Raw genomic sequence first — 72,089 nt, forward strand, 5'->3', positions numbered from 1 at the left:
CAGCTGAGCACTGTTTCCTGTTTCCTCATTCACCAATGTAGACATAGCATTGCCTGCTTCACAATGCTGTTGTCTGGCTTGAATGAAATAAAGCATATTTAAGGACTTTGAAATCTTAGGACTCATTTCAGTTTCTTTTGTTATTTTAAAACCTTTTTTTTTTTTTTATAAATAAAGGTATGTTTCTGGGCAATTACAAACCCTTCATAAATATGCGCTAAACTTTATATCTTTACAGGTGCTAAACATGTGTTAGTTTTTACCCTTAGAATGCTGGACATGGAAGCAATTTTAATTGGAAAGATGGAATATTATCTTTAGGGTTTTTGCCATTCCCTACTCCCTCAATTTTAGACCATAAATACTAAGGGCCCTGGGGTCTAATATTCTAGTTGTTAACTTTACCTAAAAAGTGTTACTCCTCAATTCATTATGAAATATGCAATGAGAGTTCAGAAGGGATCTAAGGTATCTTATAGATCCAAAGGAAAAAAATTTTTTTTGAGTTGGAGTCTCACTTTGTAGCCTAGGCTGGCTGGAGTGCCGTAGCACACTCATAGTCACCCCAGCGTCAACCTGCTGGGTTCCGACGGTCCTTCTGTCTCAGCCTTCCAAGTAGTTGGAACTACAAGCGGGCACTACCATGCTCGGCTAATTTTTGATTTATTGTGTAGAGACAAGGTCTCACCAAGTAGCCCGGGTGGGTCTCAAGCCCATGGGCTCAGGCAATCCATTTGCCTCGGCCTCCCAAAGTGCTGGTGTTACAGGCTGAGCCACCAAGCCCAACCAGATCCAATGAAATTTTAGGGATAAAGTCTTCACTTTTCAAAGTGAAACAGTAATAACTTCCCTAGTTGTTTGGTTTCAAGTGTTAATGGAAATAAAATCTTTTAGGATTACCTCCTAGTCATCACTACACAGCTATCCTATCCCATTAGAAATGTACTTTGTTTCTTGAGTACAGCGGTCACATCACAGAGATATTTAGCTCCTTGCAGAGGATTCAAATTTGCATTTCTAAGCTCTGACTGTAAGCAGATGGGACCATTCACTTGGAAGCTCACAGACTGTGTACCTGGAAGGTGTTGCATGGAGATGGTGAAGGAGAACATGGTATGGTAGGTAGGTCACACTTTTTCCTTATCTCATCAGTTTTAAAGTCAAAGCTCATGTTGCCTGCAGCTATTCAATTAGCCTCATCTCTATGTTTCCAGTGAAGAAAATTAGGTAGGGAATGACCTGGAGCAGGGGAGAGTTGCTCTGCTGTTGCATCAGATGTGGGTACACAGAGAACTGCCAGAGGAGAGCTGTCTAGCAATACCTAGAGATGCCAGGTACTTTAGATCATGGCATCGATGAGGGAATTTGATATTGTGCAAAGGAAATGTGTATATAAAAGTGGCCCTACTCAAAAGCTGGGAGTATTAGGGAATCCCGAGGGAAGGATTGTGAGGAATTGGGGACTGTCTAAGACCAATCTCATGAAATAGGGCACAGATAATGGACACTGAGAGAGAGAGTTCAGAGAAAACGGGAGAAAGAGTCTAAGAAATTTTTATTTTATAATATTAAAGTTCATGTGTTAAAAAGAAGCTGTTTGTGTTTAATTTACTACATAGACACCCCACGTTCTAAAATGCTAGAGTGACTGAATTAAGTCCATGGTTTTTAATGTTCCACGGTCTCACTCCATCCTGGAGATCACAATACTCCTAGAAATTTGAAGTGAAGTGGTTCAAAGCCTTCTTTAAATTTATTCTGTTTTTTTTTCTTTTTTTTTCGTTTTTCTTTCACCAAGACCCAAATAACCTCAAATTGTCAAACTGACCAGTGCTTTGTCATCCTTCTTTCATAATTTCTTCTTGTTTTCCGGTTTCTTTTTGTATTTTAACCTCCTGTCAAAACGCAGGTCTGCCAATCAGTTCTCCAACTTATTCTGTCGGTCAGCTTTTCTCTTCTTTAGGCTGAGTGAAATCTAATTTGTGTCTGAATGTAGATCTTGTAGAACATGTGTATTTGGACCTTCCTCCCTCTTCTATGAGCCTGATCTTGGAAAAGTCAGTTTTCTATATATATTCCATTCTCTATTTTTAGCCTGAATTAATATTACCAATATGCTGTATCATAATTGTTTTCAAGAACATATCAGTAGCTTGGTGGAATTTTTTTTTTCCATCCTGTCAGTTCAATCTTCTGATGAAGGCTCGGATTTATTTTTCCTGAACTGCTATCTACAGATTTAATTACAAGTGAATCTTGTATCATTTTCTTTTGCCTTGCTTGTAGAGCAGTGATGTTTGCTGTCTACGGCAATAAAACCACAAGAAAAATTTTCTTTGTTTTGAACAGCAGCAAGATTAGGCAAAGTATCCTCATGCTTCCCATATCTCAGGGACAAGGAATATGGAATATGGACATTTTACTAAGCCAAGCTTTTATATCAACATTGATATAGTATTCATTAGAAAGATATTTTTTAGTAGTATCTTTTTTTTCACTTTTGAATTGGGGTCTCACTCTGTCACCCAGGATGGAGGGCAGTGGTGTGAACATGGCTTACTGCAGCCTCAACCTCTTGGGCTCAGGCAATCCTTCTGCCTCAGTCTCTCAAGTAGCTGAGACAATAGGCATGCACCACCATTCCCAGCATTTGTTTTGATTTTTATTGTAGAAACACAGTCTTACTATCTTATCCAGGCTAGTCTTGAACGTCTGGGCTCAAGTGATCCTCCTACCTTGGTCTCCCAAAGTGCTGGGATTATAGGCATGAACCACTGGACCCAGCTTTCTTGTTTTTTAATGTAAACATTTATAACTATAAATTACCTCCTTAGCACACACTTTCAATGTGTGTCATAAATTTTGTATGTTGTATTTTCATTTGTCTAACTATTTTCTAACTTTGTGATTTCTTCTTGGATTCATTGGTTGTTGAGGAAATTAAAATATTTCCTCAACACGTTTGTGAATCTTCTAGGTTTTCTTCTATTACTGATTTTAGATACAAATTTAAATAGTTGAAGAGATTATACTTTCTGGTGCACTGTGAATGTTACATTGCTCTCTTAAATGGGTCCAATGGAATTTAAAAACTTTTGAGATTCGATACCCCCTTCATCTAATTATAATATATATAAGACGCTTTCTTTTACAGAAATTTTACATCATTCCATTTTTTTCCTTGAACTTGCATTTCCGTTTTACTTCCTTCAGAGAATTTTATCCCAATGTAATATAATTATGCTTTTATTGACTACTCTATGTCTTTGCCACAAAACTATTTATATAAATTTAAATTAATTTTTTTAATCATCTGCTCTTACTACTAAAGGAATTTTGAAAACTTATGTAACTGCTGCTGCCACCAATATTTTTAAGTTGATCACTCTAATTTTGAAAAAAATAAACTCTCTTCTGGATTGAGTTACTGGAATGATGTTTATTTCTACACAATTAATCAAAATGGAGTAATGAAAAAGTTTGATAAGTGACTTTGAATAACATAAAAGGAAAAAAAATTTAAAGAAATTTATCTCCTAATTGAATAAATGGAATTTCTATTTGTCTAGTTAGTTTATAATCTGTAGATGGATACTGCCCATTGCTAGAATAAAACAGGAGTGAGTGTCACTTTTATTTATATTTTCAATTTATAGATATAAGCACCAACGGTCATGTTTCCATAAACATATAGGAATGGAAAGAGTTTTGTTATAGCAATGACACTTAATTTTTGAACTTCTTTCAAATTATGAATCCATATCACATAGTTAGATATTATCAAGAATTATTTTTAATAATATATTAGCTGACTACTTGATTATGTCCTCTGTCAATTTTGTTGAAATTAAGGAGTGGAATCCATTTGAGTCTTCTCTTTCCCCCAAGAGCTTCTGTTTAAGTGTTCTGGGTCTCAGGCCTAAGCAACTATAATGTGTCTTTTTAAAATGTGAATTTGATCACATCACACTAACTCAACATCCTTACACTTCTCAGTGGTTCTCAAAGTGTGGTACTCAGACCAACTTCACCTGGGTACTTGTTAGAAATGCAAACTGACATGAACAATGCTATAATGAACATGGGAGTGCAGCTATCTCTTTGATAAACCCAGAAATGAGATTGCTGAAGTATGTAGTAGTCCTATTTTAAAATTTTTGAGAAACCTCCATACTGTTTTCTAAAATGGTTGCACTAATTTGCATTCCCACCAACAGTGTTCAGAGATTATCTTTTCTCCACATCCTTACCAACATTTGTTACCTTTTGATTTTTTTTATAAAAGCCATACTTACAGGAGTAGTGTAATACCTCTTTGTGGTTATAATGTGCATTTCTCTGAGGATTAGTGATATTGAACACCTTTTTAATGTATCTGTAGGTATTCTTTTGAGAAATATATATTCGAGTCCTTCACCCATTTTAAAATGTGATTATAATGTTTCCTTGCTATTGGGTTATTATATATTTTGGATACTAACTATGAGATGTATGATTTGCAGATATTTTCTCCCATTCCATAGGTTTTCTTTTCACATAGATTGTTTCCTTTGCTATACAGAGAATTTTTAGTTTGATACGATCCTATTTATTTATTTTTGCTTTTGTTGTCTGTGCTTTTGGGGTCGTATCCAAGAACTCTTTGCCCAGACCAATGTTAAGAAGATTTTCCCCTATGTTCTTTTCTAGAGCTTTACAGTTTTAGATTTAAATGTGTTAAAAGAAAAAAAAATCTTAAGACAAATTTAGCAGTAAAAGTTTAATTGAACTAAGAAAAATTTGTGAATCGGGCAGCTTCTGAACCAGAGTAGGTTCAGAGACTCCAGTGCAGCCAAGTGGTGGAAGAAAATTTATGGACAGAGAAAGTAAAGTGACGTTCAGAAAATGGAAGTGAGGTACAGAAATAGCCAAATTGATTACAGCTCAGTGTTTACTGCACCTGGTTTGAACAGTTGGCCTCTTTTGATTTGCCAAAATTTGGTGTGACACCAGAGTAGGTTAGGCTATCTACATATCCAGCTATGTTACAGTTCGCTGTGTGAAAGTTTACAGAGAAACCTCTAGGTTGAACCCAAAATATATAAGGAGGAAACTTTGGGTTAAACTTAATTTAACAGATTTAAATATTTAATCTATTTTGAGTTGATTTTTGTATAAAAGATGAGATAAAGATCCAATAATCAGTTTACTGTAAATGTGTAGATTTATTTCTAGGCTCTCTATTCTGTTCCTTAGCTATGTAAAAGCCTGTTAATTTGATGTAATCCTATTTATCTATTTTCACTTTTTTGGTCTATATGTCTGTTTTTATGCCAGTGCCATGCTGTTTTGGTTACTATAGTTTTGTAATGTATTTTAAATTCAGGTTGTGTAATAATTTCAGCTTTTAAAATTTTTGCCCAGAATTGTTTTGAGTATTCTTTTGTGATTCTATATGAATTTTATGATTTTTTTCTATGTCTGTGAAAATTGTCATTGGAATTTAAATAGCAATTGCATTGAATCTGTAGATCACTTTGGGTAAAGTTTACAATAACCTGCATATGATATCAACCTAAGTGTTCATCAGTGAATGAAAAAATAAAGAAAATGTGGTATATATATACAATGAACTATTATTCATCCTTAAAAAAGAAGGAAATTTTGTCATTTGTGACATCATGTATGAACCCAGAGGACTTTATAGTTAATGAAATCATCCAGGAATAGTAAGACAATAATGTATGATCTCACTTATGTGTGGAATCTAAAAAATTAAACTCAGAAGCTGAGAGTAGACTAGTGGTTTTCAGGGCCTGAAGTGGGGAATGGAAAGATGTTGGTTAAGTGTACAAAATTTCAATTAAAAAGAAAGAATACTTTCTGGAGAGTTATTGTGGAGCATGTTGACTGTAAATTATAATAATGTATAATATACTGTAATATCGCTTGGAGATCAGATTTTAAATGTTCTCATCACAAAATCACAAAAATAGTGGATGGTATGTTAATAGTGATATAGTAATTAGTTTAATCTAATTATTTCACAATGTATATATATCAAAACATCATCCTCTATACTATAAATATATAAAATTTGTCATTTATCAATTATAAAGAAAGGAAGAAAGAAAGATGGAAAGAAAGAAACCATCTAACCCAACTCCAGATTTACTCAATCAGTATTTCTGAGAGTGAGACCCAGCAATTTGTTTTAACAAGTCTCCAGGTGATTCTGATGCATAATTAAGCCTGAGCACCACTGACTTTCCAGATGACATCCAACCTTGGGAGCCTGGTACACAAGAATCAGATAAGAAATTATCAGAATGTTGCCAATCTTCCATATGGGTGCGCTCTTTATTTCAGTTTATCAATAGAGTATCGACTCTCCAGTCTCTTCTATTGCAATAAGATTTTTTATTTATTGTAAAAATACACAAAATCAAATTTTTTCATGTAATCACAATTTAATATATCTATACTTCTAGTGGCTTTCAAACTTTATTGAGTAAAAGAACTTCAGAAAAACTTGCTTTAAATGCAAATTCCTAAAGCCAACTCTAGAGATTCTGATTCAGTAAGTCTGGGTGAAGCTCAGAAATATATTGTAAAAACCCACAGCCAGTTTCTGATTTTAGGCAAAACTATCACTCTGAGGATAACTGCTGAACACCAAAGAAAGGTGGAGCAAATTTAGCTTCACTTTCTTAGTGACCATGTGGGTAAGTCTGAGCGTTAAAGTGACAACATCGTTGCATCACTCTCTCCCTACATGGATGAAAAATAAAGCTTTAGAAGGCATATCCTTCAGAATTGTAATAGTTTGTGAAAATACTTTGTTATTCAAGCATATTATCTGGACTTCATTTTAAAGCATCAGGGGAGAACATATGTGAAAAACACACTAAATGTCAAGTAAGGCCTGGTTAAAATTTTTAAAAAATAAAAAATATCTTTCTATTTAAATTGTGTGAGAATCAGTTTTAGGTGACTGGAGTTGGTTCTTAAAGCCAAAACTGGTTTGTTCTGGAAACGGTTTAGTCAGTGTGAGGTAAGGGCTAAAACTCTTTATTATTATTATTATTATTATTATTATTGGCATATTTACTTGCTCCACTAAATTACACTGTCATCTTGGTCAAGATAAATTGTGCATATATATGTGAGTCGATATCTGAACTCTGTTCCACTAATCTATATTTCACATCTTCCTAATGCCAAACTGTCTTGATTAATATAGCTTTTTCACAATTCAGATAGTGTTAAGTCCTCCAACTTTGTTCTTCTTTTTCCCCCCAAAATTGTTTTGGCTATGCTAGGTCCTTTACATTTTCATATACATTTTAGAATCAACCTGTCAATATTTACAAAAACAGCCTGTCAGGACTTTGATTGGCCGTTGAATCTGCAGATCAATTTGTGGAGAAGTGGTACCTACAGTAGATCTTTCAATTCACGGATATAACATGTCTTGATTGATTGATTGATTGACTGAGTTGGAATCTCACTCCGTTGCTCAGGCTGCAGTGCAGTGTCATGCTCATGGCCACCCCAGTGTCAACCTGCTGGGTTCCAGTGATCCTTCCTCCTCAGCTTTCCAAGTAGCTGGAACTACAGGTGTGTGCTACCATGCCTGGCTATTTATTTATTTATTTATTTATATATTGTAGAGATGAGGTCTTGCCAAGTTGCCCGGGCTGGTCTTGAACCCACGGGCTCAGGCAATCCATTTGCCTCAGCTTCCCAAAGTGCTGGGATTACAGGCTGAGCCACCAAGCCCAGCCTATTTAGGGCTTTTAAAATTTCTTACGGAAATCTTTGCTTTTTGGATACAGATCTTACACATATATATTTTGTTGAATTTATTCCTATATTTCTTGTTTTTGGATGTTGATTGTACTGGAGATAGCATTTTAAAATTTCTAATTGTAACCAATTTTTACTAATGTATACAAATGCAATTGATCGTTGTGTATTGATCTAGTATCCTGTGATCCTGTTGAACTCACGTAAGAGATCGAAAAGGTTTTTTGTAGACTTGTTGGAACTTTTACATGTCATTATTTTTTCTTGTCTTGTTGCACTGACTATATAATCTTTAATACAATGTTAAGTGGAAGTGGTAAGATCAGGCATCATCATCTTCTACCTACTCTAGGAAAAGCATATTGAGTCTAGTTTTTATTTTCTGTTTTGTTTGTTTAGCCAGTGTCTCACTCTGTGGCCCAGGCTAGAGTGCAGTGGCACAATCATGGCCACTGCAGTCTTGACCTTCTGGGCTAAGTGATCCTTTCACTTCAGCCTTCCAAGTAACTGGGACTACAGGAGTGCACCATAAGGCCGAGATAATTTTTTGATTTATTGTTGAGACAAGGTCTTGTCATGTTGCTCAGGCTGGACTTCAACTCCTGGGCTCAGGCAATCCTCTGCCAACTGTAGGTTTTTTTTTTCTTTTAGTTGGCCTTTATGAAATTGAGGTAGTTTCCTTCTATTCCTACTTTGCTGAGAGATTTTTTTACTACTAATAGGTGTTGAATATTGTCAGATACTTTTTCTGCATCTATTGAGATAATCACATTGTTTTTCCATTGTATATATTTTTATGTGTGTTGATGATCTAGCAGCTTTGCTTTGGTAGGAGATATCACCTTCTGACATGAGGGGAAATTTAAAAAATTGAGCTATCATTTATGATCTAAAAAAATACTTCTGTGTTATGGAGTATTCTGCTCTGATATGCTTCATGGCTTTGAACTATTTTAATAAATAGGGTAATCTTTGATTTTTCCTTTTATCTAAGCTATGCCTCTCATTAGGAATCAATGGGATTGGATTATCTAAACTTAGTACTAGCAATCTTTTAGGCAAAATAATGAATTGTATTATTTCTTAGGAGGATAGAAAAGGGAATTAATATTGATTAAGAATTCACAGTTCTCAAGTAGGCTTTTTGGTTTATCATTTACATATTTCTTGCGACATGTCTGGTAGCTAAGAGACATCTTCATTTTTCATAGGAGGAGGCAGACTCAGAGAAATTTACTTACTCATACAATGAACCAGATTTATATGTTTTTTACTTTTAAAAGCAATGTAAACTTTGCAGATTATTTTGGAAAATAAAGGAGTGACTCTTTCATCACCCCAGCACCCTTATGCAGTAACTATTTTTCAAGATTGATTTTGATTTTTCTGTCTAAAATGCAGAGTCATCTTATTAAGTCCTTATATATAATCTTCTAATACTTATCATTTACCTAAATGTGCATAGGGAAGAAGTGTAGGTAAAACAGCTGGTAAAATATACACCAATAAATGATAGCTATCATTATCATTATTGTTGCCATTTTATGTCTTGACCATAATACGGTCTCCCAAAGGATGTAGACAATGTTTTTGACATCTGTTATAATGCCCTGTAGTAGTCATCATAGTGCTGAATATGAGGTAAGGGTTTTAAGAAATACTTGCTGGATCATGGCTGGTGGATGAACAAGCCCAGGACCTTAGTTTGTCAGAGTAGGGACATAACTTGTTCAGCCTGAGCATGGAGGAGGAAGAGGAGTGAGAAAAACTGAAATAATCTGGTGACAGCAACAAACAGAATCTTGGGGCACATGACATTGCCTCTTATTTAAAATATTTCATTCAGGACAAAGAAAATGCTCAGTTAGTTATAGGAGCAGAGCATCATAGTGTGTGGTTTAGTGCAGAATATAAGACACATAGTATATTCTAAATGTTTAATTGTGCATAAATAAAGAGAATAAAAACATGTTCTCCATTTAAAAAATATTATTTACTGGAAGGCTGAGGCAGAAGGATCGCCGGAGCCCAGCGAGTCGAGGCTGCAGTGGCCGGGAGCGTGTCACTGCACTCCAGTCTGGGTGACAGAGTGAGACTCCAACTCAAAAAAAAAAAAAAAAAAATCATTTATAGATAAAAAGAAAAAGTCCTTGCTGAAAAAGTCATTGATTCTAGAGTGTCATATTCTGTTTTCTTTACCTTTCCAACGTGCTGATTCATTTATTAGCACTTTTGCAAATAAATTTTAAAAATTCAGTTCTTCCATGATTTTAATGGCTCTGTAAAAGTGACATTAGGATCCATGATAAAGTACTCAATGGAAATGAGGATCAATAGCCTGAAAAATGATTAGGTTCAGGGTCTAAGTATATCACATTTATGTTATGTAACTTCTTTTCTAACATTTTAATCCTGTTAAAATTATGGTAAATGATGAGTATGGTTAATGATAAACATGATGCTTTACACTGGATGGAAAATGAGCTCAGATGGATGACCCAGCAGGCTGAGGGATATATACAGACAGAGAGTGGTGGAAGTCACTTTCATTTATCTCTTATCAGAGAATATATGGCCTTATCTATTAAGCTTAGTATATCAGCTGAAAGAGATATTTCTCCTTCCTACTCCCCAAATTACTATTCTCTTCTAGGGTCACTATCCCATTTTACAGTTTCTCTACCATTTTCTCAGCTCTGAATCCTTTAAATTATTTTTAGCCTAAGGTTATACTTAATGTTATAGCTACTTTATAGTACTTCCTAAGTATTCCGGTACCTGCAATGTACCTATGTAACCACTACCATAATTAATTGAGAGCCTATGCCAGGTTTGATGTTTAATGTTCATCTGAAAATTCATTTCAATTTACTTAGTCCTACTTTATAGATGAGGAAACAGAGGCTGAGAGATTTTTATATAACTTGCTCAAGCTAAGTGGTAGATGAAGGATTTGAAACTAGGTGGTAAATCTTCAAGTTTTTTCATTTGAGTTTATTTCAGATGAGATATTACTGGGTCTCTATGTTCTTATCTACCAAATTAAATCTGGACAATATGATTACCAAGATTTTTTCTCACCTTGAAAATTTGTAAATTTTATGGATTCTAAGATTAATCAAAATATTGCAAGGCAATACGATTCTTGGTATGCATACTCCTGATTTAGATATGTTGAATCCAAGTGTGTAATCTTTAAAAGAAGAAAAGCTTTACTCACATCTGAGTATGTACATATGTGTACATATAAACATAGATGTATATGATATCTTCTTTAGTATTTAATATTTAGAAGCTTAACCAAGATTTTAGAAGTTGTGAGGTATAAAAATCCCTTTAAAAGTGCCACTAACAATACCTTTCTATGAAAATATAGAAAATGTTATGATCATTGTTTGGTAATTGACATTACAAATATTGCGCACCTTTCCCAAGCGCTAGGACAAGTAGATGTGCTGTAATTAATGTTTATTTCTATTAATTGCATTGATGGTCTTTTCTAAGGGCCCACATTTAAATGCTCTAATTAGAAAAACTAATTTCTTTCAACAAATCACTACTAAGAAAATCTTAATTTTTCTAGAATTTTTGTTAAATATAATCTTGAATTGTTGAGTTTACTTTGGTGGGGGAAGGCAATGTATCCTGAAATCCAAAGACTTCATCTTTAATTTTGAAAAGTTGGTGAGCAAAGCCAAATTTAATCAGGAATAACTTCTGTAGTCAATGAAACAGAAAATAAAAATCCTGTTTCTGAGGAAAGTATATTCAGTGATGACTCAGATGAATGCTGGGGCCTGATAAGAGGGCTCCTTCAGGTTTTTAATTGAAATGTGACTACAACAAGGAGTTGACAGAAATCACCTCTGATTTCCAGATAAATGCACAAATCCAATGTCATTGAAAGCCGATAAGACATATTCCAGAAAGGGGATTTAAAAAATTCCTCCCACTCTGCTTGTTCCGAAATAGGATGACTCCGATGCAACGCCGTTTATCTGACAACTGAATTTTTAATGGGTATCAAGGTGTCTTTGGCAGTAAAGTAGGATTATTTCCATTTCCTCACCTTTTAAAGCCCCTTTGCTCCTTGTAGCTACATAAATGCAAAATAATAAGATAATATCAATAGCTATATAAGGGCTTTCATCTTAGTTATTAGAGCAGAACACTCTCCTCTAAGGTTGTTTGGTTTCCCAGTGTGCTATGAAATTTATCTTTCTAAGCAAGATCATAGTATTTGCAATCATGTCACCCTTATCCCTACTCCTCGGGCAAATATTGCACAGCATGGTATGTACATTGGGACGGAAGTAGAATGGGTAGCCCTACTAATTTACTCCCCAGGGATGAAGCTTCTTATACTTGATGCAAGTCAGAACTAAATGTCTGTGTAATATTCTGTCACCTCCTCTCTTCAGTGTGGCTTGAACATTTGTCACTGAAACGACTTCATTTGCAACTACAGGAAGGGAAATTCTGATTCACTGGAAGGTGTTCATTAACTATGGAGATGTGTGGGAAGAGGATCTTATTTTGAGAAGAAAGGACCAGGAGCTGTGCCCCACCCATGCACCAGCAGACTCTGAGATGGATATTGGCATGTAGGAAATTTACCAGGGAACACTCTTTGGAACAACACTTGGAGAAGAAAATAAAATAAAAGGAAAGGAATGGAAAGGAAAGGGAGTGGGCTGGATGAGGAAAGAGTTGAACTTTGGGGCAATCTCAAGGTCATCCTCAGCTGACCTCATGGGAAGTTCTGAAAGTGGGATGTGATTCCACATGGCAGCAAGGGAGCTTGATCTTAATGTTCCTTTGTGGACCAGTCACTGGGTGCAGGCTACCTCAGGAAGGAGTGTGACCTGATGTGGAGAGCTGGCTCCAGCTGAAGCAATCTGGAAAGAGTTGACAGTTGAGAACTGTCTGCTGCAGTGCTTCCTCAGAGTTTCACATCCTTCAGCCCGTAGCTTTGCAGGTCTGGAGAGCATGCCAGAGCACTCAGTTTTCCATGTTATGATGGGTCTCCAGAGCCATTAGTTTTATACTGAGTCTCAAGATGAGAGCAGTGTGTGAGAAGGATATGTATTTTTTTCATGCAATTTTATGAGAAAAAAAAACCTGGAGGTGCTCATAGATATAAATTACTTTTAAGTTCTATACTGAGATAAAATAGATGAACTGCTTTTTTATGTTTCCTGAATGTTTGATTGCATATTGTTGATTTATGACTTCTTTACTTTTTCTAACCTTGATGTTTGTTTTAAACTAGTTTTACCTGTATAAAAAAATTGAGGGAATGCAGAGAGGTTTGTTCTGGATATCCTCCATCCCCAGGCATGTTCTGAGGCTCTATGAAGACACTTGGAAGATCTTGGAACAGTTTTTCATAGATTCAGCATTATTACATCACTTGCAGCAGAAACACCCAAGGAGTTTAAATTTTGATTCTTGGGGTCCACTTCATCACTAAAACATAATAAGTGGAGCTGACATAGGTAAATACATACACAGTTTCTAGGCCTGGGAATCAGCATCCAGTGCATTTTTCTAGGTAAATTCCCTATGTAATAAAGTTTATACATCATAGGCCTAGAAAGAATATTATGTTCTTTAGATATTACTGAAATATGCACCATTAACATGTTGCTGAAAGTGTTTTTATCTACCATTTCCCAGGGCCTAGGCAATTTTATATAGATTCAAACTTGGTTTTGTATCACTGATTCTTTTTAAGCCTCAGTAAATATTGTTTAAATAAGTGAAGATATTAATTAAACGGTTTTATTTAAAGCATTTAAAAAACCTTGCTGTCTTGAGCAAACTTGTAATAAGATCTCTAGCTTTAATTTTTCAAATATTTGTGAAGATGAACTAGGAAAATATCAAAGAAAACAAATGACAAAAATGATTCCACAACCTCCCATTAAAATTTTCCCACTTACAAGTTTTCTTTCAAATTTTGTAACTGTAGATTAGTGACATGTGTGCATGTGTCTCATCAAGTATAATGATATAATTCTTTTTATATTACTTATTACTATTATAATATGCCAGGTTGTAGAATTGCATTTAGACAGCTGATTCCATAAGCCAAGCCTCTAGAGGATAAATATTGGTGACTACTGCTCTTAGCTTTATCAAAATTGAAATAAGAATGTAGAGATGGATTTCTAAATTTAATGTTTTATTTGGGAAGAAAAATAATTGCAATTTGTGGCACACACATAGACTGGGTAGTATTCAGTATGTCCAAAGAACAAAGAGGGTATTGGAGGTTTTATAAAAAGGAAACATATTAATACTGTTTTTCCAGAAAGTTCATTAGCACTAGTAAAGTTTTGAGAAGCTATTACTCATTGGCGAGTGACAGAGGTAGGTAAAACTAGTCTTAGAGTCACAGAAGGTAGTTTCAGAAGCTGTTAGATAAAACTGGTTTCATGTTACAATAGGCAGTTTTAGTAGCCAGGCTTGCAGATAATGACATTTTTGAAACAATGTTTGGTACCCTGAGTGCTCCCCACAACCCTCCTCAACTTTGTTTTTCTGGGGTATGACAAGAATAACCAAATTTGTGTGTGTAACTGTTGATGAGCCGTTTAATTAATTAATTAATTAAATTTTTTTTCTATTTTTCTTATAAAGATGTGGGGTACAATTCAGGGTTAGATATGCAAACGTTGATTACGCAGGGCCCTTGTTGATGAGGTATGCCCTTCCCTCCCCTAGCAGTTTCCCTCAACTGCCAATCCCACCCCCTCCCCTGACTGTTTCCCACTAGGGATTCCTCGTTTGCCAATCCCTTTCTTATAGTATTATAATAATTGTTCAAGGTCCGCTTATGAGTGAAAACATATGGTACTTTGTTCTTTGTTTCTGTTAGAGTCTCACTCCGTTGCCCAGCTGGAGTGCAGTGGCACGCTCACGGCCATCCCAGCATCAACCTGCTAGGCTCCAGCCATCCTTCCGCCTCAGCCTTCCAAATAGTCAGAACTAGAGTGCACGCTGCCACGTCCTGCTAATTTTATTTTATTGTAGACACGAGGTCTCGTCAAGTTCCTCAGGCTAGTCTCAAACCAGTGGGCTCAGGCAATCTACTTGCCTCGGCCTCTCAAAGTGCTAGAATTATGGGCGGAGCCACCATGCCCAGCCATGAGCCATTTTACTTATTTTATCAATATACAGCATTCATAAGGCCAGAGCCTTTTCTAAAAATGCAGAAAAATACATCAGGGAGTTGGGTTACAATACCAAGATGGAAAATGGGTTTATATGAGCCCTTCTTTCTTCTCCAGTTTAAAATGTGTCCAGTTGGCAGAGAAAGAGATGATTTTAACTCCGTGTAAGTTACCATGATTTACATATATAAAATTATTAACATTGTTTGTTGAGACTGGGCCTTCATGCATGATAGATATGTTTTCATTAACAGTTAAGGAATATATTTTAGACAAGAATTTGTCAAGGTAGGATCAGAAAGGCTTTCTTTTTCGGAAATTAAATGCAGTGCTTCCGAAACGTGCGTTACCATGTATTCGATGAATTTATTCACATTCACAATTAAGTGCCTTTCATGCATTCCACTATTCATTTACCAACTTCTTTCCTTTTATCTCTATTTGCCAACATAATATCCACTCTTGGAATCACTGAGTCTTAACTGTCCAACTAGATGATTACCTTTTCACTATATAGCTTGGAGCGAGTATGGGATTATATAGCACAATTTTTTTCCTGTACAATATTGGAAACCTACTCTATATCTGAAGCTTCTCTGAAGGTGGGTATTAGAAAAATTAAATAGATTTCACAGCACTTATTAGAAAGTTAACAAATTTTATGTTTTGTGATTCTGGTTACTGTACTTTTTGCCATTTTATTGCTTGGCATTACCTAGTTACAAAGGACGATTAAAATGTTGAAATTTAAACCATTATGAGCTCTGGTAGAAAAGTCCTGAAAAGCTATTACAAGGGTGGATTTAACATCATTATAGATCTTTTGTATATTTTAACTTTTATGTTATCTCTGCCACTGATTTTTGTGGGTAGAGGACTGGCTAAAGTAACTATACAAAATTTTAAAAATACCATAGGATCTATAGGGGACAACTTCCCAAGTTCCATAGTTTTTACTTATTCTATGTATTTTTCACCTCACAATGAGTTATGGGTGGGCCCCTTGGAAGTGCTTTCTACTTTATTCATTTATTTAATTATTTAACTTGTATTTGACAAATAAAAATTGCAGATATTTATAGAGTATAATATAATGTCTTGATATATGTATACATTGAGGAATAGCCAAATCAAGCCAATAAACAGATCCATCATATCATTTGACCAATATCTCCCTAAACTTTACCACTTCTTCCCTACCTCTAGCCCAAGATAACTCTACTCTCGGCTGCTACAAATTCAACATTTTCAGATTCTACATATAAGTGAGCGCATGTAGTCTTTGTTTTTATGTGCATTTAATTTTAAGAATTCAACAAATATTCACTGTTATTTACTTTGCCCTTTGCCTCTCTTGAATAAGTGTACTGGCCTCTATTATTATAACAGAATTTATAGTGTTTAACATTTATTTATTTTTATTTTTTTCAAGACAGATGCAAATGGATGACATTGTAAAATACATGGGATCAAGAATTCAAACATACCGACTCTTCCAGCTTGGAAAGTCAAGGTAATTCAGTTGTAGGTTATTTTATTTTATTATTATAAAGAATGTGGGGTACAATTCAGGGTTAGGTATACAAACGTTGATCATGCAGGTACCCAGTGCTTAACATTTAGTAAAACTATTATGACTTTCCTCTTTCATATTCTCTGCATGTAGAACATGACTTAAAATTGAATGTTAAAGCGTTGAATTGTCTTATTTTTGTGAGCATATTAGCCCACTGATCCAATAATTATTATCTGAGCACTTAGTATTGTATGCCAGATGCTTTGGGCGCTTTAGGTAAGCAACGATGAAATATCAAAGGATGGAGTATAGCAAAGGCAGACAAATAAACCATGGTGGGAGAAGATATATCCCTGGAAAGAAAAGAATTTACATGGAAAGGGCCTCTTTCAGAGGCACACAAGGGAAGGCAAGTCTAAAAAGCAGGAGACTGAAGGTAAGATGACAGCATAACAGAAAGAGGGGAAAAGGGAGATAGCACTAGAGAAACACATTGAGGATAATAGTTACATCATTTAAAAACTAGAAATATAATTAAGAACATCAAGGAAGAGAACTGACCAGTCAGAAAAGAGTCATTATTAGGGAGGTCAAGTTTGAAAAATTTTACAAATTATTCAAGACTGAAAGAAACAAAGAAATAGCTATGTAATGCTGCAATAGCAGCATAACATTAGGAAAACTGTTCATGAATCAAATAATAGACTAAATGAAAATGCAAACATTCAAAGATATATTGCAATAAATCTTTTCTGAGATGAAGGAACGCTTGTATTATGGCACTGAGGTTTTAAATTTAATTTAAAATTTATCAACATAGATAATACGGAGTTGTTTATGAGCCAGTTGCTTATCAGTGCCCTAGTGAATAATGCATAGTCCATATATTACATTAGAAAGATCTCAGAGGCATCACTGCCAGTGCTTTAGCTAACCATAACTTGATCAACACCTAGGGCTTTTCTAATTAGCATAATAAATTTCAGAAAAGGGTTTTCATTGGGGCAGTTAGTAGCTAATTAGTTAACAGTGAACATGAGAAATGTTAGAAATGGGCTGTCATTGGTGAGATTAAAAATATTCAAGGTGTGTTGGTTGGTTAAATTATTTTGGAGATACTCTTCCACTTCTTTGAACTGAGCATAAGGCTCTACCAAGGCCCGTATTCTTTGCCTTTGGGAACAGCACTCACAGCTTTATCCCTAAACATTCTTGTGTCTAATCATTGAAAGAGTATTTTTGGTTGCCCGATGCTACCCATATGGATAACATGGATCTTGTCTCTCAAATATTATCAAATACTATTGTAAACTGGTCTATGTGTAGTTAGATCATCTAAAAGTCCAGAGTACTCGGACCACATGTAAACTAAAAGATGATTAAAATGTTTTATGCCTGCTTGTTTTTAGTATTAGTTTAATAAATGTCTATAAGTATGGTCTGAACCTTACCTTTTTGAAAATCTGGTAGGAAGGTTGTAGGGGAATAGCTCATCTTTCTCAGCCCAAATATATGAGAGGCTACAATTATTTACCAAAAATAAACTAAGAATTGTCATGACAAATTTGATTTAGGCCAATGCACAATAATTTAAAATTATAGATTAAAAACATTATATCATGTTCCAGAAAAAAATGATCCAGGATGATCAGCTTCTAATAAATAGATCAGCTTCTAACAAAGCTGCTGACCTTTAAGAATAAGTAATTCTTTGGAAATCTTGGGACAAATTCAGCATATCTAGAAGGCAAGAAGTAATACTGGTAATGATCATCAGGTGAAAATAAAACTATATCTACAGAGTTTATAAAAATACAGCATGTGCTCAAGAATTCTTATACCCAGCTAAATTGTCATTTATATGGAAATAAAACAAAAACCCCTTATATATGCTAAGAATTAGGGGAATAGTTATAATGGGATTGGGTGAGGGGCAGATGACTTCATAATTTCCTGGTGCTCTAGAAAGGTACCCAAATAAGTATTATTTCAGAAAATAGAAAACCATTGTATAAAGGTCTGGTAATGAACATCAAATTAATTTACATTAATATCTAATACTAAACATCAATTGTAATTATTGTAGAAGGACTTAGTTTAAACATTTCAAATACTAAAAGAAGAACTACACAATGGGTTAAGACAAATATTCCTGGAACTTTTAATGAAAATAACATGCACAAAACAAATTTAGAGATAGTGCCACATGAAATAGAAGAAAAATTTCTCTGACAAATGATTCCTACATGTATAAATTGTTATGGAAAAATCAAGAGGTAGGTGATAGAAGACAGAGGAAATTGAATTATGATATTTTACTTGTCTTTTATTGCAAGAAGCCAGTGGGCATTCTGTTATTTTTTTAAGTTAAGAAAGAAAGCTTAACTATATTATTAAAACCACAATTGTAATTGTTAAAATCGCTAAAATATATTCTGTGAGTTTCAAAATGTCTGAAAAACATATTAAAATGAAACAGCACAGAAATACTAAAACAATAAAAATATTACATAGGTGCAGAAGTAAGACCAAAATAGTTTATTATAATGACATAGAAAATCAGTAGGATAAACCAATCAGTTAAAAGACAAGTTTCCCATATTGGTTAATAAACTAAAACCTCAAAGCGTCATTAAAATTTTGGCAAGAAGAATAGAAAAATTCACATGACCAATGCAAACTAGAATAAAAAATATTAATGCCAATACAGTTAAACTCAAGGAGAAGAATTAGTGACACACAAAAGGGTCACATTCAATCTCTAATAAAGTTATAACTGTATTGTACAGCAAGCAACCATTACAGAATAGAGTACCAAAGTAAAGTAAAAGTCCCTCCCCAAGAATAATACTGAAATCAGAAAACATAAGTACAAGTATAATTTAATTCACCTCTGTCAATCCATGACAGATGAAGTAGACAAAAGTACCTAGATATCTTACTTTTAAAGAAATGGATTATCTATTTGGATGCAAAGAAAACCTTAATTTTTAAAAAAGTATAAATTATATATTTTTATATAAAGTATAAAGCTTATCTCAAATCAGAATGCATAAAAGTAAAAAATTAACAATAAAAGTAGAAACAAAAAACCCTTCTAACCACTTGAAAGTTTCAGAAAACTAAAAGATCTACTGAGCAAAGGAAATTAAAAATAGCAGTACAATATTAGCAATATAGTTATAAGTGTAATATTACATATAGAACCTTATGAGATAAGGTCACAAATGAGTTGAACAAAATAAAATTAAAATAATATGATATTAAGAATATCATTATAACTGTAATATTACATATAGAACTTCATGAGAGAAGGCTATAGATGAATTCGGAAAAGAATTTGCCATTGTAAATTCTTCCTAAAGAAGAAAATAAATCAAGCACCTATTAAACTTAAATTTGAAAGAAAGATACCATGGGATATCAAAAGAAAAGATGTAATAAAAATTAAAGCAAGAATCCTTAAAACAGGCAAGAGAAAATTAATAGAATTAACAAATAATTTTGATAACTATTATTTTTGAAAATAGAAAAGAATAATATAATTATTCTAGCTAACCTTAAAAGAAAAAAAAATGGGAAAATCACCATTGAACAATAGGGAAGGGGATTTAAGAGTTTGGTAATAGCTGCTAAATTGTTTAGATAAAAGAATTTTCACTCATTTAGTATAACTAGAAAAGTTAGACACATATTTAAAATGGATCAGGACTATCAAGGCAGTGAAAATTTGCTGAGCCAAGATGCAGAAAAAGAAGACCAGGAGAGATGAGACTGAGATTTGGGGCCTCTTTTCCCTTAACATAAATGTTGATTTCAAAATGACCCCTGAGGGACTGAGAAGTTCAATAGAGTTTTTGGTTTTTGTTTTTAGCAATTTATTTACTTTATTATACAATTGTGGAGTACAAGTCAGGATTAGGTACATAAGTAATGTATGTGCAGGTGAAGTGATCAATAGAAATTTTGACAATCAAATGGGCCTAAGGGAAGAAAAATCAGAATACGGAGATTGCCAAGGAGGAAGAGTCCTGGTATATTAGTTAGGTTTCTCCAGATAGATTAAATATAGATAAATATAGAAATAGATTAGATAGATAGATAGATGGATTTATTATAAGGAATTGGTTCATGCAATTATGGAGGCTGAGAAATCCCAAGTTCTACAGTTGACAAACTGGAAACCCAAGAGAGCCAATGTGTAGTTCCAATCCGAGGCAGAAAAACCTGAGATCTTGGAGAGCTAATAGTGTAAGTTCTAGTCTGAAAGCCAGCAATTATGAGACTCAAAAAAACTCCTGATGTTTTAATCTGAATCCAAAACCCAGAAAAAGAGTGCTGTCTCCCCTCAAGCAGTCAGGAGAAGCTCTCTCTTACTTGGTCTTTTTGTTCTATTGTAAGGCCCATCCCCATTAAGGAGGGCAATCTGCTTTGCTCAGTCTACAGATTCAAATGTTAATCTCTTCTAGAAACCCCCTCATGAACACATCCAGAATAATGTTTGACCAAATATCTCAGCACCTCATTGTCCAGCCAAGTTAACACATAAATTAACCATCAAAAATTCATCCCTACCTGAACAAGAATTACAATAGCACAAGGGAGGGATCAGCAGTCAAGGGACACTGCTGAGAGAGGGAAAAAGGGGGAAGCACGGAACAACACAAGGGGTACCTGCTCCTAAACCAGAGGAAATGAGTACCAGTTGGAGGCCCAAACTTCACCTGCACAAGCATTACTTATGTACCTAATCTTGACTTGTAGCCACATTTTTATAATAAAATAAAGTTAAAATAACAATCCCCCACCAAAGTTCACCTCTTGTCAATTTGGTACTCATACACATCTACTTCAGCCATATTTAGTCTCCAAATGGAGACAGTAACAAGGTCATACTTGCACCTAATATGATATAATTATCTTGCCTAAATCCCAAGTCATGTTACTCTCTTCCTCAGAAGAGGAAGTGAAGTCCTTGAGTGATGTTTACTCTTCTTCCTGATATACTATAACTTAAATACTAAGATGTAAAGTTAACAATAGCTAAGTACTGTGATATAAAGTCAGCATATCTTCTGTTGCATGATAAGGGAATAAGAAAGGGAAGAATACAAAGATATTTGCTTTAATACACACACACACACACACACACAAACATTTATACTAAAATAAGAAAGGAAGTACTTATGACAATTACAGTCCTCATTTCTATAACTGGTCGTGTGGTTGTATCTGGTATTTATAACTACATTCTTTCACTACCTATTTTATATTCCCTTTACATTCAGCAATCACTTTAATTAGTTATGATTCTTTGCCTGGTAAGGTGACCCAAAACTTTGTACCTGAAGTATCTGTATTATTATTAGTCCAATCTGGATTGAGTTGTAGATTTCCATTGACCTTAACCAAAGGACATGATAATACTAAAAGACAATTCAAGAAATCTCCTCTGTTCCAGATATACTCTTCTTTACCTCCACTGTAGTACAGTGGTAGTACAATTTCTTCTTAGTAGTCAGGATCAATTATCCAACTCCTTTCTTTGCCTGTTGATTCAGAGGAAAGCGGGCCCAAAGTGGCTAGGTGGTAATCTCGAATTCCACTTCAATAGAATCATTGTTGTGTCTCCTAGTGGTTGCATTCTTCCTTTTGGAGCTAAGACCTCTAGGTCAGCAGAGCATATGGCCCCAGGAACAGGATGCAAAAGTTTTACTAGTGGGTCACCAGGGGTAATAATGAATAGTGTCCATTTCCATCCCTTGATTCTTGAACCTATGAATTTGGGTTATGGGAGAAAAAGCACAATATACTGGATGCTGATTCAGGGGTATATACAACTTTCTGGTGAACCGTGCCCCAACCATGCAAGGTATTGCCATGTAGGTGGTACTATCAGAGCCTTTAAAAGAATATTATATATTACACCATTCTATCAAACCTGCTGTTTTAGGACAGTAGGGGGGGCATGATAAGACTGGTGAATTCCAAGAACATGGTTCCATTGCCACACTTCCTTAGCTGTCAAGTGAATTCCTTGATCAGAAGCAATGCTATGTGAAATACCATGGCAGTAGGTAAGAAATTCTATAAATCTGTGCAAATTAGTCTAGGTAGAAGCATTGCATACAGAGAAAGCAAATCTGTATCCAGCGTGTCTATTCCAGTAAGAACAGAATGCTGATCCCTCCAGGGTGAAAGCAGTCTCAGTGTAACCAACCTGCATCAGGTGGCTGACTCATCACTCTAGGGAATGATGCCAACATTAAGAACTTGAAAGATTCAGGGGGTGGTTATTCTCACCACATACCCATTCAACTCACCCATATGGCCTATGCAGAAGATAGATGGATCTTTGAGGATGAAAGTGGATTATTGTAAGATTAACCAAGTGGTGGCTCCTGTTGCTTGAGCAAGTTAACACATCTTCTGGGGCCTCATTGCTTGAGCAAGTTAACACATCTTCTGGTACCTGGTTTGCAGCTATTGATCTGGCAAATGTCTTTTTCTCTAACCCGGTCAATAAGGCCCACCAGAAGCAGTTTGCTTTCAGCTGGCAAGGCCAGCAGTACACCTTTACTGTCCTACCTCAGGGGCATATCAGCTCCTCCACTCCATGTCATATTTTAGTTCACAGAAATATTGGTTGCCTTTTCCTTCCACAGGACATCATACTGCTGTATTACATTGATGACATTATACTGATTAGACTTACTGGCAAGACGTTTGCATGTCAGAGGTTGGGAAATAAATCCACAAATTGTTTAGAAACCTTCTACCTTGGTAAAATCCCCAGGGGCCCAGCTATGTGGGGCAGGTATAGATATCCCTTCTAAGGTGAATGATAGATGGAGTTGGCCCTTCCTCCAATCCCACGACACTTAGTGGTCCTCTTTGGAATTTGGAGACAACATATTTCTCATTTGGGTGTGTTACTCTGGCCCAACTTTCTGAGTGGCCTGAAAAGCCGCTGGTTTTGTGTAGCCCAGAACAAGAGAAGGCTCTATAACAGGTCTGGGATGCAAGTTGGTCTGCCACCTGGGCCACTGTTCTGATGGTACCTGACATGTCAGTGGCATATAGGAATGCTATTTAGAGTATTCATCTACAGTTGAATTGTATCACAATCCCTTGGAATTTTGGATCAAAGCCCTGCCTTCCTTAATGGATAATTATTCCCCATTTGAGAAGCAGCTCTTGAGCAGGTAGAGACTGAATGCTTAACCATGGGCCACCAAATTGCCATGTAATCTGAGCTGCCCACCATGAACTGAGTGATATCTGACCCACAAAACCATGAAGTTGGGTGGGTACAGAAGGACTCCATCATAAAATGGAAGTGGTTATATATGTGGTTGAACTGAGTAGTCCCTGAAGGCACAAATGTGTTACATGAAGAAGTATCTCTGGCAGTGACATTTTTCTAGGCCAAAATACAGAAAAGATAGAAGGTGAAGAGAGATGAACCCAGGATTTGGGGCCTCTTTTCTCTTAACTTGAATGTTGACTTCAAGTGTAGCCACTGAGGGGCTGAGAAATTCAACAGATATTTTGACAATCAAATAGATCTAAGGAAGAAAAGCAGGATTTAGGAATTGCTGAGGAGAGGAAGCCCAGCTAAACACTCCAAGATTTTGCTTGGGTTACTGACAGGTTTAGCTGTAGTAAAAGGTGATGTGAAACTAGACTTTCCCCAAGAACTGAAGCCCAGTTTTTAATCACCTTAACTCTGGGTTAAGACTTTTCATCCCTTGCCTAGCTGCCTGACAGAAGCAAAACACATTTTCTTTGAAGGAAGATAATATCATCTAGATCCAAAATTAAATATACAGTTTTGAATACCCAATATGCTTTTTCAGCATCTATTTAGATGATCCTATGGTTTTTGTTCTTGGTTCTGGTAATATAATGTATCAAGTTTCTTACTTTGCTATGTTGAACCATCCTTGCATCTCTGGGATGAATATGCTTTATTGAATTTGAATTTCTAGTATTTTGTTGAGGATTTTTACATGTATGTTCAACAAAGATGTTGGTTTATAGTTCCATTTTTTTGTTGTTGTTTTGTCCTCTGGGTATGGTATTGGGGTAAAGTTGGCCTCATTAGATAAGTTTAGAAATATTCTCTCCTCTTCAATTTTTTAAATGAATTTGAATAGAATTGGTATTAATTCCTCTAAATGTTTGATAGAATTCAGCAGCAAATCTATCATATTTGAACTTTTTCTTTGACGGGAGACTTTTATGGTTTTAATTTCATTACTTGTAGTGTTCAGTTTTTCTATTTCTTCGTGGTTCAATCTTGATAGGTTGTAAGTGGTCAAGAATACATATGTATATTTCTTCTAGGTTTTCCAATTTGTTGGCATACAGTCTCTAATGATTTTTTTTGTATTTCTAATAATTCTTTGTGGTCTTGTTGCCTCCATTTTTGCTTCTGATTTTACTTATTTGAGTCTTCTCTCCCTCCCACCTTTTTAGTCTAGCTAAAGGTTTGTCAATTTTCTTAATCTTTTCAAAAAACAAACTTTTTGTTTTATTGATCTTCTATATATTTTTTTAATCTCAATTTCAGGTATTTCTGCCATATTCTTTACTATTTTCCATCTAATTTTGGGGTTAGTTTGTTTTTGTAGTTTCTTGAGGTGCATCATTAGATTGTTTATTTTCAGTCTTTCTACTTTTTTTGGAGTAGGTATTTATTCCTTTTAACTTCCCTCTTAGTACAGCTTTTGCTATATCACATAGATTTTGATATGTTGTATTTCCATCTTCATTTCTTTCAAGACATTAATACATTTTGTATTAATTCATTAATCTTTTAGTCATTCAGGAGCATGTTGTTTAGTTTCTATGTGCTTGTGTGTTTTCTAAGGTTCTAATTGTTATTGATTTCTAGTTTTATTGGTCAAAGAAGATACAAGATATGAATTCTACATTTAAAAGTATATTGAGGCTTTTTGTGGCCTAAGATATGGTCTATTCTGGAGAATATTTCATGTATTGATGAAAATAATGTGTAGTTGAGTGAAATGCTCTAGATTGTAAGATTTCCATTAAACAGTTTGTTGGCAGACAAATTTGAACTTTATATGTTTTCTCCCGCCGCTTTTAGGATGCTCTCTTTGTCCTTGACTTTTGAGAGTTTGATTGCTATATTTCTTGAAGTAGTCTTATTTGGGTCAAATCTGTTTGGTGTTCTATGACTTTCCTGAACCTAGATATTTATATTTTTCTCAGGTTTAGAAAGTTTCTGTTATTTCTTTGACTAAGCTTTCTACCCCTTGCTCTTGCTCAACTCCCTCTAAGAATTCTAAGATTTGGTCTTTTGAGGTAATTTTCTTTATTTTGTAGGTGATTTTCCTTTCTTTTCTTTTTCTTTTCTGTGTTTTCAAATAGATTTCTTCAAGCGCACTGATTCTTTCCTTTGCTTAATCAGTTCTCTAATGAATCTTCAGTTCAGCACATGTATTTCTCAGCTCCAGGATTTCTGTTTAACTTTGAAAAAATTATTTCAATTTCTTTGTTAAATTTCCCTGGTAAACTTCTGAATTGATTTTCAGAATCAATTCAGCTTGGAGATCACTGCATTTCCTTATAATTCTATTTTAAATTCTTGGCCAGAGAACTCACATATTGCCATCTCATTAGGGTCACTTACTAGTTCCCTGCTTTTCTGTTTGGGGAGGTCATGATTCCCGGTTTGTAGTTATTTTTTATGGATGCACAACTATGTCTTTGTATTGGATAATTATTTATTACAGTCTTCTCTGTCTGGCTTGTTTTGGTTTTTATTAGTTATGCTTACTTATTTTTCATGCTAGGATGCTACCTTTTTCTTAGCACGTGATGGTGTTTTAAATTAAGGTTTGCCTCAGTTCTAGTAACAGATTGGAGTGCTGCCTATCCTCAATGGGTGAGGTCACAAAGGAGATATTGTGGCAGTGTGGGAGGGCTAGAGATGGTATTCTTGCCTTCTGCCTTTTTCTTTGGGTGGCCTGAGGGGTATTTCTCCCTTCAGGCACTTGTGTTGCTTTCTATGGGTTGAAGAAGGGACAGGTTTCCTTCTCAGGAACATAAGATGGTGGGGGAATCTGGTTGTTCACTTCAATCTCACTTTTTCTAGTGCAGAAACTGTGGGTGGGGGGAAATTTTCCATGGACTTGGTGTCAGGCAGCCTGAGAGGAGGGGTGTTATGGGTATGAAATTCTGGTTCTTTTACTATCTTCTCAGAGTTTTTTTTCACTTCTCTGTGTCCTCAGGAACTGTCTTATCCTCATATTTGAATTCTGGGATATTATGCAGTGCTATAAATTTGTTTTTGGTTTGGCTTCTACATAACCATTTTGGAATCAGAAACTGGCTGAGACAATTTTGAAAAAAAGGGTGGAAAATTTCCCCTACCATTTGTTAATCTAAAAATGAGACACAGTGATTAAGACAGTGTAATAAGGTAATGATCACTGAAAAGAATATAAGTCCAGAAACAGATATATGAAAATATAATAACTTAGTAGAAAATATTGCAAATATGGCATTGCTGGACTATTCAGGAAGCAATATTCAGACTATTGTCTACTATGGGGGGGGAAGCTATATCTCTATCTTATATGCTACCAATAAATAGATGCATTTCAGATAGAATGAGGCCTAAATGTGGAAAAGAAAATGATACACATGTGTAAGAACATATAGGAGGATATTTTTAATTACATCAGTAAATAACTGAATTTTTAATAGGATACAAATATTATAAACCATAAAGCAAAGGACTAATATTTTTGACTACACTAACAAATTTCATACAACAAAAAAAATCAAAAAGTGAAAATTTAAAGTATTTGCTAAGAATTAGCATCCACAGTATGTAAAGAATCATTTCAAATCAAGCAAAAGACAATTCAATAGGAAAATGGCAAAGTAAGAAATAGCAATTCTCAGAAAAGCAGACTCAATGACTAATAAACATATTAAAAATATTCAACTTCCTTACTAATCTAGGAAATAGAATAGAACAATTAAAAACATAATTTCACACATACTGAGTCAGAAAACAGTTTGAAAATTACGATAAAACCTAATATGAGTAATGACGTGGGGAAATAAGTTTTCTTATACTGCTTCAGGGAATTTAAATTATTACAGTTCTTTTGGTGAGTGATTTGGTGAAATCTAGTGAAGTTTAAGATGTATATATCCTATAATCCAGCAATTCCTTGTTTATCTAAATACCTTGAGAAACATGGGTACATGTACATACCTAGGTATCTATATAGATACCTAGGTATCTATAAGAATATTTATTGCTGTATTATTTGTAACAGCAAGAGAATTAGAAACTATTTAAGTATCTGCCAGTAAGATAGATACATGATCATGTATTACTATGAAATAATGAACCATAGCTACTTGGGTTAACATGGGTAAAACTTCAAAGATATAGTGGCATGTAAAAGCAAGTTATGGGAGGATATTTATATTATGGCACTTCTTATTTAAGTTTAAAAGCTCACATTAAAAGTATGCATACATAGTGCTACATGTTTATGGATATATACATATAGAGCAAAAATATAAAAACATGGACTGAAGGGTTACACATTCACCTTAGGAAAGTGATTCATTTTAGAAAGAGGAAATGGAATAGATAAGGGAGGGATAATAGGCTTCAGCTATAGCTTTTCTTTTTCGACTATTTTTAAAAAAACCTTTTGAAAAAATCCATAGCAATTCTGGTCAATTGTTTTGATTTGTTTAAACTGGGTAGTGGGCATATGAATGTTTATCCTATTTTTGTTTATGATACAATATTTTAATCAATGTTATTAAGAGACATAAAAAAGAATAGTCTTTCAAACGCTAATATTACATAATTATAGGTGAAGCAAGGATCCAAAGCATTTTTTTCCTGCCAAAAGGATATTAAACTGCTTCGACATATATTTAATAGTTAATGCTTTTACTACTGATTTGAAATGCTACCTGTTTTGCATATTTAGTTCTTATATATATTCTCTATTTGTTTTATTGTTATCTTTGTTGCTATGCTGAAATCACAGTTTCACTTACTGTAGGTTAATAATAATAGGGTATTTTGATATTTGGTAGAATAAGTCATGCCCTGTTCCCATCATTTTTCTTTTCAAAGTCTTTTGACTATTCCTGCATATTTGCAAGGTGACCTTTTTAAACAACTTGCATATTTGTTCACCAAAATACATGTACTAAGAGGAAGATTTTGATTGTTTTTAGATTATATTTTGAAAATTTTAATCTTTACAATAGTGAATTTTATCACTTAGCAATCTGGCTGAGGCCTAACCAGATACCTGCCTGTTTAGAGTTCAAGCTTGTGAGGTGTTTTAACATAATAACCCAATTTTGGCTTGTGAGATGTTTCTTCACATTTGTAAAGAATAACTTGGATTTTGTGTATATGTAGAATGCTGAGCTTTCCTTAATGTTTTCCCTCTGGTTGGCTTCACAGATGTATTATTGGCACCTGTTGTGATAAGTTTTTCTCCCAAAGGGCTGATGGCTTGTCTTTATTATTTGCATTTATTTTATTGATCTCTTTTGTTTTATTTTTTTTGCTTGAAGTTTTTTGGTAGTAAAGTACAGTTGTGTGAACACTAAATACCTTATGTATGCTTTGGTAACTATTGAAATAATCTGTGCAATTAATTTCAGAAATGAATCATTCTCTTGAGGTAGGGGAGGACTGTATTTCTCTGCATTTTCTCATTTTGCATTGTATGTTATTTATTAACTTTTTATGAGCTTATATAGATTTTGGTGCTGCATTTATTATTAGCATGTTCTTATCCCTTTTTGTTGAAAATGTTTTTAGGGGCACTCTGACATAGCAGTCATGAATTTGGACGTGAGTAAGATGTATCTAAACCCAAATCTTAGCCTTGCTACTTTCTAACCACTTAGTAACAGGCAATTTACTTAATCTTATCAAGTCTTCTTTCTCTAATAAAAAAATGGAATTAATTATTCCAACTTAATACTATTGTTGTGAGATTCATGGATAAAAAATGAACATAAAACAGCACAATGCCTGAGAAATAGTAACTTTTTAATAATCTTTGGCTGTTATATGAGTAATATGAATAATGATATTACTTTGCTGATGTCTTTCCAGAGTTAATGAAGAAGAAAAAATTGGATATACAACTAAGGAGTGAACAAATACTTCATAAAGACTTTTTTTAGGTTTTTACTGGGAATGGGGTGAGATAGTTATCCTTAAAAATAAAGGTATATATATATATATATCTGAAGACAAAGGAGAAGAACATCCCTGAATAGGAAAGGAGTCTAGATTTAAAGGCAGTCCTGAGAAATAATGTTGACTTTCTTCATAATGAAAGAAACAAAGTCATCCATTAACAAAGGAGATGTAAATGTGGAATTTGAGGAGCAAGTATATTCCTTTATTTTTTGTCCATCCATTCATCCATATATCCATCTATTTTGTCAATTTATTATTCTTTGTAGCAAGATGTTTTAAGTGTTTATGTGGAAGGGTTTCATATTTTTGAAACCTTATACTATCTTTATGAATTAGTATTTTTAAGACTGGCTCTAATCAAGGGTAATCATTCTTTTTGGACCAGAACTATTATTTTATTCTTGTAAAATAAGCAATAAAGTGGAAGTTGCAGAATATCACGTTAGGGGAAAATTTAAGATTTTTCTATCATGCCATGTTAAGTGGTATCACATTAATTTCAGTCCTCTGTGTAAAATGTCTTATTTCTTAAGAGATGAGAACCCTTCAAACTTTGGGGGATTGAAAACAGAAGATTTTATTGGAAATTAGATATTCTGATTTTAAAAGGGGAGGTGTTCTGACCCATTTTATGATGTCTCTTAAAGCATAAGATAATTAGCAATTGTTTGTTCACTCTAATGTTTTCTCATTTGGGCTAGATTCAATGGACTGGTTACTCTCTGTTCTTTAGAAATCTGTAAAATAAACATATAGTTCAATTTGAGCACATAAATTTCTCACAAGAACTTTGTGAAGTTACATGTTCTTTTTTGTTTCAATAATGTGGTATTTATCTTTCTGAGAAAATTGTACCTAGGTCTTGGAAGTTACTTAAGAAAATTAGTTAACTGTTGAAAAACCTAGTTTTCAAATTCTTCCCAAAGAGAAATGAAGTCACAGAATCAGGGGCTATAAACAGGATTTGACTAAGTTTCTTCTGGAACAGGCAGATACTATTATCATCCACATTTAGCAGGTGAGTATAAATATTGCTTGTTATTCTTTTTTTTTTTTACTGCCCTGCCATGCATTCTTCCTTTATGAGAAAAGCAATAGCTTTAAATCAATTGTTCTTTCCTCAAATGTCATCTCTCTATGACACCCTCAAAATCCATATCAGCTCCACTTTGTTGTCGTTAACCTTATCCTCAGAGTTGTAACCCTCGCTACAAAGGCAAGAAAGCCAAGTTTTCTAAGTTAGCACTAAAACTATCAGTAGAACTTTCATCAAAACAGCTACCGGGTCAACCAGAGGGGATCTCTGTGTTCTACCAATGCATCTAACTGAAACATAGAGATGTTGTAAAAGGTCTCATGGTTCGTAATTTAGGTGTAGCTATCTGACTCCTGTAATCCTGCTCTTAAGTTCTCTCCTAGATTGCCAGGAGTTAATTTTTTAAAATAACCTTATTTTGTTATGTGCAGGTGAAGTTTGGGCCTCCAACTGGTCCTAACTTCCCTGGTTTAGGACCAGGTAACCTTTCTGTTTTTATGTGCCCCTCCCTCCCTTGGCAGTGTCCTGCAACTGCTGATCTCTCCCTTATGCTATTGTGATTAATGTTCAGGTCCCACTTATGAGTGGAATTTATCACTCATGATTTATATATCATCATGTATATGTACCACATTTTCTTTATCCAGTCAACTTCTAATGGGCTGTAGGGTTGGTTTCATGTTTTTTTTTATCGTGAAGAGTGCAGATATAAACATGAGTGTGCAGGTGTCTTTTTTATAGAACTATTTATGTCCCTCTGGGAATATTCCCAGAAGGGGGATTTCTTTTAGAAATCACAATACTATTTTCCATAGAGGATGAACAAATTTGCACTCCCACCAATATTTTAGAGCCATTCCCTTTTCTCCGCCAGTATCTGTTATTTTTTATTTATTAATGACTGCCATCCTTCTTGGAGTTAGGTGGCATCTCAGTGTGGTTTTGATTTGTATTTCTCTGGTGATTAGTGAGGCTGAGCATTTTTCATGTATCTGTTGACTGTTTGTATGTCTTCTTTTGAGAAGTATCTACTCATGTCTTTTGCCCACTTTTTAATAGAGCTGTTTGTTTCTTTCCTTTTGGCACGTTTGAGTTCTTTGTAGGTCCTGGATATTAGGCCCTTGCTAGATACATAATTGGCAAATATTTCCCCCCATTTGGGCTGTTTCCCCACCCTCTTGATGGTTTCTTTTGCTGTGCAGAAGCTTTTCAGTTTGATGAGGTCCCATTTGTCTAGCAGAGCTTTTATGGCATTCACTTTTGGGGATTTGATCAAAAATTGGTTGTCTACTCCAGTGTGCATAAGTGTGAAGATTTTTTTTTTTTTGAGTTGGAGTCTCACTCTGTCACCCAGACTGGAGTGCAGTGGCCGCTTCCGGCCACCGCAGCCTCGACCTGCTGGGCTCCGGCGATCCTTCCGCCTCAGCCTTCCAAGTAGCCGAAATTATAGGCACGCACTACCACGCCCGGCTGATTTTTTGATTTATTGTAGAGATGAGGTCTCGCCAAGTTGCCCGTGCGGGTCTCGAACCCGCGGGCTCAGGCAATCCACTCACCTCAGCCTCCCAAAGGCGCGGGATTACAGGCTGAGCCACTGAGCCCGGCTGAAGATTTAATTTTTAATTAATTAATTCTTAACGAATTTCATTTTGAGTCTACAGTGTACTAACTACTTCTTATAAGAAAGGGAGAAAAGTAAAAATACTACAGTGTTTAACTTAAGCCAGAGACTTTTCTGGACATGGCAGCTAGGAAGTAGTTGAGAAATCAGCAATAAAATATTATAAGTGATAGGATAGAGTATATATAATATCCGTGGGCATAGAATGTAGGGGGGTGTTCAGGGTAACCTTCTGAGATTCTGAGATGAGGTGCCGCTAAAGAGCATATTGGGAAAATGTCACTGAGAAGCAATTGTGTCTTTTAATAACATGAATTGGTGATGAACTGAGTAGTGTAATTCCTTGGCTTTCTCTAGCCGAAGTCCAGAGCTGCAGAGGTAAGGGTAATCCAAGTGTGGGTAGGGTAGGTCTTGGCACCAAATATGTAGTTTACTTATAAGGCTGCTATTCTTGTACACACACCTACAGAAATACTAGCAGACCAGCTAGAAAGCAAGTATTCTGTAAAACTAGTGGAATAAATGAATATTTTGTCTCAACCTTGCCAAGCCTTCCTGAGTTTTTTTTTCCTTTTCCTTTCTTTTTGTTTTTTTAGAGACAAGTTCTCACTCTGCCACCTAGGCTGGAGTGTATAACTCTAGCAACCTCAAATTACCAGGCTCAAGCAAACCTGCCTCAACCTTCTGAGTAGCTGGGACTACAGGCATGCACCACCATGCTTGGCTAATTTTTTAGTTTTTTTAGAGACAAGGTCTCACTATGTTGCCCAGGTTGGTTTTGTATTTCTGGGCTCAAATGATCCTTTCACCTTGCTTAGCCTCCCAAAGTGCTGAGATTACAAGCATGAGCCATTACACCCAGCCTCTGAGTTTTTATAGTAGCTGAATATCCTTAAGTATTGGACTCCCAAGCAGATCAGTTTGCAAAAGACTCCTTACTTTTTGTCAGCTGTAAAAAAAAGTGTTCATTGGGTTATCAGTTAGGGCTTCAGCTTGGAATAAATGTTATGTTCATGTTAGCATAATTCAGAAGGGTTCTATAAAGGGTGTATTTATAAGGTATGGCAGGGACTAGGAAAGCCATCAGAGATAATACAATGCTCTAGGGCTAGTGACAGTGGAGCTGTTCCTACCTCTATGACTACAAGAACAAGAGAAAGAAGTTGTCACTAGAACCAGAAGAAGAGTCATATAGTCAGGATTACCACGAGAGGAGCTGTAACTTTTAACTCTACCCCACCGAGAGGAAGAACAAAAATGATCATTCCAACCTTGCCTTCCTCCTTGTTTATTACCTTCTTCTGGATCTATTTCCAAACCCAGCCAGGAGCAGGGAGATAGGGAGCCCATTGAGGTAGCCCAATAACTCAGCCTCCTGGAGCAGAGAATGGGGTGGAGAAGGTTGGAGAAAGGCTATGAGGGGCAAGCAAAAGTTATACAACACAAGCAAGCTCTCTCTATAATGTAATCTTGCTTGAATATTCTTTACACCTTTGTTTGCCACCCCAGGCAATGTACTTGAAAGAAGGTGCTCAAGCAGACAGATTGAAGTCAAGGACTAAAACCCTCACTTTTTGAATATCTTCTTTTAGGGCATTTTTTTGAGTATTGGCACAAATCAGCTCACCTCAGCTGGTGAAGGGACATGGGTAATGTGCTGACTCATATGGGGCCCAAAGAGATGAGACCAACTCAACCTTGTTGAAGAAAGAACAATGAACATTATGGTTATGTGAAAACCCTTTGTTCAGAAGACATCTCACCCTGAAGCTTCAGTTCTTTATTTGTGAAGATGGAGCAGCTCTGAATGGGGTAGGCATGGAATGAAGGAGCATGGGAGTATAGAGGCCTCTAATAACTTTTGGTATAGAGCTCTGAGGTGTTGAAACAGGTGGTCTTTTTAAATGCTCTCCTCATTCACCCAAGGAAACCAAGATCTAATGAGCAGGAGTCTATTGTCTATGGTTACCCAGGGATCTAGTGGTCACTCTACTATCAAAGTCAGGACTCTTCACTCTTATTCTCAGATTCTTCCATCTTCCCCTGCTGCTGTATCATAGCTTAGACTGTTTTTTTCTCCTTTAATTGCAAATATACTGCATGCACAGGCTGTTTCCTCCATAAGACGTTTACTTCTTATGGTGCTGATGCAGGGGAGCTGCCCACGCTATTTGCTCATACACATCAAGGCTGCATAGATCTCCTGCTTCCTTGAAGTTGTGGCACTCTATGTGGGTGGTTAATGTGGGCATAGCGGCCTTTGATGTGATGTCCCTTCAGCCTGACATGAGTTGTAATTGCCACATTTTTTTCCTCATAGTAATTCTCTTAATTATGTTTTCCAGGTCTTGACTGACTATGACACTAGCTGTCATTTGGTCATTTCAATTTTTTATATTTTGCTTTTTTGGGAAGCTATTCCTGCAACTTTCTGATACTGCTGTAGAGGGCTGGATGGAACCTCGGATATATAGGTACACACCCAGGCCTCGCCCACCCTAAGATTTAGTGGGTGGCCTGCTAAATAAAGTAGAGGCTGATTCTCTGTGTTCTCACACTTAAAATAAATAAAAAAAAAATTAAAACAGCTAAACTTTAAATAAACCCAACTTTAAACAAACACAGTATTTTAGGGTAACATTTTTGTAGTAAGTTCTTATCATTTTTTGTTGCATTAGCATCCACTTTGAATCTAAGTTGGACTTTTTCATACCAGAAGATTAGTCACCCTTGACACAGTATCCATTTCTGTTCCTCCTCCCAGTTCCTCAATGTGACTGATCCAGATATCTGCTTTTGAAAATTGCCTTCCGGTGACCACTCTTTATGGGACTAGCTAGCTACAACCTACTTGACTTGCCTCACTGACTTGACTTGCCTGACTTCCCCAATCCCACATGAACTGTGCAGTTATGCCACAGCGGCCTTCTCTGAGTCACAGCATGACTTCACAGAATTTGTACCTGTTTTGCTTAAACCCTACCAATTAGAACTCCCCTGGGGAATCTGTTTGGGTAACACCCTGGATCCCAATATAGGCTTTCACCCATAGGCTACTCTCACTTTGTCTCTAGTTCCCTGCCCACTGGTTAAATGTGCATATCCCAGATGGCTTCCCCTTCATGTTTCTGTGAAGTATATGCCCTATTCTAACTGGGACCTGTGAGTACTAAACTGCTTCTGCTATTTTATGTGTTTTGTTGAGTTGCCTTCTCTGTGTCTTGTTTGATACACCAAACCTAACTTCTTTGTTGGTCCAGACCCTCCTAGTGGGTGACTTAGTAGAAATAAATGAGGCACAGACCAAACAAAAACCTCAGCATGTCTGCCAGTATAATCCAGTTTCCTGTAACAGAAGTCTCAAGACTAAATTAGGAAAAAAATACAGCAACTTTATATAAATTAAATACTGTGATAAAATTATTTATAATTTATATCATGCTCAAGCCTCAAAAAGATTATTATGTATTTCTATTTCTAAATTATTTTATTATTACGACAACATATATTTTATTAAGATATCTTAATAAGCACAAGAATTTTTAAAAGGAGAGAATATCTTTAATTCATAGTCTTTTGTATTTGTGTCTGTACTTGAAAAGGAAAGCTAATAAGTTTTTTTTTCTTACCCATGAAATCTCTCTCAGGGTTGTGTTAATCCAACCAGGTGCAAAGCAGACATAAAAAAAAAAAAAATCATTCCTGTGTTGCCTTCATTCTCTATCTTCTAAAAAGGGAATCCCCCAGCAAATTTTAATTTCTTATGTTTTTATATTTTATCCTGTCTTCCCTGAGAAGATAAGTAAAGTACCCAGGGACATATTGCTAGGTGACAATAAATCTCCAGAGTCTTTAAAAAAAGACATATGAAGTTATTTCTCACCTCCTGCATTTCTGATGATTCTTTGAAGAAAAAGATTAGGATGCTACTGAACATACAGCAGGAGATCCTGACCCATTTCAGAGGAAGTACATTTTCAGGTGTGTCCTCAAAGATGAAAGGAGTTTTGTGGAAAATTGGGGAAGGGAGATACACAGATGCAGAAAGAACATTCCAGGCAGAGGGATAAGCCAGTGTAGATACTTGACATGGAAGATAGTAGGAAGCAGGCACACATTCTCTCTGAATTTCAAACTCTACCAAACACGCACTCCCTGGTTTTTGACATACTTTCTTCCTCTGATCTCTTCCCTTCTTTATTCCTCTCTTTCTACTTTCATTTCTTTTGCAGATTCTCTTTCCTTTGCTTACTTCTTAATAGTTGCCGATTTTCAGGGCTCTGTCCTTGGACCTTTTGTTCCTCACCTTAACTCTTAGATTTTATCTTTCACCCCATTGATTTAATTACTGTCTATTTACAAACTGTATATGAAGAGTTGGTTCTTATTAGTAGGTAGATGGTAATTAAATCCAAAATCTTCTATGAATCCTAGCAAAGAATTGTACTGTGTTGTCTTAATTTTTTTTTTTGTCTCTTTGAAAGGATATCATTGTCAATCTGTACATTCTGGTATTTTATCCATTTATTTACTTACTCAACAAATATTTGTGAGTGTATATTAGATGTCAAACATTGTGGTAAGTGCCAAGGGTACGACAGTACAAGGTGATATGAGATTGAAAAGCAAGGGGGATCTGACAGACTATTAGTCAAGATGGGCTAAACTATTTCTGGCAAAAAACTTTAGTCACAGTTGCAATGACTTAATGCAAAAAGAGTTTGTTTTTCACTCATATTATAGTCTTACAACTCCACCATCATGGAGTTTTTTTGCTTTTGGCTACAATTACAAGAGGCAGAATGTGGAGAATTCCTACCTAGTTGCAGCTACTTTAGACAAGAGTGATGTCGTCACTCCCAGCCAGTGAAGCAAAGCTAGTCCCAAAGCCCTATCCTACAGCAAGAAAGGCTGGAAAAGTGTGAGGAAGACTTAGAATACGTGGTGGCTCTACTGTCTCTACCACACCCAGTGAAGGGATAAAGAGCTACTTCTCTGAGGAAGAGACATTTATTTAAGCCAACATTAAAAGTGGGGGTAGTCAGACAAGGAATACAGGGAAAAACATTTCAAGTAGAGGAAGCTGTATATGTAGAGGCTGTGAGTTGGGAAAGAACCCAGCACATTTGAGGGACTGCAAGATGACCAGTGTGGCTGTAATGCAGAGAGAGGGAGGGTGGAGAGAATTCAGGCCAGAATACAGGCAGAAATCAGATCATGCAGGCAATGTGAAAGATTTTGGAGCTTCTATACTAAATGTAATGGAAATTCATTTAAGAATTTTAAGCAAGGGAGTGAAATTGAGACCTCTGAGTTGTAAATGAGCACCCTGACTGCAAGGTAAAGAGTTTATTGGAGTGGATATAAATAAGTCTGGGAGACCAGTTAGGAGGTTTCTTGGAAGTCCAGGACAGAGGTATGGTAGTAATTAAATAAATAATTAAATAAAGAGGAGTGAAATAGATGTATTTGCGAAATCTAGAAAATAGAGTTAAACGAGGGATTGACTGGATGGGGAGGACAAAGGAGAGAAGGTATCTGATAACATTAGGTTTCTTGCAAGAGCAATTGCTGGGCTGTGAGATAAGAAGCACAAAGCCGGACTCGGTAGCTCAGCCTGTAATCCCAGCACTTTGGGAGGCTGATCTCAGAGGATTGCTTGAGGCCATGGGTTCGAGACCAGCCTGGGGAACTTGGCAAGACCTTGTCTCTACAATAAATCAAAAAAATTAGCCGGACTTGGTAGTGCCTGCCTGTAGTTCTGACTACTTGGAAGACTGAGGCGGAAGGATTGCTGTAGCCCAGGAGGTCAACGCTGGGGTGGCCGTGAGCATGCCACTGCACTCTAGCCTAGGTGACGATGGAGTGAGACTCTGACTCAAAAAAAAAAAAAAAGGAAAAAAGACACAACAACACAGTTTTGCTCAGAGTAAGGCTGAGTGGTGGGGACATGAGCAATCATGAGCAGTCATACATTCAGTCTTAGAAGGTAGAGATGGGGTTGCCTGTGAGAGGTCTAAATGGAGATGTAGACGAGTGAGTTAGATAAATTTTACAGAGTTTCAAATGAAAGTCTGGACTGGAATTATACATTGAAACTTTTTGGTTTATAGGTTTATAAACCACAGAAGGGGCAAAAGTGCCTCAAGTAGGAGAAGAGAAGATGACTTGAGATGGACCCTGAGAGTTAAAGGTTAAGAAGACTTGGAGGAGGAGTGGGCAAAAGAGTGAGAGAAATACATATAGAGAGAAAAGGAAAATCCAAGGAGTGTAAGGTCATGCAAGAGAAAGGAAGAGCGTATTTCCAAGAGGGATTTCTTTAGAGAGGGCTGATGAAGAGTCAAGCAAGATAAGGTCAGAAAATGTCATTAGATCAGGCACACGGAAGTTCTCAATGACCTGGTAGACAAAAATTTCAAGTTAACTGTTATTGATTTTGAATGTAACTTTCAGTTGTATTTGGCTGAATTAGCAGAGCAACTTCTCTAACAACTTGATTTTGTTAAAAAGCTCAATGTTACAGAAAGTTTTGTATTGAGAACTACATTTAATGCAATTGAAATTTTAACTGTTTCAACACATAGCAGATCCATCCAATCGATGTAGGTTTCCTAAGTTGAATATTGGTGAACAACATTTTTTTTTCTTGAGTCAGAGTCTCACTTTGTCACCCAGGCTGGAGTGCAGTGGCACACTCATGGTCAACCCAGCATCGACCTACTGGGCTCCAGTGATCCATCCCCCCAGATAATTTTTTGATGTATTGTAGAGACAAGGTCTCACCAAGTTGCTCAGGCTGGTCTTGAACTTGTGGGCTCAGGCAATCCTCTGGCACCAGCCTCCCAAAGTGCTGGGATTACAGGCTTGAGTCACTGGGTCTAGTCAACAACAACATTTTAAAGAAAGTTGAAAAATCAGTATGCCAGTGGAACAACTGATATAAAAGTAAAATTATGTATCTTCTTAGTATACTTTATATTGGATCTAAATTTATTGTTTCCAGTTTGCTGTTTCTTTTTTTTTTAATTCCAGCATGGGCTGGAATGCAGTAGCATGATCATAGCTCACTGCAACCTTGAACTTCTGGCCTCAAGGGGTCTTCTTGCCTCAATCTCTTGAGTAGCTAAAACTATAGGCATGAGCCATCACCCCTGACTAATTGTTAAAAATTTTGTTAAAAATGGGGTCTTGTTATGTTTCCCAGGCTAGTCTTGAACTCCTGCCTCAGGTAATCCTTTTATCTCGGCTTTCCAAAGTGCTGGGATTACAGGTGTGAGCCACTGTGTCCAGGCCACTTTGCTTTTTATTTGAAATTAGAAAGTACAGAAAACCAGAGAGATAGAGCAGCAGAAATTATCGAAGGGATGCATTAGAGAAATGGTCCTAAGAGGCAAAATCAATGATGCTGTCTAGCCTGTGAGAGGAAATGAGAAGGGACACCTAAGAGTCATGACTATAGACAAGTACAGAAAGAATGCTGACTAGTGGCTCGCTTTATCTCGGTGGAGTGCCAAAGGGAAAATAATTGGGCTAGAGTTTCTGTAAGAGATAATTGGTTTGATAATAAGAGCTTTTTGAATGTAAGTGATTAAAAAACTGCAGGAGGTTATGAAGAGAAGTGGGAGATTTCCCATCCTACGGCACATTTAGTAAAAGAGTTGGCAGTCATTTGGGAATTTTCTCGGAATGGGAGGCCGTCATTCATCTTTGAGGGACCTCACTGATAAAAGAAATAAGCTGGTGAAGCCCCCAAAAGGACTTCTGAGCTTTACCCGCTTTCTCTTTGGAGTGTCCTTCAGCCACACCCTTATGATGTTTAAAGACCCAGAAGGAGTCTCTGAGACCTGCTTTACACCATTTGGGAGGCCTGAGATTTAGGGGCTTTTAAGTCTTTGCTTATGTCCTATTTAGTGAAGTTAGGTCAACATTAGGAACTTATCTTATAGACCAACATTATTTTCTTCTGTAAGAATCTTTCTAGTATACCCATTTCCCTAACTTTTCTAGTGATTTTGAGTAAACACTTTCCTTTAATATCTAATAACAATGATTGAATCTGTAGCTCATGTGAGCCTAGGGAATCTACTCCCACTTCCAGATTTCTGAAGAGCTTCAGGAATGCTCAGATGTCCTAGTTCCTTGCTGGTCACCTCTCCCTTTGAACCACTGTGCCAAGCGGCACATTTCTTGCAAATTTCCAGAAAGTTTTTCCATACTATCGAGCTGCTTCTCCTTCATGGATACAGGGCTTCCTTTAAATGTTCCCTATCCAGTGGACACAAGATGTTTTAAACGGACTTTAATGAGTTTCAGTGCCACAAGGAGGGGTGGGAGACATGAATCACACTGCAGAAAAGGAAAACAAACCTGGGTATACATATTGCTTCTGTATGTCTATCCACACAACATATGGACTTCTATTGACTCCTTCCTTCCTGACGCTGGACTGCCACCATATTCCTGGAGGTCAATGATCTTCTATTACGAGAGGCCTCTGTCTTGTCTCCACTTTCTTGAGTCAGGGCCCCAACCTTTCCCTCCTGCTTTCGGAGGAAACAATAAACAAATCACCTCATAACAGTCAACTTTTCACATTATTTTTGCAGAGCAATTTAAATTTAGGTGCTTGTTGACTCAACTGTGTGGCATTTGCTTCCTTTGCAGAATGACATTTGCTTTTTCTTTGCAGTTACAGCACATTCAAATGTTTTGTTTTGTATTTTTCACCACTAGTGCCCTGGCCCTTTAAAGACCCTTGTAATTTTGAGATGATGTATCATTCTTAAAGACTTCTAAGGTTCCAAATCAAATTATTAAGCAAATGTTTGACCAGAGTACTTGAACTTTCCTTTTTCTGAGTCAGTTTCTGCCAGTTTCAGCTAGTGGAAAATATATGTGTGTGTATATTTCCAGAGGTGAAATAAAATTTCCACTTATATTCATTAAAATTACTTTTTTTTTTTGTCAGAGTCTCACTCTGTCGCCCAGGCTGGAGTGTAGTGGCACACTCATGGCCACTGCAGGCTCGACCTCCTGGGCTCAGATGATTCATCTACCTCAGCCTTCCAAGTAACTGGAACTCCAGGCATGCACCACTATGCCCAGCTAATTTTTAAAAAAAAATTTATTGTAGAGTCAAGGTTTCACCAAGTTGCCCAGGCTGGTCTTGAACCCCTGGACTCAGGCAATTCTCTCACCTCTGCCTCCCAAAGTGCTGGGATTACAGGTGTGAACCTGACTAATATTCCTAATATTGCAAAATCTACCTTATAGTGGTGCTTAGCAGAGTATATGCAGACAAAAGCATATTCATAAAAGGATTTCTAGAAGAACTTGGGGGAGAGGGTAAAGGGAGTGAAGCTCACTTTTAATCGGCCACATTCATCAATCCTCAAATCCTGTTCATAGTCCCTCCTTAATGTCTCTTTATCCATTCTGCAGTTACCTACTTAAAGGCAATCTGTACTATTTTTGTATTCCTAGTTCCTTACCAAGACTGGCAAATAAGAGGTATTCACCCAAAGATTGTCTGTGACTAGATAGATAGAAGGAACTGGTGATCCTAGAAATGTAAGGGTGAAACCCTAAGCAGGCAGGACTGAAGGCATTGGCTTTTTCCTCATCAGAAAGCTGGAAAAGGGAAAGGGAAGTAAATGTAGGATCAAAAGAACATAGTGAGATTGGAAACAGTAGAATACAGAGTCTGTAATGGATTTTTATAGATCAGTTAGGCATGGGAGGGGAAGCATGGGTTAAGTTCCTGTGTAACGATAGACGGTTTCTATTTATTTACAAGTTAAATTTGAGCCATTAACAGGATAAGTGAATAAATAATCAGCACCATTGTTTATTAGACACCCACTTGTACCTAACTTAATACTAAGTGTGTCATGATTATCTTATTTAGTTTTTACATCAACTCTATCCAGGTAGATATAATTATCTTCATTTTACAGATGAAGAAACTGAGTGTTGGTGAAATTAATGTACATGCCCAAGGTTACATGTGAAGGATAAAGTTGGGATTTGAACCCTGATCTGTCTGAATCTAGACATTATACTTTTTACCTCTGTACTATGTTGCATATAAATACTGCTAATACACTGTATCTCCCTCATCTTAGTATGGCTTGGTTATCATGTTTAGAAGAAGGAAACAGCAGGAAGGCATGAGTGTAAGTTTAAAGAAACACAAAAAATGCAGGAGAAGGGATTCTAGGCAATCTCTACTTATTTCACAACTTTACCTGGAGCTGCCTTAATTATTCTGGGGAATGACTAAGTTTTTGAATGATAACTGTACACCAGGTAAACATTTAATTCTCCCCCAAATCTATTTCATGGATGAAGGAGCTAAGATTTCGAGAACTAGTACCTTGTACAGACTCACATAACTAATATCTGAAAACTGAGTTCTACCCTAGACTGATCAATCTCAAGGCCATGCTTTGGCCATAACTTTAAAGCAACTCTTTGCGTATTAAAAAGAATTCATTATGCGTAGAGTCTAATAGTTTATAGTTAAAAAAAAATAGCAAACAGCTCAGATAACAAATGGGGTCTTAGAGGAGCAAATTAACATGGCAGTGATCATAGAGGTGATCAATTAAAAAGCTGTGCTTTTTGCTCAGGTTTCCTGGCTTTCATAGTCTTTTGACCACCAGAATAAACTGTCTTTAAGTTTCAGGAGCATTCTTTTACTAAGTCTATATCCATATCTCTACACCAACATAGTGCAAGGGTAAGTCGTCTGTTTTCTTGGGGCAGCTCTCTTTTTTAGGAAAAGCACATCACAAAGGATGCTGTCTTAGGCCCTGATCTATTTTCTTTGGTGGTACCAGGCATATGGAATTAGATATTAATACTTACTTTCAGGCATTCTGTGAGAGCTTTTGGGAAAAATCTGCTTGTCAGTTGTTTAAAAGTGAAGGTTAATTATTCTCCATTCTGCAGCCACAGACGTCACAATGATGGGTGTATTTGCATTCATACTGCAAATATTTGACATGCACTATATACTAAATATTTGAATTCACCCAAGCAAAGTATATATTCCTGGGATGCCTAATATCTGCTGAATTGTAAAATTCAGGGGTTTTATGAAGCAAAGAGTACACTGATGAAATTAAACTTGGGAACAACAATCAGGCTGCCTTTCAAGGATAATCCTCTGTGTCTAAATTATATATGTATTATTGTTTCTCATTTGCATGGCCAATTATAGGGAAGTTCCTTATTGTGAGATGCAATCATTTTATATAATTGCACTAGCTTCAGCAGTTTTGAAGGAGGTTTCCTTAGCAGAACATAGTCTCAGGGAAAACAAATTATGTTGATTTACTAGCAATTCTGCAAATGGGTTGTCTGGGGGAATCAGGAGGAGTCTTTTTATGGAGCACAAAGAAACTGCTCAGTATTTGACATTTTAAATTGCTTGCTTGGAATATGCAAAACTGCAGACGTCTAATTGCATGTTGTCGCCTCTGAGGAGCCACCATTTTGCACTTGGATTTGGAGATTTTTCTGTGTGATGATTAAGAGAGAGAAATGTTACTCATTTACCCAAGTTGTAGAGGGCAGGGCAAAGGTTGTGAATATCCAGAAAAAAGCAAAGACAATCAAGCTAATAGTACATTACTATTTAAAACACTCTAGTAGCCCCATGGTTTTATTGAAATTAGACTATTTGAATTTAGTCACCGTGTGAACAGAATGAGGAAGGAAAGCACTTGTCAGCTTAAAAATGACAATGGTGTTCCTCAGAAGGCTAATTGTTATTAGTCCCTGAAGCAGACCAGAGTGCTGCTTTTTTGCCAAGCCACCTGCACACTGTAGAAGCCTAGGGGAAGATGCAGAATGATGCAGAGTGGTGATATCTTGTGGTTTCCAAAGATAAGAGTGTGCCTCTTTTGTTTGTGCTGAAGATATAAATAGGGGTCTAAAGATGGGGAGCTGGTGCTCTCTCTCTGACTAAATGTCTCAGAAAACTTGACTTTGGGAAACTTTTGGCCTGGGGGGGTGGAGTGCTTATAATAAACTTGTGCTTTCCTTAAACATAACCATGGCTAGCTTTTCTCTCTCATTCTCTCTCTGCTAAATGTTTTTAACTCTTCATCTGTTACTCACATGGAACTTATACTTGCCATTTTATAATATTTTTGTTTTGTACCAGATTAGAAAATTATAGAAGGCAGAGTCTTAATATGAAATCTCTTTCATCTTCTGCCCTGCCTAGCATGGCAGTGCTTTACATGTAGACAGTTTTCAATAAACACTGCAAAATGCATGAAAATAGACAAATCCCTGACAATCGCTAGAGCTTTTCCTCCTGGGATGTTTCCCAGCACCATCCCAATTTCACTTTCCTCTAGATGTATTGGGTGATGGGCAGGGGCCCTCTACTTTGTTCCTGCCATCCCCTTACTCGCTAGTTTCTTCTCTGAGTACTTTCTTAGTGGATGACCACCAGACCTGATGTCATGTGCACATCATTTTCTCATTTTTAGGTTCAGAAATTCAGTAAGAAAATATGCATCTCAACAGCTCAGGCAGTACAAACCATTTGCATTATATTTTTGGTGAGTTTGTTTAATGGGAAATATACCTGGCATCAATTTCAAAGAATTGGGCCTCTTTTTTTGTAATCCTCAACTTTTTTTCCCAAGAGTTTCTAGAACAATGAATTGTCTTTAGTTTTTCTGTAGCTAATATTACTCCTTTACCCTTAAAAATAAAAATATTGTATGTTCATTGTTTTTGGCAATCGCTCTGTGAGATAAGTTTAAGGCTACTGTTATGAAGGTAATTTTTATTAACTTTACTTCTTAGGAAAGCATAGTCTTATATTTATAAAAATTCTTGTAATAAAATCACAATCCTCCCCAAGTCTGCATGTAATCTGTGTGCACTCCTATGTGAGATCAGAGTCATTGGATCATATCCTTACTTTATAATTCTAAAACAGAATTTTAGTAAGTCATGACAATGCAGTTGGAGGAGTAAGAATCTGAACAGCAGGTTATAGAGGTAGAGCTGAAGACCAGGTTGGGTAAACTTGCCACCAGAAAGAGGGAAATGAAGAGAAAATTTTAAGAAAGAGTGGTGGTGGGGAGGAGGCAGGCACATGACAACACAAAGGGTACCTATTCCACTACCAGAGGGAGTGAGGGCCATCCAGAAGTCCAAACTTCACCTGCATGCAGCCTACTTATGTAGTTAGTTCTCACTTGTACCCCACAACTCTATAACAAATAAATAAATTATATTTTTTAAAAAAGAAAGAGTAGAAAGGAGAACTGAATAGAGAACAGGAGTTAGGATAATTTATTTGAAACTGATTCAGACTGTGTGCTTAGGACAAATCAGGAATTTACAGCAAGCATAAGGTATGTGACCTGGGAATGGAAGAGGAATATTTGCCTTTGTTAGATAACTACTGAAGCATGCAATTTGAATGAAACCTAGCATCCTATCAGGTACTTGGATGTTAAACACAATTCAGAGGCTCAGTGGCTCAAGCCTGTAATCCCAGCACTTTGGGAGGCCGAGGCAAGGGGATTGCCTGAGCCCATGGGTTCGAGAGCAGCCTGGGCAACTTGGTGAGACCTCATCTCTACAATAAATCAAAAAATTAGCTGGGCGTGATAATGCATGCCTGTAGTTCCGGCTACTTGGAAGGCTGAGGCAGAAGGAACGCTTGAGCCCAGCAGGTCGACACTGGGGTGGCTGTGAGCATGCCACCGCACTCCAGCCTGGGCGATGGAGTGAGACTCCAACTCAAAAACAAAAACAAAAACAGCCCAGGATCATTGAAACTCCTTATTCTCCAACCAAACGCAAGGGCTGAAATCACTCTATTTTAATAATCTTATAAACCAGAGCACATAGAACTCTCAAAGAATAAATATTCATCCTTGAAGATGAGCTCATGTTTAAAAATTACAAATTATATAAGTGAAACTCAACAGTGGCAACCAACAGAATAATTAGTATATAAAACCTAAATACTTGTTTTCAATTTTCTATTGTGTTAAGATACACATAACATAAAATTTGCATCATAACTATTTTCAGTTTACAGTTCAGTGTTATTAAATATATCTATAATGTTTTTGTACAGCCATCACCACTATTCACCTCCATAATTGTTCATCTTGTAAAACTGAAACTGCAGACTACTCATTATTCAATAATTCTGTTTCCCTCTCGTCACCACCTCTGGCATTCTACTGTTTGTTGCTTTGACTTTGATTATTCTAAGTACTTCATGTAAGTGGAATCATATAGTATTTGTCTTTTTGTGACTGGCTTATTTCACTTGGCATAATGTCTTCAAGGTTCATCCATGTTTTAGCATATGTAAGAATTTTAAAATTTGAGACTGAATAATATTTCATCGTATATAGATACCACATTTTGCTTAACCATTCCTCTGTTGCTAGACACTTAGGTTGCTTCCACACTTTAGCTATTGTGAATAATGTTTCAACATGCTTGTACCTACATTTCTTTGAGAGTCTCTTTAAAGCAATTCTTTCATATACCCATAAGTGGAATTGCTGGCTTATATGGTAACTCCATTTCTTTTAAGTTTTTGAGGAACTGCCATACCATTGTCCTCAGCAGGTGTGTCATTTTATGTACTCATTAATATGGGTTCTAATTTCTCTACATCCTTGCCAAAACTTGTTATTTTCTGTTTTCTTTGATAGTAGTCATGCTAATGGGTGTGAGGTGGTATTTCAATGTAGTTTTGATTTGCATTTCCCTGATAATTAGTGATGTTGAGCAACTTTCCATATGCTTATTGATCATTTGTACATCTTGCTTGGAGACATATCTATTCAAATCCCTTGCCCATTTTTGAATTGGGTTATTTTTTTTATTATTGTTATTGAGTTATAAAAGTATATTCTGGGTATTAATCCCTCATCAGATGTATGATTTGCAAATATTTTCTCCCATTCTGTGGGTTGCTTTTTAACTGTGTTCATACTGCCTTTTGATGTATAAATTTTAAAGTTTTCTTGAAGTCTAATTTGTGTGTAGTTTTCTTGTAGTATCCTCATCTGGCTTTGGTGTCAGGGAAATGCTGGCCCTATAGAATGAGTCAGAAAGTATGTCCTCCTCTTTAAGTTTCTGGAAAAATTTTTAAGAAGACTTGGTATTAGTTCTTTATACATTTGGTAGAATTCACCAGGGAAGCCACCTGGTCCATGACAGCTTTTGATTAGCAAGTCAATCTCCTTATTAGTTATATATCTGTTTAGATTTTCTATTTTCATGATTTAGTCTTGGTAGGTTTAGTGTTTCTAGGAATTTACTCATTTCATCTAGGTTATCCAATTTGTTGGTGTACAATTTATTGATAGTACTCTCTTATAACCCTTTAAAAATAGACTTATATAGGAATTAGTAGCAATGTCCCCATTTTCATTTAATGCTTTAGTAATTTGAGTCTTCTTTTTGTCCTGATAAAACTAGTTAAATATTAGTCAATTTTGTTGATCTTTTCAAAGAACCAACTTTTGATTTATTTTTCTCTTTTTTTTTCTACTTCCTTGATCTCTGATCTAAATCTTTATTATTTTCCTTTTTCTGCTAGCTTTGGATTTTGTTTGCTCTTCTTTTCTAATTTGTTAAGTTGTAAAGTTAGATTTTTTTTTTGAGTTGGAGTCTCCTCTGTCACCCAGACGGGAGTGCAGTGGCTGCTCCTGGCCACCGCAGCTTCGACCTGCTGGGCTCCGGCCAGCTTTCCGCCTCAGCCTTCCAAGTAGCTAGAACTACAGGCGGGCGCTACCACACCCGGCTAATTTTTTTGATTTATTGTAGAGATGAGGTCTCGCCAAGTTGCCCAGGTGGATCTTGAACCCGCGTGCTCAGGCAATCCACTCACCTCGGCCTCCCAGAAGTGCGGGATTATAGGCTGAGCCACTGAGCCTGGCCAGGTTTTTTTTTTTTTTTTTTGAGTCTATATTTCAATCTGTTGTGCAGGCTGGAGTACAGCACCGCAATCATGGCTCACTGCAACCTCAACCTCCTGGGTTTAGGCAGTCCTTCTGCCTCAGCCTCCTGAATGGCTGGTACTACAGATTTGTACCACACCTGTCTAATTTAAAAACTTTTTTGTAGAGACAAAGTTTCACCATGTTACCCAGGCTAGTCTTAAACCTCTGGGCACAAGCATTCTTCCCACCTCGGCCTCCCAACTGCTGGGATTACAAGTATGAGCCATTGTACCTGGCTTTCTGTTTTTTAATGTAAGTTTTTATAGCTAAAAAGTCTCCCTTTAACACTATTTTTACTGTGTTTTAAAAGTTTAGGTATGTTGTGATCAAATAAGATACTTTGTATCTATCTTTTTCAGTCTTTTGAGACCTGATTTGTGACCTAACACGTGGTCCAATCTGGAAAATGCCCCATGTGAACTTGAGAAAAATATATATGTAGCTGTTGTTGGATCAGATGTTCTGTATATGTCTATTAGATCTCATTGGTTTATCATGCTTTTTAAATTTAGTATTCCCTTACTTACCTCCTGTCTTGTTGTTCTCTGTATTCAGAGTGGGTTACTGAACTGTTATTATAAAACTGCCCATTTCTCTCTTAAATTCCATCAGTTTTTTTCTTATATTTTGATGGCTTATCATTAGATGTGTAAATATTAATTGTTAATGATATTAATTGTTTATATCTTCTTTATGGAAACTTAAATATATAATGTTCTTCTTTGTCTCTTGTTATCTTTTTTGTAAATTTAAAGTCTATTTTGTCTGATATAAGTAGTATATTAACCCTTGCTTTCTTTTGGTTATTATGTGATGGAATTTTTTTCCATCCTTCCACTTTCAACATGTTTATGTCTTTGCATCTAGAGTGAGTCTCATAGACAGCTCATAGTTGGATCCTGTATTTTTATCCATTCTGCTGTCTTTAATCTAATCTGTATTTTGATTGCTGAGCTTAATCCATTTATACTTCAAATAATTACTAATAAAGGACTTCTGTCATTTTGCTATTTGTTTTCTTTATGCTTTATACCTTTTCTGTCCTTTATTTCCTGCTTTACTATCTTCCTTTGTGTTAATTTTTTGTGATGAAATGCTTAAATACTTTCTCATTTCCTTTTTTGTGTAATCTATAACCATCTTTCTGTGCAGTTATCATGGAGATTACATTTAACACCATAAAGTTATAAAGCTCTAATTTAAATTTATGTCAGTTTAACCTCAATAACATGTAATAACTCTGTTCTGTAACAGTTTCGTTCCTACCCCTTTCAGTTATTGATGTCACAAAATCAAATCCTTATACAATGTGTACCTCAAAGCATAAACTAATAGTTCTTTTAAGTTTATTAGTCTTTTAAATTATATAAAAAATGAAATGAAATGGGCAGTTATTGTTGTAGCTGGGCCATGAGAAAGGAGTCGCCAATACACTAAATGTCAAATTTTCAAAGTCTTTTATTGCTGGCATTTGAGAGTAGGCTAACACCTCAAAGAAACTCTCGACCCTGAACATAGCAAGCAGGAGGTTTATAAAGGCAAAACCACAAAAACTTTACAGTTATGGTTAAATTTCTTGGCAGAACATTTGGTTTCGGTGAGTAAGGGTACAGTTACATATGGAACTTGCAAGATTAGGTAGTTTCCAAATGTCGAGGGGGAACAAGGATATGGGTTTGTGATTATGGGAAAGTTACAACAGTGACATGCAGGGTGGTCATCTCTGGGTATGCTGACAACTAAAATGGAGGATCTATTATAAAATGGAGTTACTTATGTTAGATTTTAACAGAGCTATTACAAGCAGACATTTCATTTCCCCCTTTTAGTTGTTTATGAGTCAAAGTGTTGACTCATCTGTTATGGATATAGGGTTATAGTGAGTTCTCATGTACATGAGTTTTACAGATGTGATTCATTGTTTAACAAAGCAGACTATTTAATTTAATATACAGGGTCCTATGAGTAGACCAAGGAGGAGAAGTATAAGAGGTCTGGCTAGGCCAGTATTAAGAGTTGTTAGCTATGGGTTCCAATCGAATAAGGGTTGGAACCTGGATTTATTTGTTTATTTTTTGTTGCTTGTCTAAGTGTTTTTGGACTTACTATAGGGTGTTTTTAATGATTCCTGATTTATTGGCATAGAAACAAGATACTCTGAGAGCTACACAGAGTTCTTCTTGGGATAGGAAAAGTAAATTTAGGTCTTTATGATTTTGAAAAATAACCGCTGCCAGGGATTTTACTTGGTTATGGAGTTGGTCCATGGCAAATTGGAGGTTTCCTATGTCAGCATTAATTCCTTGTGCAAGGTTCGATAGACCCAGTTCTCCACGGACCAGGGCGATGGTGCTGAGTGCAGCTGTTTCACAGGCATCAGTAAGGGGGTCCCACATTTCCAACGGGTAGTTGGGAGACCGGGAGGATTGAGTAAAAGGGTCCCTTTGGGGCCACTATAAGCATATACCTGGGAAAGTACGTGGACAGTAATACATAAATTAGGCTCATTGTTTAACTTTTTAGTTGTAATGTATTTTGTGAGGCCTGTAGCTCAGGCCAACCAGATATTGGTAGGAGCCATATAGGCCATGAATTTGGTCATGGTTAGGATAAGAGACAGATTACAGACATCAGAAAATGGGTAAGCTGTTAGATTGAAGCCTGAAGTTAAAAGACAGAAGTCATTACCAGTTATGTCTTCTATTGTGATGTGAATTATCTCCAGAGGGCATTTACTATTGTTGCTAATAATGGGGGAAACTTTTTATGTTCAGCTTTGACTGGGCAAGACATTTCCAGTAGTAATGGAGATTAAAGAGAAAGTATACACAGTGTTTATAGCCTTTCTCTTAGCAGAAAGTTTAACTATGAGACAACACCAGAGTGAGAAAGTCTTAACTTGAGAGGGTTTGATTTAAGCATTGCCGTCCATTGTTGATTGTTGTTCTTGGCCTCTTTGACTCGGGAGTGGTGGAATTAAGCTGGTACCCCATCAACATTGAGTGTCATCAGAGTGGTGAGGATGACGACGAAGGGTCCCTTCAAAGCAGGGGTTAGTCCTTCTTTCTGGAACTTCTTGACATAGACCAGGTCCCCAGGCTGGAATGGATGGCAAGGTGTGGAAGATGGGGTTGGCAAGATGGCACAGATGTTGGAGCGGACAGCAGCCTGGACTTGTTGGAGGGACTGGGGATACCTTAACAAAGATTGATTAGTAATTTCTTTAAGAATAGGGTTTCTTAATCAGGGTAACAAGGGAGGGGGCCTTCCAAACATAATTTTATAGGGGGTAAACCCAACCTTGTAAGGGGTACATCGGATGCAGAGGAGTGCCAAAGGTTTATTTATTTTTCACCAGTTTCTATTATTAATTTGGTTAAAGTATTTTTTAAGGTTCGGTTCATGCATTTCACCTGTCCAGAGCTTTGTGGTTGATAGGCACAATGTAACTTCCAGTTAATGTTTAGTGCTTTATTAACCACTTGAGCTATGGACGAGGTAAAGGCAAGACCATTGTCAGAGTTAATAGAGAGAGAAAGTCTAAACCTTGGAATTATTTTATTTAATAAAAATTTGGTAACGATAAGAGCGGTTTCATTTTTCGTGGCAAAAACTTTTACCCAACCTGAAAAAGTATCCATAAACACCAGTAGATAGGTGTATCCCACATGAGGGGGTTTTACCTTGGTAAAGTTTATTTCCCTTTTTTCTTTTTTTTTGAGTTGGAGTCTCACTCTGTCACCCAGACTGGAGTGCAGTGGCCGCTCCCAGCCACCGCAGCCTTGACCTGCTGGGCTCCGGTGATCCTTCCGCCTTAGTCTTCCAAATAATTGGAACTATAGGCACACGCTACCACCCCTGGCTAATTTTTTCATTTATTGTAGAGATGAGGTCTCGCCAAGTTGCCCAGGCAGGTATCGAACCTGCAGGCTCAGGCAATCCACTCACCTCAGCCTCCCAAAGCGCGGGATTATAGGCTGAGCCACCAAGCCCAGCTTATTTCCCATTTTTCTCCAGGGCTTAAATCTTGGGCCCTGATACCATCAAATGGCCTTGGTCCTTGTTTTATGTTGACTCAGGCAGAAGCACATTGCAGCTGCCACGGTGGCCAGGTCTTTGAAATCTTGGATATGATAATAATGATTTAACAGCTTAGTCATTTTGGTACCTCCCAAGTGGGTGGTAGAATGGAGCCAGTTTACCAAGGTACGTCTAAGGGCTGCAGGCAAGATGATTTTGGAGTCTTTAATTCATCATCCTGTAGATTGCTTGTGAGCCCCTGCCAAGTCTGCCTGTTCTTCTTTTTTTTTCTTCTGGGTGTAGGTGGGCTGTTTTGGGAGAGAGGGAACTAGAAAAGTTTTAGTTAACAGGACAGTTAGGGGCTCAACTGGGAGTTCCGCTGCTGCCCGAGCTGCCTGGTCTGCCAGGCGATTCCTGGTAGCTTCCAGAGTGTTTGATTTTTGGTGTCCCTTGTAATGAATGATGGCTACCTTTTTGGGGAGCCATGTAGCCTCTGGAAGGGCTAACATTTTTTCATTGTTTTTTATAGTTTTGCCTGCCATGGTAAGAAGTAACATGAAGGGTAGCAAAAGCATACCAGATGTCAGTGAAGATATTTACCTGTTTTCCTGTTCTCTAGTGCAGGGCCTTGGTTAAAGCAATTAGCTAAGCCTTTTGGGCAGATGTGCCATTAGGCAAAGACTGTGACCAGATTACATTATGAGCTGTGGTTACCACTGCACCAGCCTTGCGGACTTTCTTTATTACCAGACTGCTGCCATCTGTGAACAGGTCTGCATTGGCTTGGCTCAGGGGAGTGTCCTGAAGGTCAGGATGGCTGGCCTGTGATATGTCCAATTTATCCTTACAATTATAAACTGGCATTTCCGGGTTGTTATCTGGTAACAAGGTAGCTGGATTTAGGCTTTGAGAAGAGGAGAAGGTTAGCCTAGGTTGATTAAACAGCCTGGTTTTTGAATTGGCAAGAAGGGAGTGTTCTTGGCATGATGTTACTATATTAGCTTTTAAACATCTTTTGCTATGAAGAGCAATTCCCCTTTGTGCCTGCAAACTTTTTGGGTACTGACATATTCAGACCAGGGCGGCTGATGCCAATAGACTCACCACAACTGGGGGATGATATTGTGCCAATCCTGGTGGATTTGTTTCCACCCAAACTGAAGGATATTCTTGTTGCAGTTGTTGAAGCAAACTGGATGAGACATTCTCAGCGGTGGAGTTAGAAGGGGTTAGAAGATACTCTTCAGAAAGTGGAACAGTTAAAGGCATTTGATAGGCAGTAAGGACAAACATTCCAGTCTTGTCTGGTGAAAACACAATAGTTGCTCTTAGCTTTCAAAGCAGGTCCTAGCCCATGAGGGGGTAGGGACAGTCAGGGGCTATTAGGAATGAGTGGGTAACTTGTTTTTGACCCAAATCAGCCATTTGGCTAGATGTGAACTTGCAGCTTATAACTGCCCCCGTAACCCCTTGACATGGGTCCTAATGGTGACTTTAGGACTGACAGCTCTGCCCCAGTATTCACTAAGAGTTGGACCGGGTGGCCCCTGATAGCTGCAGTAACCATGGGCTTGTGAGGACCTAAGGAAAAAGACCCCTAGCCCCTTCAGTCAGAGTTATTTTCAGCTTCCATAGTGGGTAGAACCAGGACTGGTTTGGGGTTCTCTGATTTTGGGTGGCGAGGGCAATTTTTGACCCAATGCCCTAGTTCCTTACAATAGGCACATTGGTTTTTTGCCAGTGGAGCCCATCTGGTTCCCTGACCTTTTTTTGTTATTTTCTGACTTTTGACAAAAGGACTTGGAGTCAGTCCCCAGGGCTTGTAAGGCTGTTACCAGGATTTTGGCTTGCCTTCTTGCAGTCCTATGAGCTGCCTGTGCTGCCTGTTTTTCAGCATCTTGGTTATTGTAAAGCTTCTGTGCCACCTTGAGAAGCTGAGAAACGTTTATTTCTGTAAATCCCTTTAACTTTTGCAGCTTTTTCTGAATGTCGGGTGGTGCCTGTCCCATGAAAGCCAAATTAATAGCCGGAGCATTTACTGGGAGCTGAGGGGTCAAAAGGGGTATAGGTACAAAACGCCTCTTGGAGGCACTCGAGGAATGCCCTTGGAGACTCCTTGGGCCCCTGAAGAATTTCACTTGTTTTGGAAAACTTAATAGGTTTGCAAGCTGCCCCCTTACTCCTGCTAATAGAGTCCAGTGATATGTATCTAGTGCCTGGGACCCAGCTGAAGTGTTGGGGTCCCAATCAGGGCAAGAGGTGGGGAATATTTCATTCAGGACCTCCTGACTTTCCTCCTCTGTACCAGCCATTGAGGTCAGGACAGACTTTGGAGCCTTAACTTTAATGTGCTTTTGCTCCTAAGAGGTAAATAGGGTTAAAAGGAGCTGCTGGCAATCATCCCAGGTGGAATGATGAGTGTGCATGATTGATTCTACCAGGGAGGTTAAAACCTGAGGTTTCTCTGAAAATGGCGGATTTTGAGTTTTTCAATTGTACAAATCAGAGTTGTATAAAAAGGAATATACACCAGGAAAGGTTGCTTAGTCTGATCTGTTCCCCACAGTGGGGGCACTTCCCAAAGGGGAAGGAGAGGGGTTGGATTTATTTGGAATCAGAGGCGAGAAGCCAGAGGTGAAGAGGATGGAGGGAAGGTGAAAGATGTGATGGAATGAATTATGTAAGAGAGTTAAGATTTCATTCTTTTGAGAAACAGGTAAAACAAGTTTTCCTTGAAGAGTTATCCAGGGGCGTTTGTATATAACACCCTGTTATTTTCAAGTTAGAAACTCTGCCTCCGTATAGTGTGGTTTACAGGAAGGGTCTTGAGTTTCAAGAGAACATACCTTTCACCATGGGGGGGGGTGGTTGGACTAAATTTGATCATTGGTTGACATAGGGAAATTGGTCAGAGTGACCAGGAGTCCCTGTGACGACCTTCCAGACAGAATGAATGACGCCAATGTCCAGAGACCCAGTGGAGAGCCATCGAACATTAAATGAAGCCCAGTAAATTTCACAGAGCAAGCAGGTCCGGAGCCTGCCTTTTGAGAGGCAGACACTAATTCTCAGTAAATTCAACAGAGAAATTTTTTTATCATGCAGTCCAGGGGACTGGGGGACTGGCAGGCTGTGAGTTATGTGATCTCATAGTGACAAGCAAAAACAGAACATAGGAGACAGACAAAAACAGGACATGGAATACAGAAACTGAAACCAGGGGACTCTATTCAGCCAACATCTTGGCTTATAAATAGTGTTCAAGGGGCAGTCTCGTCAGACTGGGATTCCCCTACTTAAGAGAAACAGAATAAAATTTTATCTCCCAGGAGGAACCAGATGGACCTAGTCTGTTTTGAATATGGAAGAAAGCAGTTGCTCCAATTCTCTCCAGACTGAGTGAGAGGTTACAGGGCCCTGGAACAACTCAGGGGGCACCTCCCCTATACCTTTGTACCAGGCCAGGGAGAGCTGGAGTAAGGCTGCTTCCCGAGCTTGGTGATCTTGCTGGGGCCTCCAAATATTATAGCTGAGCCGCAAGAAAGGAGTCACCAACACACCGAGGGTCGTATTTTCAAGTCCTTTATTGCTGGTGGTCGAGAGCAGGCTAACGTCTCAAAGAAACTCTCAACCCCGACCGTAGCAAGTAGGGGGGTTATAAAGGCAAAAAACCACAAAAGCTTTATAGTTATGATTACATTTCTTGGCAGAACATTTGGTTTCAGTTCAGTAAGGGTACAGTTAGATATGGGACTTTCAGTTAGGGAGTTTCCAAACATTGAGGGGGAACAAGGATGTGGGCTTGTGATTACAGGAAAGTTACAACAGTCACACACAGGGGGGTCATCTCTGAGTATGCTGACAACTAAAATGAAGGATCTGTTACAAAATGGAGTTACTTTTGTTAGACTTTAACAGAGCTATTGTGGGCAGACATTTCATTATAAACTAAAGTCAAAATAACACTAATTTTAGATAAATAATTGTTTTTTAAAAAGTAGAAAATCTTAAATCATGTAGGAAATATAAAATAGAGTTTCAAACAGGTATTACAATAATGCTAGATTTTATAATTAATATACGAGGTATGGCAATTAAGTTCATGAAGTTGCCATGGTGTGCTTAACACTGGCAGCACTGTACAAACAACTCAGTAAGGTTTCATAACCTTGGTATATCAGCATCTCACAACTGTGATCATATCAACATATGGCAGTATCTTACTGAGTGGCATTCACTATTGTAACATGTTTTTGTGTGCCATTGTGATAATGTCAGAGCTTGAGTTAGAGCAACAGACAAACATTAAATTTCCAGCTAAACAAAGAACTGAGTGCCACATGTTCTCACTCATAAGCAGACCCTGAACAATGATCATAATACTATAAGAAAGGGATTGGCAGTTGTGGGAAACTGCCCAGGGATGGGAGTTGGGGCATACTTCATAAATAAGTGTACCTGATCTCAAACCAGGTGAAGTGAGGACCAAAGTGAGGCCCAAACCTTGCCTATACAATGGCCATTTATATACCCAACCCTGAATTGTACCCCATATCTTTAAAATAAAAATAAAATTTATTGTTAAATTTGGCAAGAGTGGAAATGAAATCAGGGACATGTTAGTACAAGTATGCCATGAAGAAAATGCAGTGAACAAATGGACGAAACATTTTTCTGAGGGGAGAAAAAAGCATCACTGATAAAGAGAGGTCAGGACAGCCAATAACAAGTTGAACTGATGAAAGCACTGCAAAAATTTGTTGAATTGTATGTCAAAAATCATTGGTTGACTGTGAGAAGCATAGCAGACCAGAAAAACATCAATAGAGAAACAGTTAGGAAAATCTTAACTGTAAATCTTGGCATGTAAAAGGTGTGTAAAAAATGGTCCCAAAGGTGCTCTTGCATCACAACAATACATCAGATCACACAGCATTGTCTGTGAGGGAGTTTTTAATCAGTAAACAAATACCTGTATTGGAACACCCTCCCTACTCTCCTGCTCTGGCCCCCAATGACTTTTTTCTTTACCCAAAGATAAAGGAAATATTGAAAGAAAACATTTTGATGATATCAAGCGTAGTATGATGACAACTCTGATGGCCATTCCAGAAAAAGAGTTCCAAAATTCCTTTGGCAAGTGTACTAGGAATTGATATCAGTACATAGCTTCCCAAGGGAAGTACTTCGAAGGTGACCATAGTGATATTCAGCAATGAGGTATGTAGCACTTTTTCTAGGATGAGTTCAAGAACTTAATTGTCAGACCTTTCATTTACCTTTATTAAGGTTTTTATTCCTTTATACAACTTTAAATTGCTATCTTATCTTACCCTACAAAACTCTCTTGAACATTTCTTTCAGGGCAGGTCTAGAGGTAACAAGTTCCTTCTGCTTTTGTTTATCTGGGAATGTCTTAAATCCTCTCTTACTTTTGTGGGAACGCATTGCTGAATATATAATTCTTGGTTGATAAATTTTTCTTTTAGCACTTTGAATATATTGGCTCACTACCTTCTGGCTTTCAAAGTTTCTGATGAGAACTATCTGCTATATCTCTTGCATGTAATAAGTCACTTCTCTCTAGCTGCTTTTAAGATTCTCTTTGTCTTTTGAAAGTTTGATTATAATGTATTATGATATGGATCTCCTTGAGTTTACCTTGTTCAGAGTCTGTCAAGCTTCTTGAATATTTATATTCATATTTTTCATCAAAATTGGAAAATTGTCAGTGATTATTTTTTTAAATACTGTCTTTGCTCATTTCTTTCTCTGTTTTTTTTTTTTTTTTCCCCTGGGATACTCACAATGCATGTGCTGGTCTGCTTGTATCTCACATATTTGTTAGGCTTCTTCAACTTTTTTCTTTCTGCTGCTAGACTCAATAATTTCTATTGTCCTATCTTCAAGTTTGCTGATTCTTTGTACTGACTGATCAATCTGCCTTTGAATCCCTCTAGTAAATTTTTTATTTGAGTTATTGCACTTTTCATTTCCAGAATTTCTTTTTGTTTTTTTTAGGTTCTCTTTATTCATATTTCAATTTTTTTCAAAAATTTCTTGAAATTTTCCACATCTATCTTTCATGCTTTGACATCAGGATAATTAAAGTCTTTGTCTAGTAGATCTACCATTAGATATTTTTTAGGGATACTTTTTGTTGATTTATTTTTTTCCTCTTGAATATGCCATACTTTTCTATTTCTTTGTATACCCTGTGATTTTTTTTTTTTGGTTGAAAACTGGACATTTTAATCTAGTAATGTGGTAAACTAGACACTTTAATCTAATAATGTGGCAGCTCTGAACATCATATTCTTCCCCTCTTCCAGGGGTTTGTTGTTTTTGCTATTAAAAAAAATTATTGTAGGTTGTCTGCTTGCCAAGAATCAGTCTGAGATGTAAATTAAGATCTTCTTAGCTTTTCTCTGAGTCTGTACATTTTCTTGGGCATACACAGTCACTTTCTAATTTTACTCTTATGTGCAAGTATTTTTGAATATTCTAGTCTTTAATGCCTGGCTTTCAAAACAAAGGAAGAAGAAAAATAAAGAGAGAGAAATAAGGGCATTGCCTCTTTAAGTGCCCTGGAAGTCAGGGGAAGGGCTTGCAACAGTGAGAAGGGGAAGGGGCAAAACAATTGTTGTCCACTTCTTTGTCTGTGATCAGAAGCAGAAATCAGTTACAAGAGTATATATTTCTGATAGTTGTAAGACAGGGTCTTTTTTGCCTACCCTGTCTCCTGTGTATAAGCTGCTCCAGAAACATGTGCTCAACTGCCTGCCATGGGGCTAGGCTGCTACCATGTAAAGAGCTGTAATTGATAAAAATTAATTGCACATTACTGTCCAAGTTTCCCCCTGGAAGTTACAAACTTTTAATAGATTCCAGAGTTCCAAAATATTGCACTAGACAGATTTTGCCTGCAATTGTTGTTTAGATGGAGAAGCAGATTCCTGGTGCTTTCTTCTCTGCCATCTTCTTAGAATCCTCTCTGAAGACTAAATGTTTTAAATATGAAAGAATCTATTATGTGTGACTATTTAAAATGGTTAAAGAGATAAAATAATAAGTAGAAAACACAATGGAACACAATAATATGAAAAGGAACAGGCAGATTAGAAAAAAAGGATCAAATAAATTTCTAGGAATGGAAAATGCAGTTTTTAAAACTAAAAGCATGAGAGATGGGTTAAGTAGATGATTGGGTAGAGAAGAAGCGAGAATTAGGTGAACTAAATTATTACATTAGGGAAAATTTTTAGAAAATTTTTAGGGAAAATCTTTTTAGGGAAAATCTTATCTCTCTGCCAGAGAGATAAGATGAAAAGATTAAAGAGCAGTTACTAGAGAAAGGTGTTAGAATAAGCAGTACAAAGTATGCAATAAAGAGAATGGAGAAGAGGTAATATTTGAAGATATAATTTTTTTTTTAATAACTGAAGAAAGATGTGACTTCTCAGGTTGAAGAAGAATCACAATGTATTCCAAGTAGAATTTAAAAAAAAACAAACAAAAAAAACCCCAAGGAACAACTCCCTACTTGTTATCTAGTAGTATCATCCTTTTCAAAAATCTCACATTTTTAATATACCATGGTATTGTAAGTAATGTACAATGAATAAAGTATGGACTAAAATAGTTCCTCTCCTTGGAAAGTTCACAATCATCATTATCATTTTTGCAATCATCCTCAATGTTATCATCAATAACATATACTTAAGACCAGAAACTGAATTAAGCATTTTAAGTCCATTATTTCATTTTCTATTAAACTCCTATTTTATAGCTTTGCTAGACTGACTGGGAGATGGCATTCCCCTATATGACTTCTTTTGAATAAAATAAGGGAATAAAAAATTAATTTTTCCATAAAATCTTTTATCTTTTCTGATATTCTATGAGAAAATCTTTTTATAAATACGTTTATTATAATTCAAATGGATGACCATCATAATTCAATTAATTTATTAATTCAGTAGGCATTTATTGGTTGCCTACTATGTACTCTAAGGTATGTAGGCACTTTATGGTCTGAAGATTGTGCCAATTATAGTTTGTTGTATATCAATATTACCCAACATTTTGCTGTCCCAAGCAATATCCATTTATTTGCTCATAATTCTGTAGATTGGCAAGATAGCTGAGTTTAACTTTGGTTCATTTCTGCTCTGCATAGTGCTGGCTGGGTTCACACATGAATTTGGGCGTTGGTTGGAATATCTGGGATAACTGTGATAGCTGAAACCATAGAGACCTTACTCTATATAATCTTTATCCTCAAAGAAGCTATCTGAGCTTTTTTACACGGTAATGGGGAAGTTCCCAGCAGCAAGAAAAGACAAACCCCTATGGGCAGGCACGTTTCAAGCCTCTGTTACATCATGTTTGCTTATGTTCCACTGGCCAAAGCAAGTCGCATGGTCAAGCTGAGTCTGTGTGTATGTGAGTATGTGGGAAATAGTGGCTACCCACTGGTAATGGATATAGGAAGATATGATTCAGTCAGGTTATTAGTGTAATGATTTACCTCCATGACAATTACAGTTTTAATTGGAGTTAATATCTTAACTTACCAAAAATGGTATGACATAAATCTGAGCACTATCCCTTTAAGTTTATAAGTCTTAGTCATTTTTCCATCATGATCATCCATCTGATGAATTCACCAGGCGGATTTAGACTAGCTGGACAGCCAATGGAATTCTTCAGGTAAAAGCAGGTTTCCTTAAAACAGCTTCTCAGAATCTGCCCATTTAGCCGGGTAGATGGGTCCTATACATCTCTCAGATGTATTCTCTGGAGAGCTTGCCTGAAAGGCAGTGAATTATTACTTCTGTGGAAGGATCAAGTGCCTAGCTTTCCATTCATATCTCACTGCTATGGGCAAAGAATCTCTTGACCTCTTTAGAAGCTGGAAGAAAGATGATGCCCCCCAGTAATTTGGACAGTTCAGTCTGCAAGCATATAATTAATCATTACTTTCTGGGTCAGCTTCTGAAACAGCTCCTTTATCATCATCTATCTTTTTCTAGAAGAAATTTAAAATCCCCACTTTGTTAAAAGAAGAGTAATGTGGCTGCTTTTTGTGGGAGTAGTATAAGAGTTTTGACAATGCATCTTTTTTTCAAGGGGAAGGGGAGTGGAGAGAATTTTAAACACCTGTAAGTATATTTGTGAATGTCCTAAGGTTTGTGAGGATACTTGTGTCTTCAGAAAATGGTCATCTGTACAGACTGTAGTGGATGTTTCTTGCCAACAACTATTGTTCCATTACTTCTTCCCAGCAACTCCATATTTCCATGTGGCAATTATGTGTTTTCTGAAAAGCAAGCTCTATCCCTAGCTTCAGATCTGAAACCTGAGTCTGCAATTAAATAATCAGCGAATTTTATTTCACAAGTCTCAGTCCAAATGTGGGAAGGTAACCTAAGATGGTATAAGTGGATTGAATTTGTAGGAATGTAGGGGCAATTATATTTCCTTTCTTGCAAGATGGGGGTGGAGGGGAGGCAGATAGCCTGTAAAGCCACTGATAGCTGTCTTTCTCAGGACCATGAAAGGGACTAGCCTTACTTGTAGAAAACTATGCCAAAGGCAGAGTAGCAAAATGGAAAGAGATCAGGTCAAAGGTGACATCAGTAAGCTGCTGAATCAAGCTTTACCTGAAGCAACTATTCAGTTATGTGAGCCAATAAATTTCCTCTTTGTTTAATCTAGTTTGAGTTAGAGTGCATTATTTGTAACCTAAAGTATTATCTTATATTTGCAAGATCCAGATAAGAGTACAAATGGAAGCCTGTGTACCATGTGTCTAAATGCTTAAAAGTTATAAATCAAACTAAAGAACTGTTAAATATGTTATATACTTCTAGATTGGCAAATATACTTTCACAGTAGAAAGTGCAAAGCAGTATTTCATAACAAATAACTGTGGCTAGTGTAAATTCATTTTAATTTAATATTTACTATAGACCTTGATTTTTTTTTTTTTTTTTTTTTTTTTTTTTACTAGAAGACTCATTGGTGGAGGCCACTGTGCTGGGGCAAGAGGAGACGGGGAAAGGCATTTCTATTTTGCTTGTGGGCAAGCCCATGCTCACTCTTGGTGACTTTCTCTTTCTCTTTATGTTGGAAGAGCTTCTTTTATTGCTCCTATGGCTCGAGTGCTTGCTCATCTAGCCATCTTGCCCCACCATCCAACTACCTTGTGAAGGTCCCCAATGTTACAGCTTTAAGATTTCTTTTCACCTTCCCAGTTCTAGTCAAGATACCTCTTGCCACAAACTGCCATCTCTACTGCTACCTCTACTGACATTACCCTTTTAAGTGCCTCAAAGGAACCTAAAGCCAGAAGGCCAGGCTTTCACATCCCTGCCCCTCCCCGCCCCAGCCTCTGGTCCACAGTCTGTCCTTCTATATTTCCATACCTGACTCTGTTTGGAAGCAGAGACTCCTGTGAAAGTGTGTGGACGTTCCAGCCTGTTGATCTGAGCTCTATCCACACATGTCGCAACAGCTGCCCTTGCTGGTTTCTTGGACCAAGGGGTATATACAGCGATGGTCTCTTAGGAAGTTGGATCAAGGGAGAGCCCAAACAGGATCTGGAATTGGAATTAGGGCAATAGGAGAAGGAGTTTCAGGGTCCCTGTACCCCAAGCATTCTATTGATCGGGAGGCACAGGCTGTAGGGGGAAACATCCTTTGACCAGTGTCTCTGTGGAAAGGCATGGATAGAGGAATGTGAGAGTGGGGTCCTTTAAAGCACAAGGCCAAACACTGGGGAGTTTCTTTACCAGATATTAGGGGAATGCCGTTTTCAGGGTACAATTTTGTGCACTACCCTTTTTTCTGTTATTCCAGCTTGTTTCCTTTTCAATGCCTCCGACTGTCTTTTTCCTCGTTGTGCTATCTTAGCAGTGTTTTTTCCTTTCTTTGTGCCCCCTTGTCATTATTCATTCTTTCCCCCTTCTTTGTATACCACAGATGGCTCTCTTCCTTCTGGTCTTGCCAATATGGATTTTCTAAAACAATTGATCAGTTTCAGAGCATATTCACAATAATCACTTAAATATCACTTTTCTTCACTTCCTATGTTTACATATAGTAGAGATATGTGCTATTTTACCCTATGGTCCAGGAATTCGGCTCCTAAGTATAATGCAGAGGGAGACGTGTAGCAGGTGCTCATTGCTGTGTTGTGTGCCATGGTTGGGAGTTGGAAGCAGTTTGGAAACCTCCTATTGGCAGAGTGGATAGCATTGCTGGCCTCCATCCACAAAATGTCAGGGGTGCTTAACCATTCACAGTGATTACTCAAAATTATACCAAGTGTTTTCTTAGGCCTGTGGTGAAGTCATTTTTAAGAACAGTTTTTCCTGATGCTTTATCTGCCTTTTAAAAACCGCTCTTTCTTCCCTCCATGGTACCTTCTCTGATAAACCTGCAAAGAGTTTGCCCTCCTATGAATGTACAGTATCATGTATATGGTCCTAATATATTGTCATGTGGTATCTACTATGTAGTCTTATGCCATTAGTATACACATGCTTTACATATGCTTTTTAAACTTTTATTTTTCTACATATTGCTACTTTCCCAATTTATAAGCTAGGAAATCCAAGAGTTGGAGGAGAGAAAACAAAAAACTTCCCAAATATTTTCTGATTAATACCTCCCTCTGAATAGACTTCTAGATTAAAAGCTTAGATTCTAGGAAAACTTGGAATAATTGGCCCCAAGTGATTTAGGAAGGACATGAAAGATTTCATTGTGGACTGAGAACTTTACATTTCTATTAGGGACTTGAGTTTAGTTTTGGACCATTTTGGTAGAGTGCGCTTCAATAAATATTTGTTGGATATGTGAATTAAAAGTTGTAGCAATCAACTACTTTGGAGAATTTGGCCAAAACCACTTTCCTCTCTCATCATGGTAATGGGAAAATTTTCATTTCTCCATTAGGGAAACAGAAGTATTCTCTGCTCTAATGTCTAGGTCTTAATACTACAATTCACCAGAACTTTGGGAACATTTTTGCTAAAAAATCTCTTCTTACTAATTTGATAAGTGAAGAGACAGTGATAATTTATGTAAGCTTGCCTTCCTTCTTTCCTTCCTTCCTTCCTTCCTTCCTGGAACCTCCAGGAGGAACATGACTTTGTTTTGAATGACCTTTCTACCACTTCATGCTTGTTACTTTGTGTCTAACAACCAATTAAATTTGCATGGGAAAAAAGTCTAAAGAGAGCTTCTGGTTGAAAGAACAGAAATACTAGGAACATTTAATAAGTTGTCAGTGTATAAATCATTATAGATTAGGCCTTGCGAGCTTGTTAAGCTTAGAAAAGAATCAGCAAGATTTAGAGTTAAGGGACCCTCATATCTGCATCTGAGTTGAGAAGGGTGTAGCGACAGAGACCTGGGGTGCTGGTTCTGATTCTGCCAGACATTGGGGTTGAACTGAAGGACATGAGAGGGAGAAAGCACCAGGTTGCTAGAGGACCTAGTGATTTTCCAGGCTCGTTCCAAACAGTGAAGATATAACAAAACTCTTGTATTTTAAAATGTTGGGCTTTGACAGAGATAAAGTCTTTTTTGTAGTGAAATCCCCAGTGCATTCAACTTGTTCCGTTAAAATAGATGCATCACTACTAGTAATCAGGCTACCAGGCTGGGCCAACAGAGCTGAAACTGAACTGGCTGCAAAATTCTCTGCAGTATGCATATGGGTGCAAAATGGTTTTGAATGAAGACTTGTCAGGTGGTGTCAGGCCTGGTCTATTCCCAGTTCTCTCCTTTTCTAATCTGCCCCAGCCACAGGGACTCCTTTGCTGTTTCTTAGTGTCCCAGCTATGTCTTTTCACTTCGTGTTTTCTCTGCCTTGATGTCATTTCCCCAGATAATCACATGGTCCACCCACTTGCTTCCTTCTGGCCTTCACTCAACACTTTTTCAGTGAGGCCAACCCGGGACACTCCATCTAAAACTGTCATCCTCTCCCCCATTATTTCCTATCCTTCTTCCCTGCTTTACTGTTCTTCTAAGCTCTTATGATTATTTAACAGATTATGTAAGGTCCTCATTAATCTTTTTTCTTCATCTTGGGTTCTAAAACATGGAATATTAGCTCTGTAAGAGGGATGTTTTTGTCTGCTTTGTTCACTGCTGTGTCCTCAACACTCAGACTTGTGTCAGGCACATAGAAGCATCTTGATAAATACTGGTTGGAGTAGAATGACTGGCCGTCTTATCTCCAAGCAGCTCACCCTGGCCCAGTTTTTGTTCTGCAGGGCTGGAGCGCAGTTCCCACTCTTCCATTCACACCCTGCGAGCCTCGTCCCTCTCGTGGGCTCTCGGCTCACCAGCCTTTTTCCCTCTGTGAAGATGCAGGCTCCTCAACTCCTCCACCTCTCTCACCTCCATCTCTCAAGTCAGCACACAGTCTTTCAAAGAATTTCTGCCGCTGGTAACTTCAGAGAAGAAAACAGTGTTTGTTAAAGTAACAGTGTAGAAGTTGCCAGTTAGTATGAATCTCACAAAGTACACATATTACCCCTGATTTTCAGCAAAATTTTAAACAACAGCTTGTATCTGTTGTACTATCTTCCTGTTTATCCTAACTAGAAAAGTCCATGAAAGACCTCTGTCTTTTTAACCTATTTGTCTTTCTACCTTCTTTTTACTTGAAGTCCTCCAAAGTTAGCTTCCCATTTTTTGCCCTCCTACACAGTCCGTGGAAAAGCCCTGATGATCTTGTTAGGTGAGAAAACATCTCCGGGAAAACTCCAAATGGTGGTCTCTACTGTAAAATACGCCTCTCCAACCCCTCCCTTTCACCTCATCTTTTCCGATCCAGCACTTTGACTTCAAGGAATTTGGTTTACAAATGAACGAGTACCTATGGACATGGCTGATTTCACAAGGATATTTAAAGCAGAGTTATTTGCAGTAGGGCAAATCTAGAAATAATCTAAGCGTTCATCCAGAGGAACTGATTAAATAAATTCTGGGACATTATAGAATTCTATATACCTGTTCAAGATGATGAAGCACATTTTCAAGAAATATTTAAATATCTAGTCTTGTAGCATCATATTTGCAGAGAATAGCTTTGAAAGAAAGGGGCACTAATTACCTTTAAAGAGGGGTGTTGAGGGCTTGTTAGTTCACTCTGTACTTCTTTTATTCAGGTCTTCTTTTGTATCCTTCAAAATTTCTCAGTAAAGGTTTGTGCTTCTGTTAGGTTTATAAGTTTCTAAGACTTCTTGTTTCTGTTGTGAATACTATTTTTTCTTTTATCTTATTGATATGCTGGTGTATAAGGATGCTGTTGTATATATCTGGCTGATCTTGAATTCAGGGCCTTTGCGGAGCTCTGTTCTTAGTTCTAATAGATTAATTCTGATGGAATATATGATTTTCTTATATTCAGTTTCTCTTGAATTTTCTACGTAGCCAATCATATTGTTTGTAAATGACAATTTGGTCTCTTCTTGTTCAATTATTTTTCTTTGCTATATATTTATTTTTTTCTGTTTTAGGGGGTTGAATTAATCAGGTGTACTCTATCCCCAACCCCCACTCCCCCTTTTTCCCTTTGCCAGCTTGGAAGCAGTTAACTTTAAGTTTTTAATGTGCAGCCAGACTCAGTGGCTCAGCCTGTAATCCCGCGCCTTTGGGAGGCTGAGGTGAGTGGATTGCCTGAGCCCGCAGGTTCGAGACCCGCCTGGGCAACTTGGTGAGACCTCATCTCTACAATAAATCAAAAATTAGCCGGGCGTGGTAGCACGTGCCTGTAGTTCCAGCTACTTGGAAGACTGAGTGCAAGGATCGCCGGAACCCAGCAGGACGAGGCTGCGATGGCTGGGAGTGGCCACTGCACTCCAGTCTGGGCAACAGAGTGAGACTCCAACTCAGAAGGGGACCACCATCAAAGAGATGGGCCTTATAAGAGAAAAGAATTTGGTTTGGTCAACATTACTGGTTCTTAAACAGAATTTAGTAGAGACAAAGCCTCTATTTTTGGGGGAAGATGCTGCTGAAAATGGAATTGTTCAGTGAACAAGCTCCCCTGGGACATATGGAAGGAAGCCAGAAAACTAAATGAAACAACTAAGATAAGAGTTCAAATTCCATTTTCTCCAAGTCTTCCAGCTACACTGGAATCCCTTATTTCAATTCCTCTTTTACTCAGGGCCCCATAGTTAAGCCCATAATTGACTTCTCATTGTCTTAAACTGATAGCTTTTTCCCAGAAGTTTCTTGAGATTGGAAAACATGTCTATATTGTTCAATGTGCAAAATCAGTATCTGTGGAATCAGAAAGGCTGTATCTTTTCCTTGAGAAGAGAACTGTGAAATGAAATTCTATACAAGTCTCTTCTTATTTAATCTTGAGTAGAAGCCAGTTACGGGCACTGAGGTTTGCAAGGGAAGCAATCACCTTGAACAAAAATCACTTTGTGTATTCAGGTGCTGTGCTTTAAATTACCTTTATGTGCTCTGATAAGAATGATGAAGGTTAAAGAGCATTTTTGACTTAGTGAGCCAAACTTGAATCATATTAATTGATTAATTAGGCTAAGAAGGTCCAAGATAAGATTAGATCTGTCCCTTATCATAAGGTAGAGACTTCCTCTGTGGTATTTTCCTGAAATTCAATGCAAAGAAGTAAAGATCTTAAGGTCAAATAGTTTTATTATAGCAACAGGGAAGTCTTAACGAGAGAATTGTAGCCCTTTGACTCCAAGGCTTGTCTTAAACCCAAAAGTTTGTAGAACATATTGCAGATATTTACTTGAAATAATAAAATATGTTATTAGAAGGAATAGTGTCATTTTATAAAATATAGATGCCATATTATACTCAAGCTGTAGATGAGCTACCTCACTAGTCTTTTTTCTCTTTCTTTACTTTGTTCTCCTAATATACAAATATGTTCCATGAAAATTTGTGAGGAGAGAAATTAGTTGTTTGCTCTTCTCTCCTGCAGCTGCTGGTATTGAAATAAAGATGCCCCTGGCTGTTTCTGATTCAAGTCCAGCTCCAGCTTTGTTTTTCCCAAATTCTCACGTTGGGTACATGGCAGGTGTTCAATTCATACCTGTTGATTGGCTGAATTGAAATAGATTAACTCTCTTTAATAAGGGACCTGGATACTGGCAGGCATTTTTCTCTGGTGTTTTACATGAAAATTTATCTACCCCTGTATTTGGAGTAATCATTTCTGCTGGGCACAAACTCTGAGGTATGTGGTGAGGATACAATTTCTTGCTCCCGAAAGTATACCAGGTAAGGTACAATTGTTCTAATTAAACTCTCTTTTTTAAGTTTAAAATAAAGTGAATTAAATGCAAGGTAGTGACAAGCTTTGATGAGTTACTACCTTATGGTTTGTTTGTTTGTTTGTGTTTTAAACCTGAAGTTGTAGCCAATAATCTTACAAAGAATGTCACTGAAATAGAGGCTGCTGCCGCCTCTGCTCTTCAGATTCTTGTTTGTTTCCTTTAGGGTGATATTTGCTGTGGCTTAGAGTCACTGCTGTCAGCAGCTCCTCCAGGGCAGCAGGGTATTGTCTGACTTGTTTTGTCCACAAGCCATTTTATCCCTGCGAAGACTGACAGCAAATATACTTTTAGCTGAATAACAAGTGGGGGGCGGTGACAGACTGACATTCTTCAGAATTTCTACAGTAACCAGTCAAGCCATTCTGCCTTGGGCACTGCTCAACCTACAGTAAAACATTTAAGGAAGACTACAGAAGTTCTAGTCCTTATCCAAATGCATCAGAAAAGCTTGTTTTTGGGACAGGAAGGCAGTTTGAAAATTCTCCCCAAAGAAGTGCTTTTGTGAATTAAGTGCTTACACAGCAGCAGCCGATGTCCATTACTGAAATGGAAATGTGAAGAAATCAATTTGTTTCTGTTTGGAAACATCTTCATTTCTGGATTTCTAAAATTAAACTGGGAAACAAAAAGTTTGTTTTTTCCCCCCAAGAACTAGATTGAGTTCGAGGGCTCGTATATAAACCCAAGGTGAGATAATTCACTGGTTTGGGTGGAATTAAGTAGAATTATTTTGGAATTAGTGAGATGCAAATTACTTAAAATCATCTCACTGTGAAATCATCATATATATGAATCATAGATATGAATAATCATATATATGGTTTTGACGAAGGAGGGAACAGGTGAAGAAAGTGTGCACTAATTAAGGAAGAAGAAGCAACTGGTGATGAATGTCATCTGCCTTATGCTGTGGATGGGGCATTCAATTGACCCTCAAATAATGCAGATATGAATTGCATGGATCCACTGGTATGTAAATACTTTTTCAATAAATACAGTCAGCACTCCATATCTGTATCCAAAAATAAATGGGGATTAAAAATTATGAGGGAGGATCCTCCCAAAAAACCTGAAATGTATTTGCAAAAATTGTATATTTATTCTTACATTTTTAAACTTCAGTCACCTTCAAATTACTCTCTGTTTGATGCAGTACACCTATCAAGACACTTTTTCTACTGCTCAACACAGTTTTCGAACTTGTCAATTTTGATGTCTTTCAGTGCTTCTGTTGTTTTTTGTTTTACTTCCTCCACATTGGCAAAATCCCTTCGAGGACTTTTTTTCCTGCAGGGAAACAAACAAACAAAAATTCATTCCAGCTGGGCTCAGTGGCTCAGCCTGTAATCTCGCGCTTTGGGAGGCCGAGGTGAGTGGATTGCCTGAGCCTGCGGGTTCGAGACCCACCTGGGCAACTTGGGAAGACCTCATCTCTACAATAAATCAAACAATTAGCCGGGTGTGGTAGTGTGCGCCTGTAGTTCCAGTTACTTGGAAGGCTGACGCGGAAGGATCACCGGAGCCCAGCAGGTCGAGGCTGCGGTGGCCGGGAGCGGCTACCGCACTCCAGTCTGGGTGACAGAGTGAGACTCTAACTCAAAAAAAAAAACAACAAAACAAAAAATCATTCCAGTTGAGATCAGGTGAATAGGGAGGGTGGGGCACATGTGTCATGCCATTCAGCCAAAACCTGCTGAGCACTCAGCATGGTGTGGGCAGGCGCACTGGTAAATCACCTATCATGAAATGGGTAAACACGTTAAAAGAATATCCCACAAAAAATTTATTGAAACCGACTGCAGCCTCTCACAACAACGCTAGCTGGTACACAGATGCCATTGGTTCCTAGAACCCTTACCTAGTGGGGGAAGCCTATACTACAAGGGGCCAGCCCTCAAAAACAATAATGTTTTTTAGGGTCCCCCTTTATGCAGTATTCTTGGGATGTGAACCCCATGCATATGGCAGGCCAACCTTTCATGTCTGGGGTTTGTGCAGGGCCTACTACTAGAACTTGGAATATGCGTGGATTTTGGTATCTAAGGAGGGGTGGGGGTGTCCAGGAATCAATCTCCCATGGATACTGAGGGATGATTATTCTGCCCATCAGAAGAGAAGTGATTAGCTTGTGTCTTTTTTCCATTTCCCGATGTTCTTTGTAAGTGTTGGGTGGTGAGACTTTACATAGCAAGGTTTGGAGAGGTTCTTGGCAGACTGATGAAAGACTGGAGGAACCCTAGAAAATGGTCAGCAAGGGAAAAAAAGGGGGAAATCATTGGCAACACGATGTGTCCAGCAGAACTTCTTTAGGGGTAAGGAGGTTTTTACAGTTTTGTTTTTGTAAAAAGGATTCATTCAAACAATACTGAAGAGGGAAGGAAAAATCTCTTTTAAACATCTTATCCAGATATGAGAACACTGTCATTTTAAAAGATGGGAGATATTACAGCATTTATTTATATGCGGGGATTAATCCAGTAGAAAGGGAGAACTGATGATGTAGGAGAGAGGAGCAATCTTTAGAGCTTTTCCCTTGAATGGGATGAGACCTAGTATACAGCTGGAAGAGCTTGCTTGATTTGCATATGGACAATTTTATTATAGAGACAGGAGGTATTTTAGTCAAGTGTAATGCTTATTACATGTTGTAAAATAATCAGTAGGGTATTTTTTTGCTCATATCACAGTCCAGTCCAAATGATGATTCAAGAACCAGGACTTCTTGCTTGGTGTGGCACGTTCATATTGGAATCCTTCAATTCCTGCTGAGCAGGTGGGTCAGAGAGATTGAGCCAAGAATCTCAAGGAAGACTTTGGGGGTTAGGTATATAATTGGCTTATCTTACTTTTCCTTATATTCCTTTGGCTAATTAATATGAATGCCCTAACTCAATGATAAGAGAGGCTAAAAATGCCATCTTCCTGTGTTTTCAGGGAGGAAAGAGAATTATGAGCTTTAGCCAGTCTCTGTCACAGGAAGGAAGGCAGAACATATGGATGCAAATTGTCTTTTGTTAGTAGATAGAATTGTGGGAATATGTGGAAGTTCTCTTCATTTCTCAGTGAAACACGAAGCAAGGAATTGGAAGGCAGAAGAGTTAAATGTCTAAATGCTTGAGGAAAGAGAATGGTATTGAATGGTTATCTAAGGGGATGGAAAATAAGTGGCTCAGGGAGATGTAGTAGAATATCTCTAAGGGAAATGAAGTCAAGCATTGATGGATTGGCTTTTGGCTGCTGTTGGTCAACGGGGCCAATAGTGGAGAGAGAAACTAGAAACTGAAGCCTCTCAGGCATCTATACACTTGCCTGTTATTCTGTCTGGCAGCCTTGA

This window comes from Carlito syrichta, unplaced genomic scaffold, assembly GCF_000164805.1.
Source record: "Carlito syrichta isolate Samal-C Ts95f unplaced genomic scaffold, Tarsius_syrichta-2.0.1 Scaffold307106, whole genome shotgun sequence".
NCBI classification, from domain to species: domain Eukaryota; kingdom Metazoa; phylum Chordata; class Mammalia; order Primates; family Tarsiidae; genus Carlito; species Carlito syrichta.